Here is a 72,089-nt window from a genome sequence, read left to right on the forward strand (position 1 = left end):
GTATATTTTATTTGTGTAGCAATGTTAATAAGAGTCATTAATTTGATTCATTTAGACCACCAATGTTCTGTCGGGATATTATTATTATTATTATTATTTATTTCTTAGCAGACGCCCTTATCCAGGGCGACTTACAATCGTAAGCAAATACATTTCAAGTGTTACAATACAAGTAATACAATAAGAGCAAGAAATACAATAACTTTTATGGCTGTTTACAAAAGAAAATAAAGTGCACACATTTTAATGACACCTGAGATGCCCCTTTCATTTTGCATTATGCTGATGGCAGAACTCAAAATTAGAAATGATTACCAATGCCTGCTTATGTAGGTGTGCATTTCATTGTACTTTTACTCAGTTGGAAGAAACTGACTGGCTAGATGAGCCAGACCATTAACAACAATAAATATAGAGTAACCTTAGAACTACCAACCCCACCCCAGACACACCTCTTAATTATCATTCATTTCAGTCAATTCAAATGTGCCGTAACTACAGGTCTCTAAAGAAATGTAAAAGGAAGTGCCCGAAAAGGAAAGAAGTAATTACCCTAGGTGAGGGTCAAAGGTGCATTATCAATGTGTATCACAAACCTTTTTGATCAGAGTGGACGTTATCAGTAAGTACAACAACTACTCTTACCTATTTCTGACTGTATCTCTTACATGACCAAATTGATTGCTAGGCATATCAATAGGGAGTTTATGTAGCATACGGTTGTTAGCAGGACACTATTTTATTGTAATTCACAAATGTCTAAATAATAAATGCCATGGCCCACATTTATACAGGTAATTCAAATGTGCTATATATCACACTCTCTTCAGTGCTGAAAGGGTCATTTAATATTATCTTTTAAATGCATCTTTTATTTTTTACATCAAGAAAAAAATTTAAGAAAATGCTTAACATAGCACAGCTTTAAAATGTTTATTGAAATATCCAGAATAAGAATACAGTACTCCTCTTATTCGCCTGTCCTCTCAACACTCAGTTTGTATGATCAGTTTAACCCTGAGGTCTGTACTAAAGTTGGGGGTCAGCTGATCCTGAGCTTTGTTCCCTGTGTTCTTCGTTTCAGTTGGTACTAAGATAGTACAGCGCTGGAGATGAGCAGCAGACAGTACCGACTAGCTACAGTAGTACTCAGCTTAGTACAGGACTAAGGATTACATTTGCAAGTTCAAAGACAACACTAGTAATAATAATAATATAATAATATCTTTATTTTTATATAGTGCCTTTCATAGTGGTTAATGTTATGTTAGGCTTTGAAGTCACAACTCAAACAAACATTTCCATGCATCTGCTAGATCTATTTATTTACAGCTGTAACTGGGTTGTTTGAGAAATCAAAATAAATGTAACAATTCACAAAAGTAGCAATTACCCTGGATTACACAGGTACATTATCAATGTAAATTACAAGGCATTGATCGGGGGGGGGGGGTTCCAAAGATACGGGTCCACAGTGATTGGAAGCTGTTTTTCTTTTGCAAATCGCCACTGCAGAGTTTTAAGACATCTTCATCCAGTTTTGCATGGTCTCCTCAATCTATAATAGATATCACCACAGTGCAGACATTAAAACATTCTCCTTAATACTGACTCAGTTTTCACGTACAAGAGCAATGCACTCCAGCAACATCCTTTCGCCTACTACTGTACTATTTGCAAAAAATAATGATCACATTTAACTGGCTGAGATACAAGTGATTATGAAATGCAGGCAGTAAATCAAGAACGGTGTCTTAGCTGGGGAAAGTTTTTTTTTTTTTTTTTTTTTTTTTTGTGAAGATTATGAATTTATGCAATAAACTGAGGGTTCCATAAATACATGATAATTCAATTCAAATAAATATTTCTATAAATTTTCTCTATTTTTTCTGTGCATTTATGTTTTCTCTGTATACTTTTTCCCAGCCCTAGGCTGCTGTTAGGATATTGCCTTTCGGAGAATTAGCACCCTAAATCTTTGCAGGTTGATCTCCTTGATACTGCCACAGATGAATCTTTGTTTGAGGCAAGACCTGCCATTGCTTATGGCCCAAATTATTATTTTTTCCCCTGAAATATCAGTCTGCCTAAGTCCAAATCAAACCTAGCCAGCAGAGCTTCCTTTTTGATGAATACAAGTACCGTTGGCATAATGTATAGTGAAGACACTTAGGTACATTAATAGCTGAAGTAAAACTACCATTAAGCACATGACGACACTTGTTTTTAAAATCAATTACATTTTTTGTCATCGTGATATGGAAGAGTTCTATATAAAAAAAATGTTCTGTCCTGGATTAGGAATAACATCTTGTTCTGTTCATGTTCAGAGGCTAGTATCAAGTATTTTTTTTTTTTTGAGTAAATGTACCAGTGTTTCCTTTTGACAGCTGAACACATGGCCTGTACTTTATGCTAAGCAATGAAGTGTCTGTACTGAATGTCTCATGCACATTATAACAGAACATTGTGTCATGGTTGCCTTAGCAACTGCTCGCCAGCAACTGGATTGAATTATTTCACCTGCAACCTGCTCCACACTGAACTTGAACTTCGTCTCTGAAACTCAACATTGCCAACTCATTTTTTTTTAACATAACAGATTTGTAATTAAAGACTTGTGATTTTTAACACTACTACCTGATTATTAACATTTTCAATGATTTCAGACACATCTTCCTAGCAGTCTCCACCAGACTATATTGTAAATCAAAACACCTGTCCACCTGTATAGTACTATAGATGTAGTACTTTTTATTTTACAGTACCATTTTTGGTAAACTGTTCATGTCATCCATGACTTCTTTTCACCCAGCCAGAAAAGTATTCAAGATAACAGTCAGGGTACCAAATAACCTGCATGCAGCATTACTCTTCATAACACTAAGGTACATTAACAGCTTCAGGGAGACTGGATTTGTTAATCATGACATGGGAGTTCTGTAAAAATGCTGTCCTAGATAAGACATGGCTCCCTCTTTCATCATCCAAGATAGACTGTGGTTTATTCTAAATCAGGAGCAATCAGTAACAATTCCAGTAGATGTTTCTGTCCCAGCCAGGCACAACAGTGCTTGTCTGAAATAATCTGCTCATAATTTACCAAAGTTAATTATAGTGGCATTTTTGCATTTACCATGCTCTCCCATACTTTTATGCAATTTACTGTGGGTGTATTATGGCTTTCAATCATGATTTTCTGTTTTCTGTGTATTAAGCAAGTGCACTGTATATGTGTTTATTTTATAGGTGTTTATTTTGTGTTTATTTTAACAGAGGGGTGTAATTGTTGTAAGTGTTCTGGGAGTGTGTAAGTGTTGGATACATGGGGCTGTTATTTGCATACAGACGTATAGGCCTAGTATTTAGACTGAGCATGATCTATTCCACATTACACCAAGAAACCCAGATTGCCTACAGGCTTTTAAAATATATGACCATTTGTATTACAAGAACAGATTCTCTAAATGATTAACTATGGCCATTATATTTAAATTAGTGGTCAGTCCAGCTATTCATCAAATCCATGCTTATTTTATAGCTGGACAGTTTTGCACAGAATGAGGTCAGCAAACCATTTTATGATATAGCATGTTGTATTTATATATTTATAATATGAAGCTTGTATTTATATGTATAATCATTTCCTTTGCAGTTTTTGTGCTTTGTAATTTCTGGATTGCTTTCTGAATATTGTTTCACAAGTCACATAAATGTTGATAGTTGTAGTAAAGTTGATTTAAAATGTATTAGTTGAATCATTCTGCATGCATTTTGACTGTTAAAATGCCACTTTGGCACCCATTTTGCATCCACTTCAAATACGTTTTGAATGTGAAGAATTTTTAGCTGAACAGAAACTGTTTGACTGTTTCTCGCTACAAGGACTGTAGGAAGAGGACAGGCTGTGGAACTGAAATCTGTTTCAAACCTTGGAACTTACCAGCAACATGTGCTGCATTTCCCTGGAGACCTGCAGAATGGGAATAGGGGCTTTAATATAAAACACGGTCTGTTTCAGCTTCTTACACATATTCCTGAGTTCATGTTACGGTTATCGGAAGGAATCTATGAAAAACGAAGCTGAGCACAACTGCATATCATCAGAGCAGCTTAACCTTGTCAAGTGGGGGCACATCAGGAAGTGCTTGCGACTCAGACTGGTACAAATACAAAGTGGTAAACGAAACATACTGGAGACTTGCAGCTCGAAGATTTAACTGTGGAGCAGACAAGTTTCCAATATACACAAGACTTAAGAAACCTTTTTGGCAATTAACCCAACAATACCCAATTTAATGTGTTTATTGTTTTTAGTAGACATAATGCTGTACTGTTATGTCATGTCTGCTCAGAATTTATCTTATTGATTGATTGAATACATTGCATCTGAAATGCACTCCACACATGTCAACCCCTAAGTGTTCATACCAGTGAGACCCTCCTTGCTGAAAAACCTTGGGACTGATGCAAAACCTTAACCTAGACCACAAGATTTTATTTATTTATTTATTTATTTATTTATTTATTTATTTATTTATTTATGTATTTTTTTTTGGGCGGAAGGGCGGGGGGGGGGGGGGGGGGGGGGGGGGGGTTGTGATGGTGCTGGTGACAGATCAAGATTTTTGCACATGGCTGACAGCTGTGCCATTGACCTAGACTTAACGGCTGTGCACACCGGGAGCGAAGCAAACGACACGAGTACAGCATGAGTACATAAAAAAAAACACAACTGTAGCTAGTCATGAAAAGAAACTACTGTCTGCGTTTGCTCCTTTTGTGGAGACGAAATAGAATAAATAAAACAAAGAAATAGTCTGGGTACACCACACACTAAAAAAATTACATTTAACAGTGAATGTTTACATGTGATCTAGTTTTACCAAAATGAAGGTGAAATAAAGAAATAGACATACCATCAATTTCCAATTGCTCTGTTATTTCTTACCATATGGCATCTTTCTTTTTATTGTCTTTATAACCACTGACACTGGCATCATAAAGAACATTATATGTTTTGACTTTAATAATTAAATTCTCATTGATGTCCATTTCTCTTTTATTTCTGTGGTAATTTCTGCGTGAATGAGACAGTGACAGTCTGACAGCCTCTCCTTCGACTCCGAGTAATGACGTGTTGTTTACAGAAACATAGAAGGCTCGCTCAGACAAACCATCACTTTGAGACAAGGCAATTCTATCTTTGGAGTAAGGGGGGAGTTTGCGTAGGAGCTACAGGAATATAAAATGGTAATGTACACGTCTTCATAGTGCCCCCCCCCCCCCCCCCCCCCCCAAAAAAAAAAATTAAATAATACGCTTGGACAGTTGTATTAGATTTACCGCTGTATCATGTATAAAGGGTTTCGCAGCCTCACAAACAATAACAAACTTATGCACAAACGTGAGAATCCATTGCATGGCCGTGAGACTCTCAACATCACGGGTAAACCTTGAGACTTGACATGCATGGCACTCGATCAATCACAATAAGGACTCCTTCATTCGGAAAATTAACCCAGAAAATCAGAATAAGACAGCCTACTGAAAAACAACTATGCAGAGATACACATTTTGTTTCATCAGATCGTGACAGTATAATCCACGGATTTGAACAGTAGTTTCGCCAGCTTACACATAAGGAAAACCTTTGGGCAATTCTTCCTGCATAAGCTGTCCAAAGTTTAAAATTAGTATCCATTAATCACTTGACTACCACTGTATGTAACCACATATGACTTGTTGGACTAATGCAAAAAGATTTTAGACTCTAATGTAATTATTTCCTTTTAACTAGCCTTGATTGTTTTAATTAAACTGAAAAGGGACTGGAATAGGAGACTGCGTGGTCCAGTGGTTAAAGAAAAGAGCTTGTAACCAGGAGATCCCCTGTTCAAATCCCACCTCAGTCACAGGCTCATTGTGTGACCCTGAGCAAGTCACTTAACCTCCTTGTGCTCCATCTTTCGGGTGAGACGTAATTGTAAGTGACTCTGCAGCAGTTGCATAGTTCACACACCCTAGTCTCTGTAAGCCGCCTTGGATAAAGGTGTCTGTTAAATAAACAAATAATAATAATAATTCACCTGTGCTGCACTCAATTCAATTGCAGTCATCCGAGCCTCTCAGTTCAACCCTAGCATTCTGCCACATTTTAAACCAACTTTTTTTTGACAGGTGAAAAATGGTTTTGAGGAAATTAGATAACAGAATGCCACCAGCTAGCAAATTAAATAAAATCATATGTATTTTATCTAGTGAATTCCTAAAAGTGAATTATAATTAACCATTGGTTATGCCTCTCATTAGTTATCATTAGTTGAACTAGCTGCCAGTTCACAGTGCCATGTCTACTACATTTGATTGACAGATGACTTTACCAATCTGTAAGGACTCTCAGCTCCTCCTCAGAAAAATATCCTTTTCTTTTCTGTGCGCCATGAGGACTTTGCTGCCTTCCTCTGACATATTTTTTTGTTTGGTTTGATTTTTTGTGCTCCATAAATCTCATACAGTGCCTACTGCTCTCTGTACTCCTAACTCACCTCACCTCTGCGCTGTAAGTGTGGCCACTAAATAGCCCGATGCACAGGCGGCGCTCAGTGCGATCATGATTGCAGCTCACTATTTGTGCATTTGAGTAATTTGCATTGCTCTTAAGCTTACATAGGCCGCAGTGCAAAATAATTGCCTGGCCGCTAGGCAATTTGGATTTTGCAGCCGCAATTGTTTGCACTGCGCCTATCCTTACATCAGCCCCAAAGTTTGAAAAGTTTGTTTCTCGGTTTCTATAGCAATTCTATAAAAACAAATCCTTAATGCAACACATGCTAATGCCAAAGTTAAAAAAAAAAAAACATAACAAATGATGCTCAAAAGACAAAATCCACCCTTCATACAGTTATTATCAAAATATTTTCAACAAGTTTCAACAAAATATCTACTGGGCAGAAATGGATTTGAATAAAAACAATTGGAAAGGCCTAATAATGTCAGCTCATCATTTTAAAGTACTTAAGGTATTAAATGATTTAGTGGAGAACTCAGGTCAAACAAAGTACTTTATGCTCTAACAAGATGTTCCAGACTGTAACAAAAAATGAAAGTTATATTGAAACAGGTGATTGATTAATTAAGTCCAAGACGTGTTAGTACTGGTGTTCTCATTAGATACAGATCACATTAAGTATTTTATAGTTGTATAAATTCCATTATGAAAATGGAACGACATGCCACTAAGTATGCTGTAAGAACTGAAACAACAACATATGGTCTTTAGTACAAAAGAAGTAATATCAGTATTAACCATGTTCAATACCAAGTAGAATAAAGGTCATGTTTTTAGATAGCTGTGCACATAAAAGTAGCGTGCAACATATTATGTTAGAATAACCCAGTGCAAATACAAAAGGGAGTAACCATTTCTGGTAACATATAATTTATTACATGCACTACCTCTTTTTGAATCACTTAAATAAATAGTTTATCAGAGGCATTTACTATTGCAATATGGTATCATTATATGATGATTTTTTTGCACACAAAAAATAAAACAAAAAATAGAAAGGGGAGTATTTGTGAACAAAAATAAAGCATTTGTGTGGGGTAAAATGTAATAGCTTATTATATTGAAGAGTCTGTAAACATTAAGTGAAATGGATATGTCCTGAGGTGACACTTGTAATGAAACTTAATTGAAAAAATCATGCACTAAGTTTACATGACACATTAAGAATACACTGACACTGTAAAGACACCATAGCAAAACTGTTCATTTCCACTGGATAACATTGTTAAAATAACTTGATTGAAAGTCCAGTAGAAAACAGCTATGTCCTGCTGTGTACCAACTGCAAAAACCCTTAGGTCACAGGCCCTGATGAGCTTCCTCAACACTGAAAATATAAACACTGCATCTGAAATGACTGTAGCAGCTGTAGTAGAGGCGGCAAGAAGAAAGATCTCTGTGACTTCAAAAGGGGCATGATAGTGGGTGCATGTGCAATAGCCGATCCCTCAACACACTGGCTGCATTGACCAGCGTACCAGTCTAGACAGTCTCGCAGGTGTTCCAGGAAACTTTCAACAGTGGACAAGACATACCTTTTTCCAAACAAACAATATGCAGAGAGCTACGTGGTTATACCCCTGAAATGTTTAGCTAGTCAGTGATGATGATGCAGCCATTTAGAAAACACACGCAAACCCAGGTTGAATAAGTGGAGAGAACTTAATGATAATGGATTTTTGTGTAATTTTGTTTTGTGCACCACGTTTAAAATTATATATATATATATATATATATATATATATATATATATATATATATATATATATATATATATATATATATTATGCATAGAAACCACTGATCAAGACAGAGTCAGAACTATGGGGGCTTGCGTGACTGGTCACTCCTAGTTCTATGGGGGCTGCCCACCCAGGAAAACTACAATTAATTTAAATTAACTGCACTACAGTAACTTACACTAGTGATAAGGGGTGTGTAACCCTCTTTTTAAATGTTTTTACTTTTGTCAGTTTCAGCAGTCAAAAGACACTCAAAGAAAGATCGTATCTGTATTACATATACCACAAAGCTGTCCTTAGTAAACACATCTTAATAAAAGTTAAGTATGCTATAATTTATTTTTAAATAGCTGGCAAATGTATTTTCATTTAAGTATTTTAAGAAAAAAAAAATACCAGCTACTTTTATTAAAACCAGCTCTGTACACTATTCTGTGAATACCTATTTATCTGTGTGTCAGCAGGTCTACAGCTCCAACATGTAGTAAGAAGTGTTTACTTAAGGCCAAAAACTTCAGGCAGGGTGGAACAGGCAGCACGCAATATTAGAATCAATACAATGTGCTTAATTTGCCTTCAACCAAATGCAGAGCTCAGAAATGCTGCTGACAGCTATTGTCAGCACTATTCTTTTCAGTGTCGCTGAGTTTACTTTATGCTGGTCTGGTTTTAGACACTGGGAGGTGGGTGGGGGTGTGGGGGGCTAGGGTTGTGGGAGGCAGACTATTAAAAGACAAGCATTTGCCAACCGGAAAGGAGTTATGCAAATAGGTCACTCATTAAAAGTGTATACTGCAGAATTCAGAATTCAGAAAGGATTTTATGAAGCCTTCTGGGTGGGCATGGTTATCAAGCAGAATTTGAAGCCTGCAATCAACACTTTGGATACCACCAAACCTTCCAGGAAGCTGTCCCTGCTATCACAGTAAAAGATTGCTTCTGTTCAATTCCATATAGCATCATGAAATTACACAAAAATGGTATATACAGCAATAAAATTTAAGTTACATTGCTAAAATGCAGGGGGGGCGGGGGGAATAAAATAGATTAAAACTGATATGTTTATAAGGCATTAAAAGAAAATTGTATTTGCAATAATCATACACAGAAGGATATGCTGTACCATTTGACTTACTGCCATATTATGGAAAGCCAAATTAAAGTTATGCTGTAATTGACAAAGTATTTTCAAATGACAGAATCTGGAAAGTCGTCTTTTTTTTTCTTTGTTTCACGACAAAGAATACAAGGGAAGGAGACAATTTACTAGCCACAGTTAGGGTATAGTCAGTGGCAGCTAACGGTGTCCTGGGGCTCTGCGGCATTTACTCGAGGAGGCGAGAACGCTAGCTGCATTTAACGCTATAAACAAAAAAGCTCTGTATATAAAATACAAAAAGGTGAATTCTAGTCACAACCTTATATACTCTTTTCCAACTCCTTTTATTCCTAGCCCCAATGTAATAATTATACAGCAGAACAATGCATGGAATGTCAGCACTCACATCTCACGTAATGGGTGCCCCCTCACAGCTCAGAGGGCCATTCCAGGGCGCTTTTAACACGTCTTAACCTGGCAGTGTGCAGTCCTTACACAGCTGTACCCGGACATAGAGGAATCTTCACTATTTACGCAATCCAGAGTCTCTTTTAAATAACAACCATACATTCATTCACATTAATGTTCATTTATAGCACTCTGTTTAGCACTTATGGGCACAGGGAATGGATTGGGGGAGGGGATATATACAGTATATATATATATCTCAATTTAATGACTGGATAGCAAAAACTTTGAAAATCAGTACCCTTGTATGTGTACATTGAATAGCAATGCTAATCAACAGATTATGGAAAATACTGAGGATATTGTCAATGCTCAGCAGCCTATTTGAGTACTCTGGCACTGTAAAGAGATGAGCATCCCTGGTTAACCATGGTAAAGTTTTCACATTGTGTTAATGGATGAACATGGTTGGTCTGTACCAAGCACGTTCTAGGAATTGTTAACCACGGTAACAGATGGCCAAATCATTCTTGACCATGTTTAAAGTTCATGGTTTAACCATGACAACCATGGAGGCACATGGTTTAAATCTGACACAAATATCAGCGTACTGTCCACAAACAAAATTAATATCAAATACATTTATTAATGAAACGACATAGGACATGTATCTATCCCTGTGTGTCATGTAGCTCTAAGCAACAAATGTACTTTCATTAGCGCCCTGTAGGATTAAGATAACCACAATATTGATCATCCAGATGCTGCAAAACACATTTCTGAACACCACAATTATGGTGAAAGATCAAAGCTAGCAGAAAACTGTAACTGTTGGTACTATAAAAAGGATATTGATTTATTGTGCACACTGTGTGCATTTGTAGTGGAGCCATTAATGTCAGAGAAACTGTTCTCAAAACTTAAACAAGTTAGCTGCTTCTTGGGCAGAGTGCAAAGCAACAGAACATTAATGGTAATATAGTTGATAAGACAAAACTCAACTGTGACGAGAAAAAAAAACACAAAAGAAAACAGAAGGAATCTGTCAAAAGCGACATCTTGAGCTTTTATTGGCATTAATTATTAAGACAGCCAAATGGTAAACATACATTGTCTTTATATTATGTAATGGATAAGTTTCCAGTTATTTTACAAACTTACATTAAATGCCTTCCAGCATGTTAGAGAATATTACACACACACACACACACACACACTTATAGTTCAAATGAAAAGGTAAAATCACTAATAAGTTAACCATGCAAACTACTTTGATGGCTGCTAACTAATAAGGTCTTTCTTAAGACTTTTTTGTCTTTTATTCCCCCCCCCAGTGCACTTATATGTCAATTAAAAACAAAAAATCCTTCATATCTTAAGAAATAAAAATTTGCATTATTATTGTTACCCCAATAATAAAAAAAAAAGTAGCAGGAAGGAACAAAATAATACGGCAAACGTCCAAAAGGCAATTATTGTGATCTTGGGCTACAGTTCATACAAATTCCAGTTTCAATCTCATCCGGGTAATCTGACCCACAATTAAATGCATAAAATCACTGTGCAACTGCTGTAATATAGCCTACCGAAAAAAAAAAAAAAAAAAATGTTACTCCACAGTGCATATTTAATATTTGTCAGCAAAAGCTTAATGAAACATACACAATTTAAGCTACAACTAAATAAAACCATCCTTATTAATGTGTTATATTAGTTGGAAATATCTGTAATGCATATTAAAGATGTTCGATTTTCAGTTACTTAAAAGGTTTAAAAATGTATTCCAAAAGGCATACCAAGTTAATGATCAGTTAATAGAAAAAGGTCAGTTTCTGACATCCAGTTTTGGGAACAACATTTTATTTGCATAGGGTTCTTTATTTGCATACGGTTGGCTCAATTTTATATTGGATTTAAGAAGTACATTTGATAATTACAGACTTTACCTTACTGTAGTAAATACAATATGGTCACTCTAAGCAAGACCATTTCCGACTGAAATTTAAAAGTAAAAGAGCTTAATCTGACAACTTCTTTTTTTACTAATCTGTAAGAAAACCTTTTTGTTTGGATATTTTCTTTAATTTCCAATGACTTTGTATCCAGTTAACTTGGTAGGTTGCAAATTGTCTAGGAATTTCACATCAGGAAGGAATGTTTAGTTACCACCATCTGAAGAAAAAAACAAACATGGAAGCATATTTCAATGTAAAACCACAGGTACAACTACAAAAAACAAAAACACATTTAAAAAAAAAAAATACTGAAATTTCAGATACTAAATTATGGTCACATAATATTATTGTAATTTAACAAAGGTTACAGTTTTACTTGCAGACTACACATCTGAAAATATATTACAGAACTTTAACATACTAAAAATGTATGTATTTGTATGTTTTACTGATTGAAGACTAAATATTTAAAGTATATACATGTTTTACCTTTATATATTTTTACCTGAGTTCAAAATCTGTGTTTACTCCTGTATTGTACTTGATGAATATTATTTGTTTATTTAGCAGACGCCTTTACCCAAGGTCACTTACAGAGACTAGGGTGTGTGAACTATGCATCAGCTGCAGAGTCACTTACAATTACGTCTCACCCGAAAGACGGAGCACAAGGAGGTTAAGTGACTTGCTCAGGGTCACACAATGAGCCAGTGACTGAGGTGGGATTTGAACCGGGGACCTCCTGGTTACAAGCCCATTTCTTTAACCACTGGACCACACAGCCTCCTTATATGTAACTACTGTGCTCAATTTGGACATTTGGACTGCTATAGCAAATCAAGACCTTCACTGCTACAGCAAAGAGAGAACTTCATTTGGACTGATTGCAAAGCAAATCCTTTCTGACTCAGGAGCTTGATGCAAAGGAAAAACAAACTCAACTTTTGTCATACTAAAATAAAGTTAACAAAATAAACATTGAAAAAAAAAAAAAAAAGAAAGAGTTATTTTAGTATTATTGAAGATATTATTAAGTGTTTCAAAGTTCAACAAATTTCATCAAATCCCCCTAAACAAAAACAAAAGTACAATACAGATACTGACTCTTACCTTTAGTACAAGAAGAAAAAACGTGTTCTATGAGAAGCTGCCATACTCTCGGACATGTTACGAACTTTCAGATAGTTCACAAATCCTCTGATGAACAAGAGGAGACCTGAAAGAGAACAAACAATTTAAGTTTCATTTTACTGTTGCATTAATACAGACATTAACAATACATCCCACCTCATAATCTATGGATTCAAATTCCAAATAGTAACAATATCATCTGTACTGGTGGATTTTCACACCACTAAACATGCCAGCTAAAATTTGTTTCAAAGCAAAAACTCCTGGACATACTTTTACAAACGTCAATTACAACAACAGTGGTGACACTATATCTAATGCAGAGGACCATGATAGGGACTATATTTTTCAAATTTCCAAGAAAGAAAAATCATATAAAAGAAGTGTCACTGCCATCTAGTGGATACAACCTATAATTTTTAAAACAACCTGTGAATATAATACAGTAAGACTACTCTTTGTGCATTTACAAAATGCAAATATTTATTTTATTATTGAACTGAAAAATTCTAAACACCAGGAAGTTAAAAATCAAAATCACATAGGAGGCCTGTTTTATACTTTTTTTTAACCCAGACTATGAGAGTGATTTAAGCATTCTTATGTAAGTTGTAATAACACTAGGCAACCATGTACTTGTTTGCCTAGTTATATGCTCTCTCCATAAAGTTATGAACCTTTGAAAACAATCATAATTACTTATCCTTATTTTAGGTCTTTAAACTTTGTATTACTCTGTATGCAATATGTATAGAGGCTTGGTGTGCCAGTGGTTAAAGAAAGGGGCTTGTTACCAAGATGTTTGTGGATCAATCCCAGCTCAGCCACTGACTCACTGTTTGTGACCCTGAGCAAGTAACTTAACCAACTTGTGCTCGGTCCGTCTGTCAGATGAGATGTAAAACCAAGCTCCAATTGTAAATGACTCTGTAGCAGCAGTTGTGATGCATAGTAAGTCTCTGTGTGCAAGTCGCTTTGGATAATGACTTTATTATTATTATTATTATTATTATTATTATTATTATTATAATAATAATAATAATAATAATAATAATAATAATAATAATAATAATAATAATAATAATATTATAACTTTCCATCACAAATACAGTAAGCAGTTCAACTATTGAGCTTTTTTATGACAGTAGTTTTCCCCAGTAGCAATGATGCAGATACTGTTAAGAAATTATCTGACAAAAGTCTTTGGGGTTTGTGGTTTATAAAGCCAGTGGTATACAGATGATGAACAGAGACCGTCTGAAGCATTGAGAGTTCCTGCTTACTGGGCTGCAGAACAGCTGTGAGACCCAGTGGAGCACTGTAGCATACAGTGACAGTCACTGAAGATACCACACTATCTGGAAGACTGCTTTTAATGAATAAGGAAGGAATAGTAAGCAGGTTCTGGCCTAAAGAAAAAAAAAATTGACAGATTTGCAGTGGCTTTTTATGACTGAAAAGAACAAGCAATGGGACAAGTAAACCACATCAAGATATTTTACAATAACCATGAAAAAAAAAGTAATGTGAGATGTATAAATACAAGGGTATCAAAAAAGAGATAATTAATGGATGTAGGTAATGGAATTGTACCCATTTTCTTTGCAAACGTATGTGTTCCTTTGTAGAAAACCCTTTCTTTGTTTTGTCAGATACCTTAAAACCTCAGCTATATTCATAAAGTCTTTTTTTCCAGTTCTAAGTTGGCAGCATGTTTTTGTAAAAGAAAAAAACTGTTAATGTTACAGATCTAGTAAGACATATTTAAGATTCTTGATCAATGGCCGTCAGACAAATTTTTATATTTTAAGGGTTTGGGGGAGGATTCTACTTTGGCTTTTTTTTCCATTTTTAAAAATGCTGCTTATTGCAATTGTATTGAATCCAGCTGACACACACAGAGTTATTTTGAAGCATAAGTCAGATGGGTTGAATTACTTTTGGAGGACAACCAAGCTAAAATTCAACTATTCAGGTTATAAACCAGGTAAATCACTAGAGGGCAGTAAGTATTTATGGGGAAAAAAGTTAGTCAAGTCAAGCATTATGCACACAAAGTTGGTGACACAAAAACATCAGAAGGTTCAGTGAGTAATTGTAGGTTATAAGGGTAAAGGGGATGGTTTAACAGTAGTAAGAAATAAACAGGGCTTTTATGAATTTAAAGTATGGAGGGTTTTAAATGAACAAGTTGAAATGAACACACCACAAAACACTTTTTTTGCTGTTATTCAATAGTAGAAAAACTTCAAACTTACCAAGGACAAGGAATATCCACCATAGCCAGTACTGACCATTGAAGTATCCAGTAAAATAGTCGGAAAACTGAAAGAAAGCAACAGATTCATTCAGTTTCATATATTCTTAAAAACATTTACATTTCAGTTGTACAACTGTATAAACAAAGTAAACACATAAATAAAATAACTAAATTAATAAATAAACACAAAGTTTCATTGTAGATTGATAGGTTGCAAATTACTTTTAAAATTAAATTAATTTCACAGAGGGGGGCCTAAATAGTATTTGGAACAAGGCTAAGCAACATATACAGGGCTTGTAAATTGCTGTAACTATAATATATAACAGAATTAAAACATGGTTGAATGAGATATAGACTTCTTTTAGTATTGGAAGACATGCTGAAATGCTGCTACTGTAAACACTTTCTTTTTTGTGGGTTATAAATTATGTTCAAGTTGATTATATATCTGTATCACTTCTTTGAACTTCACAGACTTGCCTATCAAAGAAACCTCTGACCCAGGAATATAGCACCCTGCTGTTTCTAAAATGAACACCAGTCACGGGAGTTTAATCGCATCAGACTGGGATGTTCCACTGACCTCTCAAAAGAAGAGCCTCTGACCTTCACAGAACCCCCCCCTCCCAAAGTCATAAAGGCCTCAAACTAATTAAAGTCTATTCTGTTCACAAAGTAGTCTAATATTCTGCTTCCCAGCAGCATGCTGAAAACATTTAATGAACTTTGGCATTTCAGCTTTTCCTGCTAAGTGCCATGGCGAAGTAGCTTCAGCTCAAGGAAGGGCAAAAAGACAGGTATCTTTTTGGTGTTTACACCAGACTGCATGCTTCAGAGATGAAAAGGCTCAGCAGATATTAGAGGGTCAAGCTCAGTTTTCTGCTAAGGACAGTTTGTATTCATTTATTAAAAACTAAAACTAAAATATATTTATGTATTGATTTTGGAATGTATATGGTTTCTTGGAAGATCTAAAGTTTCACAAAGTTGTGTGTTTTACCTAAGCATTGTCTGCAAAAAAAAAAAAAAAGTGAATATAAAGTAAAATTAACTGGATGCTGCACATCTACCCTCCTCAGAGGATAGATTAACGCAACACAAACACATAGTAGGTTCAAAGGGCGGTAGAACCGCATAAATTTGGCTGTCAAACATACCCTCACAATGAGGATCCATTTAATCAGGGAAAGTCCAAATCCACAGATAGCACCATAGCGTCCTGCAATGGTATTGGTCAAGCAGAAGGACAGGCAAAAGCCAATCCAGTTGAAAAGAAATGCCACTGTGTTGAAAATAGAAACACTGGAAAGTTAAATGCGCATCTGTTCAAATAGGAATTTTGGTTTATTTGCACTAAATGTATTAGTCCTCAGTTGTCTGTGATTGACTAAATTGAAGATTTCTTTCAGAACACATACTGGTGCTTGCCACTTTTCAGTCAAATATTTTCAGCCAGTACTAGACAGCAGTAATCAACTGTTCCCCAGTGCACAGATACTGCAATACCAGGGTAGTCAACAGAAGGTGCCACGGTCCAAATCAGAACATTTTGAATGGTCTGCCTTGCCATATGCCTCTACAGCTATGGACAAAAGTTTAGCATCTCCCAGAATTTTAGGATTGAGACATAATTTAAAAAGAAAAACTATATGAACATAATTTAGATATTTTACTTAACATCTTGTAATCAAATTTGTTCTCCCCAGTAGGGGACAATGGTGTGCGAACAAGAGACAAGCCTTGATGGACCGAATGGCTTTTTCTCGTTCTCAAACTTTTCTTATGTTCTAAGAAACTACAAAATGATATCGCAAAAAAATCAGTTTTTCATTAAGTATATGGAAAACTACAAAACGGTATGTAATTCGTGACATTATTCAGCAGATTTCACTTGCCTTTATGAAGCAAAATTAGTTTTTTCTATAGGGTGGAGAAACATTTGGCCATAGACATAGGTTTTGCTTGCATTCACATTGGAAACACTGAATTTTTGAGAACACATAGTTGTGTACACGTGGTCCGTGAGGGTATCGCAGGTGTCACTGTGATAGTAAGTAGTTCATACACGGCAAGTGCTAGGAATTAAACCAAAACGTACAACAGTATTAGCAGTTATAATAAAGTGAAACTGCTGTAGCCTGTTTAGGAAGTGTAAACCATTCCCTTCTCTATGGCCAATAAAACAACCGTCATTAGTAAGATACTGTTTCCATACCTTCTGTATGGTTCAAGTTTGAAAAAAATTAAAAATAGCACTTCATAAAGATAAGGCTATTGTGTTGTACAATACTTCATTTTGCAAGCAATGGGAGCTCCAGACTTTGACCTTGTTGCAACAAAGAATTTTGGAACTTCACATAAAATAATTGACTACCCCTGCTGTAATCTCTTAACTCTTTTCCACATAAATAAATACATGCTGAACTACTACTAGATAAAGTGTTGCTTTAAAAGTTTAGAATTAAATGATAACACAATGTTTGTGGTCTCCTTGGTTTTTAAGCTGTCCCAAGTGTGTTGCCATGTAGGTCAAATGTTTAACCACTAGGGGGACTTAAGAAACCTTCACTTTATAAATAAGACCACAAGATGGCGAACACCTATTATACAACCATCCTGCACATATCCAAGAGTAGACCTTCAACTAGCAGCCATATTTACCTTGATTTTAGGGCAGTGTACAATTAGTAAGAGCCTGTGAAGAACTGGAGAAAAGCTCATTTCTAAATTAGCAGAGATTAAATATATCGTTTATAAAAAATAAAAAAATAAAAAATGCCAGAGCAAAAGGCTCAAGAAACAACAAAGTGGTCTAAAACTGGGCTGACAACAAGGACTGCTTTCTGATACAATACATGTGCACAGAAGTGGGAATATAGGAGGATTGTGGAGTACTGTAGCTTTAACTAAACACTGACAACTCACTGAAAAAAGCCAGCATGAATACCCCATCATTGCCAACTCTCAGTTGATCTGCATCACTGAAGTCATCTCTTGGCGGATAGTCATCTTCCTGTATTGGACAATATATGGCTTAAAGTTAGAGAACATTTCAAGGGTATACTTCCAGCACACCATACCCTAGTACAGTTCATTTTTCAATAATTTATCAAAGACCAAATAATAGAAATCCACAAACTTAAGGACAGGGATGGAAATAAGACTCCTACTGCATAGCAGTTGAACCCATTCCAGGCTTTAATACAAGCTTGATTAGCCACAATGTACAGATAACAAGCTCAGGTGCATCTTATTAAACTCATAGTAAAACCAGGAACAAAACTGCTATGAATGGGGATTTCATTTCCATCCCTGACCAAGCATATATACCAAAGACTAAACTATATATGAGATTCACTAAGTATATACAAAAACAACATGGAAGTTGAATAGAAGACCATCTTTAATTTTTTGCTTATTATTTTACAGTAAAACTTAATTTTAGCTTGCTATGTGACCACATATGTCAAACGAAGGAATTTTAAATTGTATTCAGTGTACATTTGAGACCAATAATGCAAAATCTAGGACTATGTAAATTTGCTCAGTCCAATCTTTATACACAAAACCAATTATTTTCAAAGGGCAAATGATCTGAGGGTCAAGGCAATCCTAATCGTATAAAACAAAGAACAAACAAACAAATAAATAAATAAATAAATAAAAATAAATGATAATATGTATCCATATAGCAAATTATTAGAACCCTTTTTACATACTACACTACTCATCAGAATTTGAAATTTGCAACAACAAAAAAAGAAAGATTACTTGGGGTGAAACCATAATGGCCTATGGTAGGAAATCAAACAAATAAGGGCCAGCATTCACAATTACACTACTGAAAACTCTAAAGGGATGAAGTGAATAAGGACTTCTTACTCTAGGAGCTACATCTGCTGCAGCAGCCGCCATTGCTGCAGCTTTCGCGTTTTCTGCTTCATCATAAGTGGGCAATGTGGTAGCAACACTGTATGGAGGTGGTACAGGGTAATTTTGAAAATCTCCTTCTGTGAAAACAAGAACATGGCACATTAAGAATTTCCACTCCTCAAACATAGAATTTATCCTGGCCCACTTTTTTGGAGTAACTTAACCTTATGGACACAGCCCACTTATCCTATTATAACAGAACTTTGACCATGCACAATTGTTTTTTTTTTCATTTTCCAAAGAAATCTACTGTATAATTTATTTAAAAGGTGTTTGTCTTAGATTTCACACTTTTGTGTTTTGGGGGATCTTCTTTGTCTCACAAGAAACCACCATTTTATCTTTGTGTTTTTTTCTTCTGCCGAAGTGTCCTTACATTCGGTCTTCCTGTCCCTGTTTCAGTTAAACCAAAAGTTACTGAATCCTTTTCAAGGAGGCGTTTCTGGGGGGGGGGGGGAGGCTGTAAAACAACTAATAACTCTGTTTTTAATTCACCTTGCACACATAACCTATAGTTGAAATATTGGTAGGCTACTTCAAACACTGCAACTCCCATCCGTGCTTTTATTTTATTTGATCAGTTTATAAAATGCCTGAAAACTTCAGTACTTTTGGGAAAGTTTTTTAACTTTTACAGAAATCCTGAAAGTTTAAAAAAAAAGTAAACACTGAAAAAGGGAACAAATAGACACTGTAAAACAGAAGCCCCAAGTATACTGTGTGTCTGAATGTTTTTGATTCATGGTTTACCTGGAGCTGCAGCTGCTCCTGCTGCAACACTGCTGTATGGAGGCGGAGGAGCGTCTGACTCCAGTTGCTCTGCAGTCTGTGTAGGGGGCGCAGTCTGTGCAGAACCGGAGGGCTCCTCACTCACAGAGGACTCGGAGACCTCATCCTCATTATTTAACTAAATTGAAAAAAAAGGAGATACAGTTCCACTCCTACAGTCAAAAGTGTAAACACCAGATCTTCAATAAACTTCTTCAGTACAGTGGTCTCCAGCTAAGAGAAAACCCATCGTTGTTCTTACAGCCGAAGTGTTCTTCAAGACAGAGTTAGTCACCAGACACAATATGAATCAATAAATAAAGACCCATGTATTACTTGTCATGACACACATGCATCAACATATGAAATGAACTGAATAAGTAAAAGAAAAGCAATAGACAAGTGCATGTTAATAAACTATAATAATAAATTGACAGACAAACTAACGTTAATAAAACTAAGCAAAAAAAAAAAACTCTGTCAAAAAGCTTAAATCGCTATGTACCTTGAATTTAGTTGGCGGGTGTGTTTCGGTCTATCACAATGGCAGAGACAAAAATAATGGGAGTTAAGGTTAACTTAACGTTAATAAATGAACTGCCAAACTAAATTAACACAGCACCCCTACACACGTTACAAGACATGCACATTATTTAACACAATGGTGAAACAACTCACCAGAATGGGAAACACCAAATTGCTCACTGACTTGTGTCTGATTCAGGTTTTTTTCAAGAGCTAGAACAATTTCCAACTTTGTGTAGCATGAGAAACAGCGGTGCATTTTGCTGTTTGTTTACATGCCATTTTGTAGCAATGAGGTGCACTCGTGGAAATCAGAATACAAAAGATATGACGACGGTTCTGGAAAGATTTAACAAACCAATCAGTGTCCCTCAAGACACTCCCCCGATGACAAGTCGCTTTTTTTTTTACAAGACAGTACTGTATCCATGGTGAACGAAGCGCTATCAGTGTCAAGGTGTTCTTTTAAGTGAAGTTCCTGTTCCTTTAGCCGGAGCATTCACAATGGTAAAAATCTGTTTCACCACAAGGGTGCCCCCTTAGGCGAAGTGTTCTCTTAGGAAGTGTTAATAATAATAATAAAAAAAATGTATGTATTCCAGAAAATTAGCCTTTGCAGTGTATTTCAAAATATCCTGCTGTCAACTGTGTAGCACTGGAACTGTAACGGGCAGTGTTGTACCCGGATGGTGAGAAAGGTTAACAGCTCAAAAACCACCAATTCAGACGCTAGTTTGCGGTGCGTGGGGTCGCCAGTTCACGCCTAGCCTCCATCCTGTTGCATAACAACAAACCGAGTCAATTTAAGGAATCAATTTATTTTAATAGACTTTCTCTCTACCAGAACTTAGAGTAGGCACTGAGTTCGGCTACAGTGTCCTCCAAAGTGCCATACTGCTTTGCAGTGCTGTCCCCATAGCGCCTCTGTTTGTATGCGACCCATCCCAATTCCAGTTCCGCCCTTCAAAGGACTTTGAAGAAATTGGAATTGATTCAAAGGGAACGGGAATTGGAATGGGGAAAAAATAACTGGAAAAAGAAATGAGATTGAAAAAAAAAAAAAAATTGTTGGAAACACTACCGCCTCCTTTCTTGATGCAGCTGATTTCCAAATTTTAAATATTAAATTCATAGCCAACAGGGACAAAACAAAACAGCATCTTTGACGGAGACAGCCACATTTTTTTCCCCCTCTACATTACAAAGGGTTGCTGGGATGCCATCTTCCACTAACCCACAATCCAGTGTGTTTCAACCACAACCAGATTAAACAAACCCGGTTTCCACTGCAGCCTGGCCGCTCTACTGTAACCCTGTTGGACAGGTTTCAAATAACCTATATTTTGACCTTGGTTCTTGAGCACAGCTGTGCCAATATAAACAGGGCCTAAGGATAACTTATTCTGCACTAGTCTTATTTTAATCCATATTTGCATTTATCATAAAACCTTGTTGCACATTATACACATTTCCTATTGATCCCTGTTGCAAATAAATTATAAATGTATTTCTAGGCATCTAGACATACAAATAAACAAACAAGAAAAAACCTACCAGAACGCAATATGGACAGAATGAATTCAAAACCATGGCTATCCACCCTATACATATTCTGTATGCACACTTGCCTAACTGCATTGTGTTTAAGTGCAGGAAAATGATACATTATCTTGATTTCTGACCACTATCATTAGCCCAGTAGATAGGTAACTTCGCTCTGATCCCCAAGGTACACCAATCAAATCTAGCTCTCTGATTTTTCTTTTCTTTTTAAAAGTATTATTCACACAGTATAGTAATGACAGCCTTTGTTTACGCATTGCAGATGTGAATCATAAATATTCAGGCGAATGTTGCTCGAAGACATCTATACTGTTGTATGTAGATTACAGACAAGAAACCCCACATGCTGGCAGATATCTTTCTCTTCCTACAGTACATAGGTACTGTACACTGCATTTTACTTTTTTCTTTCTTATTTTTAATTATGCTTTTTTATAGACTTGCTTCGTTCAAGCTGTTCTAAATTAAAAAGCTGAATTTTGCCAACGTGAGAGAGAGAGAGAGAGAGAGAGAGAGAGAGAGAGAGAGAGAGAGAGAGAGAGAGAGAGAGAGAGAGAGAGAGAGAGAGAGCGAGAGAGGGTTGGATACGCGCTACTGGTAATGTCACGTGAACTGTTCAGTGTTGATATGTAAATAAATCCTGTTCACCTGCGGGGCATATCAACTTCAACCTCCGTCTCGATCTCCTGCCTGTCACTCAGCAGCGAATTCATGCACCCACACAGCAGACGTCTACCCTGTCACAAGCATTAATACCCTGTATCTTACTAAACAAAGGATTTAGGGGAGCTCGCTAATAAAAGCTGAATCTCAAAACAATAGTAATTGTTACAGCTGTGTATAATGGTATTTAAAACAGGATTCATTTATCTGACTTTTTACATATCCGCCCTTGCTCTGGTCCCACCGCATACACGACAGACTACTGTATATGTAGTTTGATGAAAGGTTGGGGAGGGGGGTCCAAAATCAACCACATTTTAACTCTGCTTTATAACTTTTGGTTAGGCTGCGAACGCGGGGGGGGGGGGGGATTGATATGGAATAGCCCCATATTATTTTTCTCCAATAGTTTGTTCCTTTTTTCTTCACAGTCCTTCTAAAGTTTAAAATTAGAGAAACTGTAGGTCTGTGGTTCAGTATCTCAACATAAAACAGACAGGACTGATTCTAGAGATTTACTTCAATCAAATCCCACAATTTCTGTGAGAATAACTACTGTAGACTGCACAGAGATTTGCCTATGGAACACTGATAAAATTACAGAGAGTTCTAAATAAAGGGCAGTGTTATTTAAAAGGAAAACGTTTTCATTTTATTTACGCTGGTCACTGGTGTTCATATATTTGACATTGTTATTATTTAACCTCCGTTGAACAAATTGAACAAACACTGTGGAAGTTAGGGGTGGTGATGAGGATGATCAACAAAACTACCAGACTACCAGTGACAATTATTTTAAATGTAATTAAAAGGTAAACACGCTAATCCTAGCACTCCATATTGTCTGTGGCTTGTTGTAACAGGACACTAATCATCAGTCACCTGTCCCCAGAATTTCAGACGTGCGGTTTCCTTCAATTACAGGCTAACAAGTCATTACGCCATGGCAAGTGAATCAGTGCCTTGTGTGCAACGTCAGTTTAACGTGAAACTACAACAGCAAACGAACAGTCAAGCAGAATACGAGACCACACTTGACAAGAACATTTCTGACAGAAAATACATACCGGTACGGACACACACCCACCAAATAGTTTGAAAAATCATAATATAATAAACGCATTAATGATGATACACGGATACAAACAAACAACCAATGCAGAGATGTTTATTATATCAAACATCCACAAATTATTTTTAAGTAAAAAAACAAACTGTGACTTTGAATCTAATATAGTACGACTTTCACTAATAACTTTGGTTTGGAATACGACACGGTATACACAACACACAAAAACATCTGCTGTACCGCCCTCGTAGATTTGCTTACCACTTGGTATCTGCTCACTGCCTGGTGTTGGTGATGTTCCATCTTGTCGATTTCCCTTTACACAACAAAAAAGAAACTGGAAGCGATGTGGCGCCTCCCTCACTATCCACACACAAATATATGTGTGTTTCCTATTCCTATTATTATTATTATTGTTATTATTACTCGTTCATTCCTTCACTATTTATATTCTACAGGGTGAAAAAAAAAATCATAAACATCCGGAGACGCCAAAGAAAAACTTCAGATAGGGAAGAAAATAAAAAAGCTGTTGTGACGTACTACGTGTAGGCGTGTACGCACAACCAGGAAGCGTAACAACCCTTACCGGGTCAGAGTTTGTGCGTATGACAGGGTCACATACTTATCTTGAAAAAGCATCGTGGTTTTGAAATGTTATTAAAGTTTGAACAAAGGTTCTGTTTAAAGTCGATTTTACAACCAGCTCAAAAGGGGGGTAAATCCCGATCGATATGCATGAAAATTGGTGTGTGTGGTCGGATTGACAGGCTCAACAAACCCTGTGAACGGGGTAGCATTTGGTGAAATACTTCATGAGATACAGCGTGGCGATAAAAAAAATTAAGGAACCACACTTGGCATACACATAGTCCCGGGAGTGTAGATGTGCAACGGGGTATTTATATTTCCGGGGGCTTGTGGAAGGTCCCAACTAATTAATTAGCTCTACTGTATTCTGAGTTAATTGGTTTTATTTAGAACACTGGTGAAATATCGAGCTTGACAGCAAAGATTTGTGGGAATGCAGTTACTGAACATGTTACCAAACACAATGACTTACGTATGGCCAGTCTTCGGGAAGAATTTGTCATGTGCTTAGTGATGTCATTGTCCATGTCATTGATGATGTCATATGTGATGTCAAGTGTGACAGGAAACATATACATAAGGGTGCAGAGTTAAGGTTGCGTGGCTACCTTAACTTGCAGTTTCCTAACCTTTTGGACATTTGCAAAACAAACCTTAACGTTACTTTAACAAAGTTTTTGCCATTGAATATATATATATATATATATATATATATATATATATATATATATAGATATAGATATAGATATAGATATATATATACTTATGCGCTGAGGAGGCCAAATCTAGACTGATCCTCAGAGCCAGCATTGCATGATATAATAAAAATATAAGTTTATATAAAGTAGTGTTAATTAGAATTAATACAGATTCAAAGATAGAAGTAAAAATGATGTCACAATATATAGAACACCATTACATCATGTAAGAATAAATCATGGATTTGAATGTAAACAATAACAAGTAGTTGTCATGCCGTCAAAAACCTATAAATACCTCCAATGTTTTGATTCAAACACAGGCTCCCTTGAGAAAGATATGTACAACATATCGAAACGTTGGGCGTATATATATATATATTCAATGGCAAAAACTTTGTTAAATAGGTATAGGTTGGTTCATTGGCTATAGAATTTTCCTTATAAAATGATACAGTACTTAAAGGTGATGCAGGAGTTACAAATTACTACTGGAGTCTATGGTGTGCACACCGCCAATGACAGAGGACGTAACAGTTTATTTGTGAAAATATGTATAAACACCAAATAACTGTATTAAGAATGAATAATCTTTTCAAACCACAGAGACATATCCTAGTTATTACTACTAATTTAAATATAACAAAATAGAGAAATAACTATTAAGTATAATATTTAAGTTTGACAGAAGTGGGACGCAGGTCTCGAGTCTACTGCCTGAAGGAATGCATTCATTTAACATATTTTGCATAATTACAGGGGTGAGTAACAATTTAACAGTTGATAAGCATTTTCAGTGTTTCATAAAGAAATTTGAAAATGCAAACCAAAATGGTTTAACTAAATATATATGTACCTACAGTGCAGACAGTAACATAGTTTCCTATTTGTTCTGCATTACCATTACAAGAATACATTTCACATGCCACAGCGCATTTTACAGCGACTGGGAATCGTCCCAGTTTGTATCAACCACATATCCTTAATTATCCAGAGTTTACCATAGAATAAAGTGCTTGGTGGAATCCAGGTGGTTATTCTCTGTAGTACTCTAAAAAAAAATACACCTTTGGCTTATCCCTGCAGGTTACAGGCTGATCAAATCAGCCCTATAGTCACAAATTACTATTTTCTATTAATTGCTACAGGACCTGTGTAATACTAGGCAATGAAAAAAATAGCCAAAAATCGGCAGATAAATGAGGGGTGTCAATAAGGCCTGGGTTTTGCAAAATAAATATTGATGAAAAGTACACAATTATGCATTAAAGTCTACTTTGATTAGTTTTTTTTTGGTTTGTTTTGTTTTTAAATGTTGGCAAGTTATCTTTAATTGCAAATTTTTATTCCTTCCTGTGTGCGTACTGATAAAGTCAGTTTGCCAAAAAGCATTGGCAACAATGCAGTTACATTAAAAAAAAAAAAAAAAAAAAAAAAAGATTTCAGCCGCTGCCACTATCTGTTGTATAATGCAAGTAATTAAGTTTGAAAAGGCATGTGTATTTGCTTATGAGCAGTCTTCAGTTTCACTGATTCATTTGGGAGAGGCATCCGACCACACCAGTATCACTTCTTGCTCCTGTCCTGGAATTAGCATCTTCATGGTTTCCAGCTTGGTGCACCCCGATAAAGACAATGGGTGAATCTATTCTCACCCGAGAGGTCCCCTGAGCTAAATCACAGACAGAGGAATGTCTTTACAGTGTATGGGTGTTTTACAGCTCACAATGTGCTTCCTGGTATTAGGTGTCATCTAGGATGAAACACGGTAGACTATCGGTTTTAGTTTTATTGTTGTATTTTTCGATACAATTAAAACAAAAATGCATTTTTTGTGAAATGCATTTATTGAAATGAATTTGTGAAATGCATTGTGAAATGCCTACTGCATTGATAATTATAGAAATGAATACAAAAACCAGGTGTGCGTTTTCAAGCATGCTTTGGTTGTGACCTGAGCAAGGTATATCATTACTGTATTTAATGAAGTTAATAAATGGATCAATAAATCACCCCTAGAGAAAAAACACTAACTAATAGAGTGAAACTAAAAAAAGTTAAATTATTTCACCCACCACCACTGTTACAAAACAAGACCTTGCTGTTCTGCTAGGGAATGAGAATACTCTACTACCTTCATTCTGATTATAATACAGTCTTTCTGTATAGACACTTAGTGGCTGAGTGGTTAACCTTCACCCCACCATCAAACCACAGCTGGAAGTTTTTAAAGCACTTACATCACTGGTGAATACCCCTGGAGTTGCCAGGGTAATTTTGTGTTATTTTTTTTATTTTTATTTTACAAAAGGCTAGCTTTGAATTATAAACATGTACTTTTAGACAGTAATGTTAGTTATTTTAAATAATAAGTGTATTAATTAAAACTTGATGACCATGACACATGTCAACAGTATGTACAGAATATTAATGACTAAGTAAATTAGCAATGAAATGTTAAATCGCAATTTGATAAGCGATTCTCCAGATGCAAACATATCTTCAGAAACTGATACTTCAGTAACGTATGATAAATGTTAATACTAAGTTTTCTCTCTCTCTCTCTAGATACACATGAGGCCTCCCAGCGGTCGCTGACGCTGCAAAATCGGCTTGTTACAAAACTGACGTTTTCATGAAGAAAGAAAAAAAACGTCTCGCGAGTTTTCATTTTCCAACGAGACTAACAGCCGCCATTTTCGTGGAGTAAGCAGTCAGTAAAGTGCAAAAAAGTCTTTTCGTAGTAATTTCTGCTTTTGTCGATTTGTTTATCTCATACGGCAAAAGCTACATTTAACTGGTTGATAGCAGCGGTTCTAGGAAAATACAGATATATATTTATCGTTACAGGTCACACGATCTCACGTTTCTCTCCTGCACTGGTGCTGTCGGGCCTTTTTGCACATTTTCGGTACCCTCATTGCAACTTGCTTTTGGGAAACAAATTAGTTATATTCTGTTTCATTTGATTCAACGTTGCTGGGGCTGAGCCCTGAAAACATTGTAGAGGGCTGACCACTTTCTAAAATGATAATAGAAAACCTTGAGGCTCTAAAGTCGTGGCTCTCAAAGACGCTTGAACCCATGTAAGTACTGTACAAATATTGAATTTAATACGATATCGTCCTCGCAACGAAAGCATTAATATATAGACTAGATGTTCTGTTTTGCTATGCTCAGCATGGCATGGGACGTAGTAGCCAAAGATGGCTCTGCCACCATCATGTCGTCGAAATTCTTTTTTCCTTTAAAAAAAAAAAAAAAAAAAGCAAATTGATTTGAGTTTTTTTTTTTTTTTTTTAAAAGTCTGTAAATTAGAAGAGTGGCTTGCGAATTAACAGATACATTTACTTAAAACCGACATTAAACGAAATGCATTATGATGTATTCTCATAAAAATAAAAAAAATATATACTAGCTATATGATCAAACACTGATGGTAAAAAAGTCAGTTGCACAGTTTATTATCGTCACAAGTTGAATGCCTTCACGTGTACTGTAGATTTGTTTTATATGTACTGTACTATAAGTTCACAATTATGATGCAGAGTTTGTTAGCAGGTGTAGGTAGGTGTACAAACCTGTAGATGTTAACTCGAGGCACATACATTTTTTGATAACCCAAAGATTAAGTTGGGCAGTTTCTGAAATTTTGGGGAGCAGGAATAAGCTAACTCTTGAACTTAGCCTATGGTTTTATTTTAGTCATGGCCTGACATACTTGTACTAAAAGCTTATCCATTTTGGTGAATGCAATGCTGCCCAGTATTATTCACGAACAAGCAGTGATTGTTGTATTAATAACTCAGCCTTTAAAACAGAGGATGTGTTAAGTCAACTAGAAGAGACACAGCAATGCGTTAATTAAAGGTTGCTAGAAACTTCCTTAAAAATGTTGTGAATATCTGAGAATTGTAGCAGGCAGTCATAGTGAGAGGTACATGATGCAGCCTACTCACACATCCAATAGCTAGCACAATTCCTGGATCTGTCCTATTGAGCACCCATAGGATGAGCTGGACCGTTTTCTTTGACATCATTACTGGTGTCACATGCCAGGGTGTAATTCCTTCAGATATTTAGGCACCTTCATGAATATATACCTTGTTTGAGTCTTGGATTCACTCAATAGGGTCCCAGTAGTAAAAACAACAAACTTAAGCCACCAGTACCACACAGTAAAGCCTAGAAAGTGTTGTCCACCCCCTATACAGGTTAAAGGGATACTCTCATATCTACTAATGTTCCATTTATTACTCATTTTATAACACATGTTCTGCATTTTTATGTTGTAAACTAGTTCTTAATGCATTGTATTGCAACAAGAAATAATTGATAGACTTTTTAAATGTGGAAATACCTGCAGAGGTTTATACTAATTTGCTCATATAGTCTAAATCTCAGTGTTTATGTTTTCTAACTACACTACAGTATGCACATCCAGAACTAATCACTATTTCATTCTTTGTATTCCCAGATGTGATGCTGATCCATCTGCTCTTGCTAAATATGTTGTTGCCTTAGTTAAAAAGGATAAAACCGAGAAAGAACTTAAAGCATTATGCTTAGACCAGTTGGATGTATTTCTTCAGAAAGGTAAAGTTACTGTTTAATCTTTTTAGTCATTTAATAGGACTTTTAAGACGATTATAATTCAAAGCAACCGTACTATGCAGAGTATAGGATGTTGTTTTGTTGAATCGTATTGAACTCCCCCCCCCATATAATTCTTATATATTTAATTAATTTCTAAGTATCATGTGTTGATCAATGATAATAAACCCTCTTGTGGAAGATTATAAATTAGTGTTGTGGATTTATGTTTCTAGATACCCAGATTTTTGTCGACAAACTTTTCAATGCTGTGAATTCAAAGAGTTATCTACCTCAGTTTGAGCAGCCTTCATCGACGACTGTAAGAACAGAACCTTTTCAACACCCAGAGAAAGATGATGTAAAAAAAGATGAGGTAACTATGCTTGTTTGTCTGTAGTATAAATTAATGTTTACTGTAAGCCCAGCAAGAGACAGCTCAAAACACATATAGAAAGCAGTTATTTAAATAGTGTATACATTATAGACCATATAGAAATTGAACAGCCGGTGTCTTCAGTACAGACTGATAGCAATTTTTTTTAAATGCTGCAGAACATGGCAGTATATCCCCCATAGAATATCATTGTAGGTAGATTATTCTGCCATCTCAAGTATATTCTGCGGATTCATCTCATTTTCAATCAGTATCCTCTATTTAATTTAACCGGTGCTGCGCACTGGTCTTTGTGAGGTAAGCAAACCGTGCGTGCAAGGCAAGTGGCGAGTCAGGCAAAACTCATGTGCCTGACAACAGTTCAGACATCACCTGGGCACAGGGTTTTTTGTGGCAGTGCTGTGTGTTTATGTTCATAGCTGTGTATTTATTATCCACCACTGTAAATTCATATTTCTGCGACTGAGATACAGTGAAGACGCCAGTTAATCTGTACTATATGTATGCTTGTCACAATTAAACATGTTTGCAGTTATCTAGAGAACCTCTCATCCAGTTGTGGTTAAGACATTGTTAGTTTACAGTTCTCTTTAAAGAATAAGGTACTGTGGGAAATGTGGAACCTAATGACAAGACCGTTCGCAACACTTTGTCGTAATATTCTGCCTCCTTTGGACTATGTTCCACAACACTAATTTTAAAGTTGTATCTTTCTTTTGAATAGCAGGTAAATAAGGAAGAAGAGAGGGACACAAAAAAATTCCCCAGAAGAATAAATCACAGCCCCCAGCAGTCCAGCTCACGGTACAGAGACAGCAGGTAAGACCATACCAAAGGCGACACTTCACTGAGCAACTGCGAGGGAAATTCTGTCCTGTGTGAGTGACAAGCAGAATATCGATATTGCTGTACTGTCAGTTGAGATTTTTGTTCTTGTATGTATGCAAAGAGGCATGTGTTCTCCTTTTTTTATCCACACTACAGTTTTGCGTTTTCTTTTCCCCTCCCCTATAGAATTCGGGATGACCGAAAAAAGGACGACCGCTCTCGAAAAAGGGATTACGAGCGAAATCCTCCAAGGAGAGACTCCTACAGGGATAGGTACAACAGGAGGAGGGGTCGCAGCCGCAGTTACAGCAGGAGTCGCAGCCGCAGCAAAGACAGGCCTCGTGACCGGGACAGAAGCAGAACAAGAAGCCGAAGCAGAACAAGCAGAGGTACCTTCCTGGCTGCTTTTATAAAGAATGTTTTAGACATTCTTTTGTAGATTAGCATTCTGTTTGTCACAAAGCAGACTCTTTCAAAATTGTATTTGTTAAATTGTTATATTGAGAGTAGATATTTTCATGGATTTATTAGGCATCAGCTTTCTTCTTGTAAAAACTAAACATCTGAGTTTGAAAAAAAAAAAAAAAAGTTATGTTTTTATATAACCCTCTTACGTTCTGGATGTAATGTCTTATTTATTTTTTTTTTAGAAAGGGACACTGGTAAATCCAAGTATGACCTAGACAGAACAGAAAGAACCGAGCCTTCAGAGAACAATTATACGTCAGCATCATTGGTTTCATCTGATCACTATCCTGTCCCAGCACTCAGCAGTACTATCACTGTTATAGCACCAACTCACCATGGCAACAACACTAGCGAAAGCTGGTCAGAATTCCATGAAGATCAAATAGATCATGGCTCATATGGGAGAGGGCCACCACCAAAGAAACGCTGCAGGGATTATGACGGTAAATATCTTAACCTTTTTATTAAGTGTCAGATGATGAACCAATTGACTAATTATTGACTGACTGCAGGACGTTTTGGAATTGAAAGTCCATCAGCTAACATGTGACATAGTGTAGCACAGAGAACTGTTTTTTTCGATAAGAAGTAATTGATAAACAGAAGAAAAAAAACTGTTTTAGTAAAAGAAACAGTTGGATAAGCTTATTGTTTCAGCCTCTGCCATATTCGTATGCAGATGGAGACTGAATAGGTTTTCTGACCTTACCTTTAATCTTCCAACCGCTGCATTTCCTAATTGAAAGTCACAGTATTTACTACAGCTTGGTTAGAATAAAGGATGTAGAAAGACCTATACAGGACTGAACAAGACAGAAAAATAGGCTATTGCCTGGGGAAACAGTGTTTAGGAATTTTCCCAGCAAGCTCGCAGAATTTTCAAGAGCTCATCACTTTTCTGTATGTAGACGGTTCATATTAATATCCCTTAATACTTTAATATAGTAACAAGAAAGGTGCTGGTGCTACTAGTGCTGCAGGCCTACAGAAAAACTCAGCGTGTGAACCCAAACGGAAACCTTTTATTACAAAATGCAACCCAAGAAGCGGGAGGTTAGAGTTTAAAAAAAAAAAAAAAAAAAAAAAGAAATGCAATTGAGCATGTCACATTTGTTAAATTACTCTGTGTAGACATAATAAATTAAATAAGCCAAATGCAAAAGTATTGAAATAAAATGCATTTATTGAAATTAGTTTGGTTTGTCTGATATACTTTGTTACTGCATTTTATTGGCATATTGGTTGAATTTAAGAGTAAGGACCTTACCCATAGTCGTAGGTAAAGCAAATACTAAACATGAAATGTAACATAATATTGTAAATAATAAAACAAATTAAAATGGCATGGACAAAAATGATGGGACCGCTAACCTAATATTTTGTTGCACAACCTTTAGAGGCAATCACTGCAATCAAACATTTTCTGTAGCTCTCAATGAGACTTCTGCACCTGTTAACAGGTAGTTTGGCCCACTCTTCCTGAGCAAACTGCTCCAGCTGTCTCAGGTTTGATGGGTGCCTTCTCCAGACTGCAAGTTTCAGCTCTTTCCATAGATGTTCGATAGGATTCAGATCAGGACTCATAGAAGGCCACTTCAGAATAGTCCAATGTTTTGTTCTTATCCATTCTTGGGTGCTTTTAGCTGTGTGTTTTGGGTCATTATCCTGTTGGAGGACCCATGACCTGCGACTGAGACAGAGCTTTCTGACACTGGGCAGTACGTTTCGCTCCAGAATGCCTTGATAGTCTTGAGATTTCATTGTGCCCTGCACAGATTCAAGGCACCCTGTGCCAGGCGCAGCAAAGCAGCCCCAAAACATAACCCAGCCTCCTCCATGTTTCACTGTAGGTATGGTGTTCTTTTCTTTGAAAGCTTCATTTTTTCGTCTGTGAACATAGAGCTGATGTGACTTGCCAAAAAGCTCCAGTTTTGACTCATCTGTCCAAAGGACATTCTCCCAGAAGGATTGTGGCTTGTCAATATGCATTTTAGCAAATTCCAGTCTGGCTTTTTTATGTTTTCCTTTCAAAAGTGGAGTCCTCCTGGGTCTTCTTCCATGGAGCCCACTTTCGCTCAAAAAGCGACGGATGGTGCGATCAGAAACTGACGTACCTTCACCTTGGAGTTCAGCTTGTATCTCTTTGGCAGTTATCCTTGGTTCTTTTTCTACCATTCGCACTATCCTTCTGTTCAATCTGGGGTGGATTTTCCTCTTGCGGCCGCTCCCAGGGAGGTTGGCTACAGTTCCATGGACCTTAAACTTCTTAATAATATTTGCAACTGTTGTCACAGGAACATCAAGCTGCTTGGAGATGGTCTTGTAGCGTTTACCATTACCATGCTTGTCTATTATTTTCTTTCTGATCTCCTCAGACAACTCTCTCCTTTGCTTTCTCTGGTCCATGTTCAGTGTGGTGCACACAATGATACCAAACAGCACAGTGACTACTTTTCTCCATTTAAATAGGCTGAATGACTGATTACAAGATTGGAGACATGTGTGATACTAATTAAAGAAACGAATTAGTTTGAAATATCACTATAATCCAATTATTTTTTATCTTTTCTATGGGGTACCAACAAATGTGTCCAGGCCATTTTAGAATATCTTTGTAGAATAAGCAATAATTAATCTCTTTTCACAGCTTCTTTGCTTTATTCTATGACATACCAAAGGCATGCAAGTATACATGATAAAATAGCTTTTAATTTCATCACTTTTCAGGAGGAATGAAGCATTATTTCAATGAGCTGTAAAGGTACCAACAAATTTGAGCACGTTTGTATATATATATATATACAGTACTGTGCAAAAGTTTTAGGCAGGTGTGAAAACATGCTGTAAAGTAAGAATGCTTTCAAAAATAGACATGTTAATAGATTATATTTATCAATTAACTAAATGCAAAGTGAGTTAACAGAAGAAAAATTAAATCAAATCTATATTTGGTGTGAACACCCTTTGCCTTCAAAACAGCATCAATTCTTCTAGGTACACTTGCACAAAGTCAGGGATTTTGTAGGCATATAGTCAGGTGTATGATTAAACAATTATGCCAAACAGGTGCTAATGATCATCAATTCAATATGTTGGTTGAAACACAATCATTAACTGAAACAGAAACAGCTGTGTAGGAGGAATAAAACTGGGTGAGGAACAGCCAAACTCAGCTAACAAGATGAGGTTGCTGAAGACAGTTTACTGTCAAAAGTCATACACCATGGCAAGACTGAGCACAGCAACAAGACACAAGGTAGTTATACTGCATCAGCAAGGTCTCTCCCAGGCAGAAATTTCAAGGCAGACAGGGGTTTCCAGATGTGCTGTCCAAGCTCTTTTGAAGAAGCACAAAGAAACGGGCAACGTTGAGGACCGTAGACGCAGTGGTCGGCCAAGGAAACTTACTGCAGCAGATGAAAGACGCATCATGCTTAGTTCCCTTTGCAATCGGAAGATGTCCAGCAGTGCCATCAGCTCAGAATTGGCAGAAAACAGTGGGACCCTGGTACACCCATCTACTGTCCGGAGAAGTCTGGTCAGAAGTGGCCTTCATGGAAGACTTGCGGCCAAAAAGCCATACCTCCGACGTGGAAACAAGGCCAAGCGACTCAACTATGCACGAAAACACAGGAACTGGGGTGCAGAAAAATGGCAGCATGTGCTCTGGACTGATGAGTCAAAATTTGAAATATTTGACTGTAGCAGAAGGCAGTTTGTTCGCCGAAGGGCTGGAGAGCGTTACACGAATGAGTGTCTGCAGGCAACAGTGAAGCATGGTGGAGGTTCCTTGCAAGATTGGGGCTGCATTTCTGCAAATGGAGTTGGGGATTTGGTCAGAATTAATGGTCTCCTCAATGCTGAGAAGTACAGGCAGATACTTATCCATCATGCAATACCATCAGGGAGGCATCTGATTGGCCCCAAATTTATTCTGCAGCATGACAACGACCCCAAACATACAGCGAAAGTCATTAAGAACTATCTTCAGCGTAAAGAAGAACAAGGAGTCCTGGAAGTGATGGTATGGCCCCCACAGAGCCCTGATCTCAACATCATCGAGTCTGTCTGGGATTACATGAAGAGAGAGAAGCAACTGAGGCTGCCTAAATCCACAGAAGAACTGTGGTTAGTTCTCCAAGATGTTTGGGTCTACCTACCTGCCGAGTTCCTTCAAAAACTATGTGCAAGTCTACCTAGAAGAATTGATACTGTTTTGAAGTTAAAGGGTGGTCACACCAAATATTGATTTGATGTAGATTTCTCTTCTGTTCACTCACTTTGCATTTTGTTAATTGATAAATATAAACTATTAACATGTCTATTTTTGAAAGCATTCTTACTTTACAGCATTTTTTCACAACCTAAAACTTTTGCACAGTACTGTGTGTGTGTATGTGTGTATATATATATATATATATATATATATATATATATATATATATATAAATTATACACTCTCACACACACACACAGTGCTTCCTCGCTATATGGCTCTCGGTTATAACGCACCTCGGATATAACGCTCCTACAGCAGGTCCCCCAATTCCCTATACTAGTGATTCATGCAATATTTTTACAGTTAATACAGTACTGGTGTTCAAACTGTAAACAACTTCTCAGTCTAACTTAAGTTTCTGTCTCTCCCTTTTAATACAGTATCTGAACTGAAGGAAAGCTCCACTGGCACTTTATAACAGACATCTTATTCAGCATTTGTTTTATAACTAAATAAATATTAGGCCTATTACATTATCATTCCTAATGTATTTACTTTTTTGCTACGAGAAGAGCTGCGGCTTTCTCTAGGAGACGAGACTCTTCAGCTCCCCTCCGGCAGCCGAACCTGGGGCGAGCCCATTCGCTCTTCCCCTCTCCCAACCCGCTCTCCTTCTCGCACTTGGTTTGCTTTTCTGTCGCTTCGAACTGAACTCCCGACCGCCGTTTAGCCAGGTTATTTATAGTTTAAAAACTGCTAATTAATCCAACTGCTAATGATGTACTATATATACATTAGAGAGGGAGTTATTTTATTTTGTATTTGTGTGTTGTGTTCCGCGGCACCCCCCATCTCCTCCTCTGTTTATAATGCTCATATTGTGTCCCCCCCGAAACCCGTGTTATAGCGAGAGAGCACTGTATATATATAGATAGATCTGTCTCTCTATATCTCTGTCTATCACATGAGCTGCAGTTGTACTCGGACGTGATTTGCTGCTTACAACTGATCGAGGTGACAATGGGGGGTACCAGGAAAATAATCAATAAAAGAAATGTATGTCTATGAATGTTTTATTCTTTCTACATTGGTTAATTGTACAACACATTAGTATGAGTAACGCAATAACAACCACAAAAAAAAAGATGTGCGTATATTGGCATGTCCCATTCTCGACTGTACAATGCAAGATGTCAAAAACAGCTGAAAGTTGATTTAAAAAAAAATAATAAAATAAAACAACACGACTTGCATCCCTAGTATTGACAAAGCTATCCCAATTGTTTGAGCCATTCAAATTATGGAATAGGCAGTCAAAAAGTGGAACAAGATCATCTGTTGAGGCAAAAATAGTAAATGAAGACAGATCTTCAAGACACTCTGTGTACTTGTAGGGATTAAGGTGACCTCTGTTGCACTTGTTTTGACATGTTTAACCCTTTGCGGTCCATTGTCGGACTGGGTCCGACATTGCAATTATTCCTCGCAGGTCCTTTGTCGGACTGGGTCCGACATCATTATAGCAACGCAATAAACGTGTGTTTAGTCGTTTTTTCTCCGGAAAAAGCCGAGAAAACCATTCAATTGCCGAGTGGTAGCGACAGGACCCGAGACAAGTCGGAAAAAAAAAAAAAAAAAAAGGCGTATTTCATGAATAGTCATACATGGTATCAGGTATTAGATAATGGGCGTTCATAGTAAACAAGCTGGCTAAGTGCGTCAGCGCACTGAGACTATCATGGACATTTGCAGAGCTTTTTTCAGATGTTATAGTAATAAAATAATGACTTGGATCGCATTATTGAGGAGTTTGGTGATAAAACGAGTGATCTGGAGATGATCGATATTATATATACTATTATTATTATTATTTATTTCTTACATAGCTGAACGCTATAGCAAACAAAAGGCTGGGGTGGGGCTGGAGATGCCTAGTGTGTGCTTTGTTGATATGCAGGGCCATTTAAACCCGTTGACTGTGAAAAAAAATACATTTAAACAGCGCGTATAAAATTAACTGCGCGTGTGAAAATTAATTAGACCTGGCGTGCCTGACGCGCGATTAATAAATGGACCGCAAAGGGTTAACAACCTCCTATGACCACTGGGGGCTGTAGATCCACAGGATCCAAATTAGTGGCTCAATCCAATATAAATGAACTGAAATTTGACAAAACTGATGAAGCCAGTTTGGCTTAACACAATTGCAAGCACATCTTAATTTTCCTGCGTTACAATTATTCAGAGCTCTGAATTCATGTTTAAAAACTTATCCCACGATACCAGATATAATTGGATGTTAATACCGTACTGTGGGTATCTAATAAACCGCTAAACACTCATGTATAATGTAATAACCTTTCTTTTGTTTCTTTTTAGAAAAGGGATTCTGCATGAGAGGAGATATGTGTCTGTTTGACCATGGAAGTGACCCAGTGGTTGTGGAAGATGTCAATCTCCCAGGCATGCTACCTTTTCCAGCACAGCCCCCTCCTGTTGAAGGACCTCCCCCTCCTGGCCTTCCACCACCTCCCCCCATGATGACGCCACCTCCTATAAATTTAAGACCGCCAGGTCCCCCTCCCAGTCCTTTACCTCCAAGCCTTCCACTGGTAACAGGTAAATGGGGGTTTAGTTCTAGAGTTTATGGAAGCAATTTAATATTGCTAGACCTGGTAGCCACGTACAACTGGTGTCTGGCTGAAATCAAAGACATTGATAAAGACATTGTCTGTGATACTTGTACTTTCAGTAATGAAGGCTGTCTTGGAAAACAATATTTTATTATTCACAAAAATGTGTATCTTGTAGTTTACCCATCTGAACCGGAATTACGGCACGCTTTTATGAACTGATATAATAAAGGCATTTTTTCTATTGATGATATCCACCCCCAAGTAATAGTGACAAATGGTGTCCTATAATTCTTTTGTTTTATTAGTTATAGGTTCTTTTTCAATGCAATCACCGAGTAGTGTGTGTTTTTTTATATATATATATATATATAAGTGTTCATCAGTTTTCTAACTGTTGACAGGGCCTCCACCACCTCTTCCTCCTCTCCAACCTCTCCAGCCCTCTGGCATGGATGCACCCCCAAACTCCATTACAGGTTCTGTACCTCCAATTGTGACCTCTGTGATTCGTCATCCACCACCTCAAGCTCAGCCCGCTCTCTTCACTTCAGGTATAACTTGTTGAGATGCAGGTTATTTGATAACTGTTCTCCAAACTTTCACAAGCATGGTACACGCAGTGTCAACTCATCTTGTATTTATTATTTTTCTCCTTTTGCCTTTTATCAGGTTTTTAATCACTAATATTGCAGTTAAGAGGTTTATGGTTTTAAGACACACAGGATATATGCATTTAAAAAACATTTACTGCTGAACTGTACATATTCTTGTAATGTCTTTAAAAAAATATATATAACCAGTGCCGTTGCCCGTCCATCTCGGATTTTCTTAGAAAGATTCACCTGGGGTTTTCAGACATGCTGAGTTCAGAAATGATAGCCATTATTTTAAAAAAAGAAAAAATTCCTTTCATCCTGTGACCTTGCAAAGGTCAACCTAAAGTGAGAAAGGGACCTTGACCAGAAAAATCACCCTGGGTGCAATTTAGATGCTACCATCATGTGTAGCACTTTGTTCTACTTGTATTGAGTAGGGCTTTTCAGAAAAAAAATACTAAGTGCACCCTACTCACTTCTGGCAAATTACCAGACGAGGGTTAACTGATGAGTTTTATTTGAACTTCAGCCTAACTCTACCCTGTAGGGGATGTGGGCCCTAAAATGTAAGTATTGCTGTAAGAACCTTAGGTACCAGTCTTCCAAATTCTGTGACACTTTTGGTTTCAAGTCCCGCCACTGGTCATTAAACCCCCTTGAAATTTTGAATTTTTTGGCAGATTTTTGAAGTTGCATTTGTCATGCATTCAAACATTGCTTACGGCCACTTTGGTGAGGCTAAAGTGCCACATAGATCTATCCAAACTGGCTATTTCTTCAACTTTGCATTTTTTGAGGATTGTCAAAATCCCCGGATACCATAATATTTTGCTGGATGCTTGTTGATGTCATCAACATCTATCCAAACATATCTTTGGGTGATTTTTTTTGGAGTCCCCCAACACAAGTTATTACGGCCTAAACTTGGTACAAATGGCAAAAATTTAAATTTCAAGAGGGTTTATATGACCAGTGGTGGGACTTGAAACCAAAAGTTTTTCACACAGTTTGGAAGACTGGTACCTAAGGGTCTTGCAGCAGTACTTACATTTTAGGACCCACATCCACTACAGGGTAAAGGGTTAGGCTGAAGTTTGAATAAAACTAGTCAGTTACCCCTCTTCTGGCAATTTGCCAGAAGTGAGTAAGGTGCTTCTAGTATTTTTTTTCTGAAAAGCCCTGTTCAATACGAGTAGAACGAGGTGCTATACATGATGTATTTAAAATTGCACCCAGGGTTATTTTTCTGGTCAAGGTCCCTTTCTCACTTTAGGTTGACCTTTATAAGGTCAGAGGTCAAAGGGGACATGTAAAAAAATAAAATAAATACAAAATAAAAAAATTTAAAAAAAGTAATAATGGCTATCATTTCTTAACTCAGCATGTCAGAAAACCCCCAGGTGAATTTTTCTAGTAAAATCTGAGACGGATGAGCAACGAAATGTCCCTTTTCTGGTTGAGTTGGCGTGGAATGACCCATTAATATTATTTGCAATCCCACTCCCATGAACACTTTTTTATTTTCCTTTTAGAAACATATGAACCTGATGTATATAATCCTGAAGCACCAAGCATAACCAGCACTTCAAGACCTGTGTATAGACACAGAGTACATGCGCAAAGACCAAACCTAATAGGGCTGACATTGGGGGAAGTGGATCTTCCACCAAGAGGTATGAACATGAATAATTCCTTTTCACAGCATTTGTTTGCCCTGATCCTCTGTGCCACAGTAAAATTGTGTATCCCTGAAAGGGTAGCTTGTATGAATGTGCAAGTCTGCCATTGAAACTGCAACTGCTAACATTTCATAAACCATTGCAGCTGGCATCTTCATATTTTCAGTTATGGAAACTCGCACTCACATTACACAGCTGTAATCTGTGATTCGCTGTTAATTGTGGGTATCGGACATGAAAAAAACATACTGGTTAAAGTCATGATACTCAAATGGCCAACGGTTAAATTCGTGATATGCATACTTTCTCCCTTGACTCTCTGCAAGAAGATCCTTGTTGCTAAAGTAATTGTACGCTCTTCCATTTGGAAATACTTTCGTACTTATTTATTTTCAGAATTATTTTTCTTTCCTCCATGTTGTAATATTGGTTACCTGGCCACCTGATCTACAGGATCAACAATCTAAACCTCACACAATTGCTTCATCCTATGTCATCACTGGTTTATACAATGAATTGTTTTTTTTTTTTTTTTTTTTAACCTGTTGTTTTTACAATATTGACCATTGTCTTGATACACAGAAAACCCTGCTAACAACAGCATGAGAATAATGGTGGAATCAGAGTCCAGAAAAAGAGCAACAGGGGCGGTAGACAGTGGGATGCTTACTAAGAAACCCTGGTTTGACAAGTAAGCTCTAAAAATAATTTTAAATATGATTTAACGTCTGCATCCTGGAAAGCATTATGACAATTTCTCTCACGTTATTTCTAGATAAAAACTATTTAAAATTGGTTTGTTGCTCAAATTTAAGAGAAATACTTTGCTTTTGCTGGTTATTGGATGTGATTTATTTTATAAAGGAATAATTATGTAGTAGTCGTATCTTGCTGCTCATTTTGACATTATCCATAATTTCTAAGTGATTAAGATCCTTGGTAATACTAAAGGTAATAAATATAACAATGTAGAAAGTTATAGTTTTTTGCCCCCTAAAATTGATTTATTTTATTTTGATCAATTAACCAGGCAAAATTTCAGTAACGCTAATAACCTAGGATTCCAGAAGAAGATGCAGTTTGGAGCTGAAAATACAAAGCTAGAAGTAAGGAAGATTCCTTTGGAGCTCAATAACATCCGCAAGCTTAATGAACACTTCTGCAAATTTGGCACTATTGTTAATCTCCAGGTAAGAATTAAATGTGATCCTTCTCTTACGCTGTATTTAAATAGTGGGGTTGCCTAGGGGGCATTGTCCAGGTAAGAATTTATACATGGGTGTGCACAAGTTGAGCAAATTACTGAAATATGCAACTTGGTGCTTTAAGTGTTACTCGAGGTCCTAGTGCACTTTGTTTTCAACTAAGATTATTATTACTGTACGTAGTTACGTTCAGAATCTTATTTTTATATAGCTGCCTACATCAGCAGTTCGGCAAAATAAAAGAAGCCTATTAGAAAATGTCTTGCATGTTATATTTTGTTTGAAAATACAATAAAGTAAAACATTTATTAAATAAAACACAGCATCCCAATTACACAAAATGTACATTGTCTAATTAACAGCAGTAAGGATAGTATGAAATCTGAAAACACATACACTGAATGCAAACTGTCAGCAGCCTGCATTGTGAACCCAATGTTTTGCATATTGATGGTCCTTGTCAAACTGAAACTATACATTTTATATTTTGAACAGATGTTTCCTTGATGTAAAGTGATTTAGAAGTGTGTGGTAGTAAAATCTTGTTTAATGTACAAAATATAGAAAATTACATTCGCCATACACCTACAATAGCCGGTTGTTCAAAAAGCTAGCGCTAACATAAGCCAATTCCATAATCCTAATCAACGGATACCACTATTGACTGATCTGGTTCTGTTACATCCTTGTGAATAACATGCCAGAACAGCACTGACATTACCTTGTGTTAACATAACCCACTGCTACCTTTTGGTGGCGCCAGTGTCCCTTACAATGCATACACTGAAACTACCATATGACTACTATATAGAATGGGTCATTCCACATCAGATGAACCAGGGGTCCTTAGATTATTTTGATATTGAATATGGAGGTACCTGGAAGCTAAATATTAATCCCACATAGCAGACAGAACAGTTTTGTTCACTTGCCATTTTAGAAACTTTCATGCAAAACAGGTTATGATACCTATTGCTATATCAACAGTTATTTATGGCAGACACGGACAAGGATTTTTGCCTTTTGAATACATATATATATATATTTGTTCCTGCACTAAAGAAAATATTCCACGTCGGACTACAGAAGCCTTTTCTTGTCCACCTTATCTATGACAATCTCAAAAAAGACAAGCACTGCGATTGGGGAATCTTCTGACAGTTGATCAACCAATGAGCACTGACACAGAATGAAACCGGTAGAGATTTGTGACGCATGCCAAAATGAAGTCTGATCAGAATGATAGCTCTACCAATTAGCAATCAGTGATTATATTGACATTAACCCTTTGCGGTCCATTTATTAATCGCGCGTCAGGCACGCCAGGTCTAATAAATTTTCACACGCGCAGTTAATTTTATACGCGCTGTTTAAAAGTATTTTTTTTCACAGTCAAACGGGTTTAAATGGCCCTGCCTATCAACAAAGCACACACTAGGCATCTCCAGCCCCTCCCCAGCCTTTTGTTTGCTATAGCGTTCAGCTGTGTAAGAAATAAATAATAATAATAATAATAGTCGTACATACCGATCGATCATCTCCAGATCACTCGTTTTATCACCAAACTCCTCAATAATGCGATCCAAGTCATTATTTTATTACTATAACATCTGAAAAAAGCTCTGCAAATGTCCATGATAGTCTCAGTGCGCTGACGCACTTAGCCAGCTTGTTTATTATGGACGCCCATTATCTGATACCTGATACCATGTATGACTATTCATGAAATACGCCTTTTTTTTTTTTTTTTTTTTTTTTCCCCCCGACTTGTCTCGGCTCCTGTCGCAACCACTCGGCAATTGAATGGTTTTCTCGGCTTTTTCCGGAGAAAAAACGACTAAACACCCGTTTATTGCGTTGCTATAATGATGTCGGACCCAGTCCGACAAAGGACCTGTGAGGAATAATTGCAATGTCGGACCCAGTCCGACAATGGACCGCAAAGGGTTAATGCAGGGAGGGATAGCAGCTAATGGAAGCAGGATGAGGAATTGGAATGCAGTGTAAAACAATAATAACAATGGACTGCTCTGAAAGCTGCATAGCAGCGCAGTTTTAAGGTAAAGGCTGATTAAGAGAGGAGTTGCTGGGGGCAGCTGTGGTCACACAATCACGCTGGTGGCCGCATTTGAATAACACTGCTGTAGATACTTTTACATAGGTTAGCTTATAATAATTTGCATAGAACCCAGTTTGCTGTCGCATGAATTATTTGCTGTCTAGATGCATGTGAACCATGCTACACTGATTTAATCCTAACAAAATACAATTAGTGAGTGTACCAAGATTGTGCCATGTTCTTTCTAAAATGTTCCTTTTTCTAATCCCCCCCCCCCCCCCCCCCCAAGGTGGCTTATAAGAGTAATCCTGAAGGTGCCCTTATTCAGTTTTCCAGTCATGAAGAGGCTAAGAGAGCTATATCCAGCACCGAAGCTGTGCTTAACAATCGCTTCATCAAGGTATTTTGGCATCAAGAAGACCTTGCACCCCAACTGCAGCCTACGGCACAACAGGTAATTTCAGTTAATACGTCTTCAACAGTATATAGTCAAATATAAAATGCTAATAAAAAACACTATAGTTCATGATATTAAAGTGCTCCTGTATTCGACATTTTAAGCTGACTGTTCGTTAACTTTTCATGAGCATTTGTTACAAGTTATTCTGTATACTGTAGATATAGATCAATGTGGTCTACTTTTTCATGGTACTGACAATTGATTACCTGAGCAATTTAAGGCAAAATAGATTCAACTTTGCAAGTACATGTGTTAAAACAGCAGCAGGTAGCCCTACACAGTGTAGTAAGTGACACTATGAAGCTGTATGATACAATTAGTATTTTTTAATGTTATTTGTGTTTGTTTCTCAAGGTGCATCAGACTTCAGCACAGCAACCCAGTGTGTCAGCACTCAAACAGTCTGTAAAAGATAGATTGGGTCCTATACCAACAACCACTACAGAGCCAACTCAGCCACAACCTTCAAACACAGTCTCCACTCCGGTATTTACAACCATTTACAAATATTTAATACAAGCAGGGAGTGCCAAACTTATGGGAGTATGTATTTATGACTGTGATTTGGTTCAAATCAGTATTTCTTGCACATATTTGATAAAATTGACATGGCTTATTGCGTGAAGTTATTCCACATACTGTAGATAAGTCAAGGTTTCCTACTTTCTCATGGTACTGACACCTCAGTGGCTCGTCCTGTTGAAGGTTCTGAGGTAGATGTAGGTCATGATCTACTTTAATTGTACTCGTGGTTCAAAAATGGAAATGGAAAATTACAACAGTATAATTCTGCACACCAGACATGTATTTTGTAGTTGGAAGCTGAATGCAACTAGCAGCTTATTTTGTCTATTGCTTGCCATACATCTGTATAATAGTTTTTGTATCAAAACAGATATCGTTTAAAAATCATTTTTGTTTTTTTGTAGAATACCAGTAAACTTTCTGTGAAAGAAAGGTTGGGTTTTTGTTCTAAACCATCAGCAGTCGCAAATCAAACGGTAAGAGAAGGTTTTTCCGTTCTGGTTCAGCTATTTATATTGCTCCTAACTGTTTGCTTAATTTGATTTTATTGCTGTGTGTGTGTGTGGAGGGGGGTTCCATTCAGAAAAATATGCAACAAATTCTACCTTAGTATCAGGTATTTTTATCCTGCCAATTTTTCATTCCACCACAGGGGGATATCCAAGTGCATCACATGCCTTAACTGTTTAATTTGGTATAATGTGTACTGGTAAGAAGTTAAACAACGGACTGTTAACGATAAGCCAGAAATGTCAGTAGAGCTGAGAACCACATGTATTTAATGCCTCTTTTCCACTGTACAACTGAGCCGCGCCAGGGCCGTACCGAGCCCTCACGGTGCAGTTAAGGGGAGCCTGTGTTGTTTTTCCACTGCGGAGCCGAGCCGTGCTACTGGCGTCACACATAACAAGACAGTTATTAATTATTGTTAATAATTAACTCAGTTTGCCAAAAGATGCGCAAACAAATTGTGTTAAAAATAAATACACCAACAGTACAGCTGTATCTTTTATATTAGGTCAAGGATGAGAAATTTGGTAGAATTTTGTGTTTTTGAGTGTGTTAAGTGTACCATACCCACAGTTTATGTCCAATTGCTTCAGATCGTCACATTTGAGCATAAACTTTCTCATTTCTGATGCACGACTCCAGATCTTCCTTCTATCTGCCCACAGAGAAACTAGAGCCTGCACTTCCTAAGCATCCCAAAGCTGTACTTTTCTCTCATCACACTCGCTGCCCGCCATGTTTGTTTTTCTTTCTGGAGTGTACTGACTGATGCCACGTAATAACGAAAATCCTTAACCCCGCCCCTGGCTCGGCCTGGCTCGCAGGCCTGATTTCAGATGTCTTGTGAGGCTGGAGTTTCACTATTTGATTCTTGCTTGGCTCGACAAAAATGTGTTTTCCAGCAATAAAACCATCAAGATATCATTGCCAACAAAAGATACCCTAGTGGCTGAAGTAAAAAAAAATGGGAGTGTATAGTTGTTAAGCTGAATAGATTAGATTATTTGTAGTGACTTTCTTTTTAGACTGTGTGGTTTGTGAGAATTTGCAATGTATGAAGTAGCAATAGTGAAACGATATCTGTAAAGAACTTTGCTCTTCTGCAGGTGCTGTCTACTTCTATGGGCCTTACAAAAACTGTTTACAACCCTGCTGCCCTGAAGGCAATACAGAAAACAATGCCTTTTGTGAACACTGGTGTTGCAGACCACAGTGAAGCCCTGAAAAAGAAACAGGTGGGTGAGATTTTAAGTGACTCTGTGTGTATTTTCATTTTCCTTAACTACATATGTGATCTCCAAAGGGTTGAGACTTGTGTTTGAATTGTTGATTGTTAAACGAGAGGGAAGGATACTAACGCAATTTACTCTTGCAGGAAGCATTAAGGCTTCAACATGACGTAAGAAAAAAGAAGCAGGAAATAGTGGGAAAACACATTGAAACCCAAAAGGTAATTATTTATTTGTGTGCATTGAAAATAGTTTATTTGTATACGTTGTCAGCAATAAAATAGTTTCCTTAATATCAAGCTTTAAAATGTGCTTTTAGCACACACACACGCGTACTGTTTTAATGTGTTTTCTTGTGTGGATTTATGGATGTTTCAATGACCTGATTGTTGTAGCAAAGGGTTCACCCAAAAACATACACCTAGCTTCCACTAGCTGTCAGGAAATCAATATGTGTAGTCATTTTCAAGCTCACATTGGTGTGATTTGCTGTCTTGGTCAAACACCCTTCTAGTTTTGTACAGTACAACTTAATCTGGCATCACCAGTGTGCTGGTTAGACTGCAAAATGCAATCTAGTAATAGCAAATAAATATTTGGATATTTCAAAAACACTTGATTTTATAAAAAAAAAAAAAATACAAAAAATCCTCTAGATACTATTCAGTACAGTACTGAATACATTTTATGGCCATATTTGTTTGAACCGTCAGAAAACCTTTACTTATTTGTGTCCGTTTTTTTTTTTTTTTTTTTTTACAAACCATCTTTATTCACTGCTTGGAAATAATTTATTTTTTTAAAGCATTACTAGTGTGTTTTGTGGTCTGTTCATATAGAAGGAATCTTAACAGCAATGTGTTTGCTTTGTGTATAGATATTAATCTCAAAACTGGAGAAAAACAAAACCATGAAACCAGAGGACAAGGCTGAAATCATGAAAACCCTGAAAACTCTGACAAACAGCATAACCAAACTGAAAGATGAACTGAAAGCAATCTCAAGTGGCATTCCTCACAAAACAATGAAAACCAAGGCTCAGGTAAATAATTGGAATCACTGTTACTGTTTTGTTCTAAATGAAATGAAATCAAATCAAATCTTTTAATAACTTTATCCCCCTCAGATGCAAAAAGAGCTGCTGGATTCAGAGTTAGATTTGTATAAGAAGATGCAAGCTGGGGAAGATGTTGCACAACTGAGGAAAAAGTACACAGAACTTCAGCTAGAGGTGTGTGAGACTGGGGGTTGGGAAAGAGGATGAATATTTTTATAGGAAAGTTAAGCACAACTATACGTAACATCCAGTTGTAGTTTTTAACAGTAACAGAAGATGGCGCTGTTAACTTTTGGTCTACATTTTATTTTGTATTTATTTTTATTTTTTTTAAACTGCTCAAGGACTATTGTACATTTGCATATAGGAATATAAGCCAGTAATATTGTGAGTTGACTGTAAATGTGCACGTTAAACCATTTTTATGAGAGAAATCAAATCCAAATCATAATTATAACATGGCAATCTTGGTTTATGATTACATTATATTTATATTCCAGGCTGCCAAAAGAGGAATCTTGTCGTCTGGACGTGGTAGGGGGGGACATGCCCGGGGACGTGGGGCACTTAGAAGCCGTGGCAGAGGAATGCGTGGAAGGGGAAGAGGGGCCCCACTGCATGCGGTGGTGGACCGTCGCCCAAGAGCTTTAGAGATCTCTGGTTTTACTGAACCTGATAGAGAAGACTTGCTTCCTTATTTTGCAGTAAGTATTTAGATGCCTTTAGGGGGTAGACTCTCATAGATTGTATTTATCTTACTTGAATTCTTTTCCCTTGGCTAACTATGCACTTATTTCTACGCCCATAGCATTTGTGTAAAAGTATCTCAAATACAGCTCCTGTGTGTACTTTGCAGTTTAAAATTTAAATTACAGGCGTCAGCCAGTAAATCATTAACTGTTTCAGTGCCAAGTAGTGGTGGGCAATGATATGAACATTTTATGTCGATATTGTGCATGTATTTCGATATCAGAAATATGAAAATCATAACTTAGTGAAGATTATAGGCTATATTTGATAAATAAATATGTATTGAAATAACCCGTTAATTACTGGTTTTGGCGCTTCTAGATAAACGTGCTTGTAATTATCAATTTCTAATGCATATGTGGCTCAAATGCCGCCCCGTATATCTAATACATACATTTAGGTAAAGTCATGTACGGGCATGCGCATTACATTCCAGAATGCAGAGTAATTTAAATTTAAAAACCCAAAACTGTCAAATTGACTGGCTTGGCGCTTGTAGTGTTAATGATACAGACTTTCATACAGTATTTTTACAAGCGGTCTTCAATGATTCTTTCAATAAAGTACCATTACATGTGTGAAAATATCATTGATACAGATTCTTTTTTTTCGCATTTCTATTTTACTTAATCTTTTTCCAACTCTTCAGTCTCCGGATATTTTGGGAGGGGTAGATTATGCTACTTTTTTGTTTGTTCATAAACTACCATTTCTAGTTTTGTGTATGAAAACAAAACATTTAGAAATAGAATTTGCATATTTAAAAATGACAATTACTAGGTTAGTGAGACATTCTAGTGCTTAATTTATATTTATGTACAGTATATCTCAAATAATTTTATTCATAATTGACAGCAACACTATGTATTAAATGTATTAATTTCCATAAAATGCATGTTTGTGTCATACTGTTTAATAAATAATGATGCATTCACAGTTTTATATGGAAGCTCACATAGTTTGGGGAGAAGGGAACGTGGTCCGTAACATTTTTTCTATGAACTTGTGACCTTATACATAATACGTGAATATATTATACACAGAACAGATACACCTAATCTTGGGTCATGTTCAATGTGGTTTTTGGCATGTCAAAATTCTATGAGGAAATTTGGAACAAACTAGTCTGAAGGTAATGGGACTGGTAAAATGCAAAAACCTATTTACACCTACTTGTAATAACAGCATGAAGGATTCTGCTGCTGAGGGGTTAGAACAAAGATGTATTTTGGAGGCGAAATGTTAGATTTACCAAATGTGATTATTGAGTGATGGATCGATCCAAGAACAGCACAGGTGTGCAAGCCAATTTTACTATGGAAATCAGATGCGTACAATTAGTGTCGGGAAGTCATTTCTTTCTTTCTGTGCTGAAGATGAAATGTGTTATCATTCTTTTTTATTCTCTTCAAAGCAATTTGGTGAAATTGAAGACTGGCAGATTGACGACTCGTCTCTTAATGCTGTCATTACCTACAGGACAAGGGCAGAAGCGGAGGCTGTAAGTACATATTCTGCTGGAAGGATGTTAGAAGCTTTAAAATACAGTAAAGTCAGCAATGGAATACTGGATTGTCCTTTCTGTAATTGTAAACATAAGCACAATAGTTGTGATCAAGTTAAAACATGTACACACTTTTTCACTGTGAGTTTCAAATGATGCTGCTTTGAGGATTTGGCACAATGTTTAAATGAAATCTGTACAGTTAGTGTACTGCTATTTAGTGTTCACATTCTCAACACTGGTTGCCAAGTCCCTACTTTCCCCCACACCCCACAGTGATTTAAGCTTGCACGGTCCTTTACAATGGGGCAACATTTTTGTTAATCTTCAATTCTAACATGTTATAGCACCTGTGAAAGACTTTGATTTCTTTCCTTATTAGGCCATAACCTCTGTCACACACCTCCTGATCCAATGTTTTCATTTACATTTTTCCAAATAAAATATTGCTAAATTAGTTTGGGAGGGGGTGGAGGGTAGTTTGGAGATGAATGCTAAGTTTTTTTTAGTAATTTAATAAATTTGACTTGTTTTTAGGCTGCCGTTCATGGGGCTCAGTTCAAAGGTCAGGACCTTAAACTGGCATGGCATAAGCCTGTCACCACCCTTACTAGTGCTGATCCTGAGGAAGCAGAACCCGATGAAGAGGAGGTTAGTATTCTGTGTCGGAAGAAAAATCATGTATGTTACTTTTTTGAGTCTCCATCTTTTCTTTTTTGAATGCTTTTTAGGAAGACAGTTTTATCATGTGCTGCACTATTTTTTTTTTTTTTTTTAATTAAAACTCATCGCTTTTGAAACCAATTTTTTGGGAATTGCATCTTTGGTGTTGTATACTAATGCTTTACTATGTGGTCACTTTTCCAAATCATGTGAAACAATCTTGGTAATGTTTTGCAGTTTCATGGTATATGGCCATTAGATTATGGTGAGGAATTCACACCAGTGATGGTCTTCATTGTTTTAGGTGTTTTCCATGTTGCAAGAAAATAAAGAACTGTAATTGCCTGCTGTAGGTCACTGCTTTAGGCTACTTTTGATTAATTATAATTGAGAGGTCAGAGAAGGCTGCAGTTGTCTGGATGTTGAAACCAGATGTTTGTTAAAGAACCCACTGTTTGCAAGTCTGAATCCATATGGAGTAATCCGTAGCAAACAGCAAAGTAAACCCATATTTAACTATGACTATTAGGGAAACATTGAGATGCATTTCAGTTTCTGCAGTCCTTTTATAAGTGGTATTTTGCACTCCTGAGACTGACTGCACCCCTAAAAAAAATTAACAAAGACCACAACTTTGTTACCTTGTATTTTAATAAAAAGATTAAACAATTGTTTTGTTGATTTTAATATTCATGTTTTTGGATGATAGATCTAATGCGTTGAGATTGGCTTCATACTTGGTACACAGCTGTATTCTATGATTGTCAGGTTCGATTGTGAATATTGTGCAGGGAAAATGTAGCTCTATCTGTGTTTGTTTTATTACAGTTTCAGTCGGAGTCCTTGCTAGATGATGCTTTACTTCAAGATGATGATGAAGAAGATGATGACAATGAATCTCGGGCATGGAGAAGATAATTTACCAGACCCTGACGCATGGCTGTCAGCACCTACACCAGACTGCTTATCTGACTTGTTTTGAAATACTTTTTAACAGCTAGTAGTGTGTTTGACTAGAAATTAATGAAGATTTAAGTTTATAAAAATGCAAGCAGAAGTACATCTTTGTGAGTTATGTTTGAGACGATTGTAAATATTGTAGGAGGCACACATGTAAAGCTTTTCTTTTTTTTATTCTTCTGTAATGTACAATGTTACATGACCTTTAAAGAGTACTTTTTTTTTCTTTTTACCAATTTGGTCTATTACTAGTGACCAAATTTGTTTTATTGAGAGAGTGGTTCCATGTTATTATGGAATGAGGTTACATTGGATAACTTTTATGAATGTTCATGAGTTCTGAGACAACCACAAACGTACGTTGGGTATTTGGGGGAAAAAATAAGTTACTTTGCATAGTAGGCTTTACTATGTATAGTAACAACCGTTTTGGTTGTTGAGTTTTGTGTACGTGTTTTACGTATTGGATTTTAATGATGCATTGTATGACCGATCTGCTTCCAAGTCTCTTGACTTTTTTTTTTTTTTTGAGATGTAAAAAATAAAGAAATGGAATGGTCTATAACATAAAAGCAAAAGACAAAACAAAGCAATAACAAAAAAAGGCAATTGAAAAGATTAACAGAAAAAAAAAAAAAATTAAGACCATTCCAAACCCCCCACCCCTATGTTCACAAAAAGAGCTGAAATCCATTTTACCCCACCACTGAGCTATGGTGGCACACACATCTACACAAGCTGGAAGTCATTCAGAGCAGTAAGTATGTGCCTAGAGGAGGTTCAAACTACAACTGGAGACCAGAGGGAAGAACCTGCTACAGCTGACCTGTTGCCACAAGAAAAATGCCAAGCACATATTTCATAAAAATAAAGCAGGTGATTTATCTATTTACTTTACCCTTTCCAGATCTAATTGACACATGTACGAAGACCAATGCCCCAAAGTATTACACTATATAAACTCCTGAGCCTCGCCTGTGTTTGATTGTTTATATCAGAATGTAATTCACAGTTTTGTAATTTAGAACAGTAGACCAGTGATTTATTTCTGTCATTGAATTCATTGTGTAAGTGTACCTTACATTAGTGCTGTGTTCAAGGGGAACTAAAAAAACAGTAAGTGATTTTTTTTCTTTTTTTCTCAAATTATGCAAATACACATTTTCTCTTGGGCCCAGCTCCCAATGTCTCTACTTTTATTAAGACTAAATTTTTCTAAAGTTTTCTTCAGTGTATATTTTTACCTTTCTAACACTTGCTGTTTTGATTTTCAGTTCAGCCATGGAGCTCTTGGGCAAATGAAAAGTGGAACCTAAAATTTACCTTGTAACATTTTTAAAGGTAGGAACTTTTAGATTTTATTTTGTAAAATGCAAAGGTGTGTGTAAGATTTTAAAGTAAGGTGAAAACAAATTGAAATGCAGTAACAAGTCTGAAGGAGCATGGTGCAATCCTGAAATATTTATGTAACTTCTCATCAATGAAAGTGTAACCCAATTCAGAGTTCCACAGACCTAAATATAGGTCAATTTGCACACCCCATACTTGTATTCTACAGTTTTTCATTTGCAAGCTTTTGTCCTGCAGACAGTACCTGCTCTTCCAAGAATGTTGACCTGGCCTTAATGACGTGATCATAACAGCTAAATATACACTACATGCACTTTAAAATATTGTTAGCTGTATTAATCAGATTACGCCTTCAAAATGTTCCAAAGATGGAATTTTAATAAATGTATTGGGTTTTACCCCTGTAGGCCATTATCTGTGGACCCCCAAGATCGGCAGCCCAGCCAACAAGATTCACATCTTGCTTGCATGACTTGCCCTGATGGGATCCCCCTGAAATGTATCTCAAATACAAGAAACAGCTTCTGGGCTATTGTAAGTCACAGGTTTTAAAACACTGTTCAAGAAGAATGGTGACAAAACTTACATCTTGCATAGCTTTAGCATGAATTTGATGAACAGTGCACTTTTGTATTCCAATCAATATCAAATACACCTCTTAGTTTAAAATGTGGTGGTTTGTATAGCTGTATAATCATTATATAATCATTGACATGTATAGTATGTTAATGTTTTGTACATGATTTATTATTATTTAATTTACATGTAAATAAGACCAATTACATTACTTCAGCTGAGCAGTTTATTGTTTACTCCAATATGTTGAAATTATTTGCAGTGGAGTGGGTCGGGTCTTTATCTATTAATACAACTAACTTTACTTGGTATCAGTATTATAACTTCTCAAGTGTCATGGATTTTGTCAAAACAATATATATATTGTATTTTTGAAGATGGAAAAAATGGAAAAAATAATGTGAAATGTCACTTTTTTACACTTTATCCTCTCAGCATTTCTTATTGGTGATAATTATATTTGTACTTTTGCCAGCTGGGGGTTTAGGCAAACCTTCTGAAATCTGTTTATGAACCTTTCAGCAGTGTTGTCATTTATCCATCAGCATTCACTCCATTTAATCTGGGCCCCTCAGCTGTGCACTGCAGCCCCTGTTGTGACTGATCGGCCTGCATGAGTGCTCCCAGCATCTCCCGTCGCATCACATTTGCATAAAATAGGACGGATAACCAAATCAGAGCCCAGAAATGAAAATGCTCAGCACCGTGCCTGTCACAGTTGTTGTTCAACTAATTGTGAAAAATTTGATTAGCTGGATTTTCGCTGTTTATCATTAAGACTCCCCCAAATTTCCCTTGGCTTGTACTTCCCAACATGTAGCTTTTAAACACAAAGTACCCTCAACCCTCCCTTGGGATTACTTTCCCTGCCCACCAGCTTTTACTGCTGGCACATTCACTTGGCTACATTAGGTCCACGTTGCAGGCAAACACAATTAATAAATGGGAAGAGACAGCCATTGCACTTACAATTATTTTTTTATTTATTTTTTTTAAACCAACTCGGTACAAAGAACAGCAAAAGCTTTTACTTGCGGTAATTATTATTTTTTTTAATTACTGTATTGTGAAAATAGCATGGGAGGTAAAATAAAAGCAAGTACAAATGCTTCTGCTTAAAACTTTGGTTTAGTTGTATGAAGTTTGTTTACTGTAAGAAGGTAGCTTCAAGGTAGTTCAGTTTGGTATTTTTATATTTATTTTATTAGAATGATACAATATTGGAAAGGAAGGTAATATTTGAATTTTGACTACCATGGTGTATAGAAATTGAATCTCCACTTTATTTTTCTCATGTTTGAGTTATATGTGCCTCCACTTGTGCAGTTTTGCTAATTTCATGGCAATTTGTTTTTTCTACTTTGAATCCAAATCAAGACACTGGATTTATTTGCTGGTACCAACCTCAATGTGTCCAGAACTCAATTCCTGCGTAATTATGCACTGCATTGAGAGACATCATATCATTACATCAGAAGCCCATATGAAAAGTCTCTATATCTGTTTAAAAATGTCTGGAACTTGGGATGAAATATTTCATCCTCAATTCATGTGCTGTGCATTATTGCTGCTGGTGTATCCAGTTACACAAAGTGTGTGAAAAAAACAAGTGAACTTTAAGTATTGTAATAGATTACACAAAGTCCTAAGGATATGATCTTGGTATGTATGGCTAATTACTTAACCTGTTGATTTTGTAACAGTTCATTAACAATTGCTCACATGGTTTGTTAGTTTTAGAAGTGCACTAGTCAAGAAAATGTGCTCATATTTAATGTAGTATTTCAACATTTGCAATATTTTAGACTCAATGGCGGTATCTTTTAAGCTTTTAGTTTTATTAATTTTGTTTGCTTATTTTAGGTATAGAAAAATGCATTTAAACTGTGCTTATACTTTGAAGAAAGGAAGTAGTTTGGGTAATTCAATGAAAATAAAAAGTTCACGGGATGTTTTATAGTCTGTTTTCTGTCTTGACATGCTCTGTACAATTTGCAAATTTGACATATTATTTTAATTAATCCCAGTTTTAAGGTGTCTGCAACAGAAGCTTGACAAATGTAACAATGTCAGATTCTTACTTTATCATAAGAGACACTCAAGCATTTAATAGGGTGGATTTATGTGGTGTAGTTTATTTCTTATGGTCACTCAGCAGCTCTCCCCAAAGACAACATTAAAAATGTGATTAGTTAGCTTTCATCAATAACACAAAATAAGAAAACACTGAAGTGACAGGTTTGCAGAGACCACAGCACAGTGTGTAGTAAACAATATATGGCCTAATAAGTTTACATTTGCAGGCTCATTTGTTAAAACTCTTGAATTTCTAATTTGTGTCGACAAGATAAATGGATGAAGCCTTTGTAATGTGTGAGATTAATACTGATGGATGGGGGAAGTGTTTTTTTTTTGTGTTTTTTTTTTTTTTTTGCAAGCGTTTTGGTTCCATGTGATCCAGTAGGCTTTTCCTTAAAGCATTTCTCTCTCTCTCTCTCTCTCTCTCTCTCTCTCTCTCTCTCTCTCTCTCTCTCTCTCTCTCTCTCTCTCTCTCTCTCTCTCTCTCTCTCTCTCTCTCTCTCTCTCTCTCTCTCTCTCTCTCTCTCTCTCTCATACTTAATACATATTTCAGTAAATGAACCAGCCTTATATCATATCTTGTCATCTTGAAATAGTTGTATCTGTTTTAGAAAAACATATACTGTATTTGTTTATGAATGCAACAAATGTTAACATCTGGTAAATAACCTGTGTGAGAAGCAATGTCATGTAAAATGATGTAAATAAGTGAAGACAAATGCTTGTACTGTAATTTAGCTACTATTACCAGCTATTTCGAGAAATTAAATGAAATATCTAATTGTCCTGTGTGGTTTGTTTTATAAAGTAGAGGGGAGAAAAAAGGTTTCTTCACAATGCATTTGACCCACTTGATCCAACTGCTTTTCAATAGGTTTTTGAACCTTGGTTACATGTGAATTGTTACCAATTCTAAAGTTTAGTGTAATTTTACTGAAGGTACTGTAGATTTTTCACTAAGTTTCATTTTTTTTTTTTTTTTTTATAAACGTACTGAAGGCATTGTGGTTTACTAAGAATGTAAGTCATATGTATAGATTACCAATGGATTTCTGGGGGGGATCATTTGGCATCCTAAGGCTTTGAGTTACTGGGAGAAGTGTTCTTGGCTAGTTCAGTACTGCATTACATCTTTAAAAAAAAAAGAAACAGATTTATATTTTACTGTACTTGCTTACTGATACTTATCTGGAACTCCATAATACTGTGCTTCACTACAGCCTCCGTTGCTTTCTTTTTTTCTTTTTCTTTGAAGTTCACTTGATTTTGTAGTTTACATTTTGAGACTGCAGCTGTGGGGGAAACACTTTCAAGTGGGAAAACCTATGTAGTGTACTACATGTTTATTTTATTTTTACCATTTTAAAGTTGTAATCTTTCAAGCTTTATAAGTAAACCATATAAAATTCCTGCATTGGTCCTGTAGTGCAAATAAACCCCTTATAGTGTGAGGTTTGGCTGTAGCTCAGTGCTTATGCCTCCGAGAACACTTCTGTTTACCTGATCAGCGTTGCAGATCCATGAAAAATGGGGACCAGACTTCTTCCCTGCTCACCAGCACAAACATGAAGGAAAATAAAAATATATATATATCTACAACACCTACAAAGTACCTTTTTCCTTTCAACAGAATGGAAAGTGCATCAAGGTATTTCTAGATAAGGACAAACTAGAGACCCCCACTGTTAAAATGCTCTGCGTTGTTTTTGCATGTAACAGAAAGCTTTTTGTTTGTGCAATTTCCGTGTATCTCTCAAAGATAAAGTACTCTTCTGTGCTTTCTATGTCATAACCCGCTAGCACCAAAGAACCTCTTTTAAATAATTGATTTGATCGTGGCCCTCCATAAGCAAGCTCTAATCCACAGCAACTTCAGCAAGAACATGATTAATTTAACATCTTTTTCCATTGCATCTTCTGTTAACACAAACCCCTTTTTCACTTGGCTCCACACTCTAAAAGTGGAATATAAAGTGAAGGCATTCAGGTGTGGTGTACTTAAAATTGCTATCGATATTAGCTGGTCCAAGAAGTGACGGGCAGTATTGGAAATGACGAGGAACAGTAGATAAAGCCTAATTTAGATAGAATTTAGTAATCCAGTATATTGTAGTGTGCACGGGGGTAGGCAGAAGCAGGGCTGGTAGGTGACGTAATCACACACAGAGACATAGGCCTCCTTGCAAAGAAGCCGTCTTCTTTGTACAGCGGTATCGCTGTTTTAGTGCCAGAGGTCCCGGATTCACGTCTGCCCTCCGCCTGTGTGGATTGCCTCACCCTGTGTGATCCGTTAACCGATTGCTACATAGGTATCAGAAGTGGATGCAGGTACCCCGGCACGCACTCGTCGGACTGTAGCCTGGTGAACAAGTCTGGGGCGGACTTGAGGCTGGCAGGGGAGAGTGTAGCGTGCACGAGGGAAGGTGATGTAATCACATACAGAGACAGGCCTTATATACGCTCCTTGCAAAGGAGCCGGCTCTTTTGTACAGCGATATCGGCGCTATGCTTTAGTGTGAAAGGTCCCAGGTTTGCACCCGCCCTCCATCTGTGTGTGGATTGCCTCGCCCTGTGTGATGCGCCAGCCTGCGTTTACCAAGATCGCTACAATATGTTTATACATACAGTATATTTAACTGTAAGTAGCATGTTTATTGTTTTCTTTCAAAGGAAGGGAAAAAACATTTATTCAACCCACTCTGCAAAATAAATTGTAGCTTTTATATGTTAATTTTTTTTTTTTACTGTCAAAGTACCTTTTAAGATATTTGCACAACATAATTTTTATTTATTTCTTAGCAGACACCCTTATCCAGGGCAACTTACAATTGTTATAAGATATCACATTATTTTTACCTACAATTCCCCATTTATACAGTTGGGTTTTTACTGGAGCAATCTAGGTAAAGTACCTTGCTCAAGGGTACAGCAGCAGTGTCCCCCAGCTGGGATTGAACCCACGACCCTCCGGTCAAGAGTCCAGAGCCCTAACCACTACTCCACACTGCTATTTCAGTGTTTAATGCAATTACTAGTTTGTTTTTTTAATTTATTTTTATAATTTTGGTTGAATTTGATATTTACTGTGTTAAGGTGTTTCCACTTTAGTTTCAAGGTTGTTCTGTTCCAGTTGACTGCCATACATACTGTATATAACTGAGGCTCGATCATCCAAAGTGTCTGTATAAGAGTAAGAGCCGTTGCCATGTAATGAACCTGTATTAAGGAAAAAGTGTATTTTTGTATTGATGCCAATACACTAGAATTGCGCTCTTTTAATATATGTAAAAAACAAACAAACAAAAAAAAACAGAGTAAATGCAATGTGATCCATTCATAATTGGGCAAGCGCACATAGTAAGTACGTTATAGTATCATTATTATTTATGCTATTGATGTTTTCAATAGTACCCAACACCAATAAGGTCTGTTCAGTCTATTGAAACAAGATGTTCCCGCTTGTATCTGAACGCTACCATAACCTGCTAATTTGGGAACCCACTCCCTTAGTTACTATTGAATCATCCCATTTCTGGGGTCTGACATAGATGTGTTCCCACAAACCCTTTCAAACAGCTACCCAGCATCATCGTCTCTATGTATTGCTTACGTCTCCTTTGCCAACTACTTTGGAACAGGCACATTTTACCACCCAGTGATGTCACAGTTACCAAGACGCTATTTTGTTTGGCAGCCCACCCACCTATTACTTATACACAGCCAATCAGTAGAACAGAGGCCGGCATACAATTTTGACAGTGATTGGGGGATTGTGTTTTTAATGCTATTGAAGCAAGTAATGCTGAGTGCTGGAGGAAAGCACAGGAGCTGCCAAATGAACTGATATCTCTTCATGCAGTGTTAATTTGGTTAATTTGCCATGGAAACTTTGTCGCTCATGCTGCACTGCAAACAAACCAAATCTTACTGAGTGCAGAACCAACCCCCGTAACGGATTCAGTGTGAACACACCCTGATTGAAGCATATCCATTCCTGTCTCCAATCGCTTGTGTCTCCTTATGTTCCTTCCCACCCTCTCCGCTCATCCTCTACTGGCCCACTTGACTCCACTCCTTCCCATGCTCGCACCTATTCTTCACTCTCCTGCCTCCCGTGCTCGCACCTATTCTTCACTCTCCTGCCTCCCGTGCTCGCACCTATTCTTCACTCTCCTGTCTCCCGTGCTCGCTCCTTCTCTTCACTCTCCTACCTCCCATGCTCACTCCTTCTCTTCACTCTCCTGCCTCCCATGCTCGCGCCTTCTCTTCACTCTCCTTCCCATGCTCGCTCCTTCTCTTCCCTCGTCCCCCTGTGGTGAAACCAGCTACCGGTTATCCTCAGAACTGTTCAGTCTTTTACTGCTTTTCACCGTCTTCTGAAAACTCACTTATTCAATCTTTCTTTGTAAATTCCTATATATATATATATACAGTGCCTTGCGAAAGTATTCGGCCCCCTTGAACTTTGCGACCTTTTGCCACATTTCAGGCTTCAAACATAAAGATATGAAACTGTAATTTTTTGTGAAGAATCAACAACAAGTGGGACACAATCATGAAGTGGAACGAAATTTATTGGATATTTCAAACTTTTTTAACAAATAAAAAACTGAAAAATTGGGCGTGCAAAATTATTCAGCCCCTTTACTTTCAGTGCAGCAAACTCTCTCCAGAAGTTCAGTGAGGATCTCTGAATGATCCAATGTTGACCTAAATGACTAATGATGATAAATAGAATCCACCTGTGTGTAATCAAGTCTCCGTATAAATGCACTGTGATAGTCTCAGAGGTCCGTTTAAAGCGCAGAGAGCATCATGAAGAACAAGGAACACACCAGGCAGGTCCGAGATACTGTTGTGGAGAAGTTTAAAGCCGGATTTGGATACAAAAAGATTTCCCAAGCTTTAAACATCCCAAGGAGCACTGTGCAAGCGATAATATTGAAATGGAAGGAGTATCAGACCACTGCAAATCTACCAAGACCTGGCCGTCCCTCTAAACTTTCAGCTCATACAAGGAGAAGACTGATCAGAGATGCAGCCAAGAGGCCCATGATCACTCTGGATGAACTGCAGAGATCTACAGCTGAGGTGGGAGACTCTGTCCATAGGACAACAATCAGTCGTATACTGCACAAATCTGGCCTTTATGGAAGAGTGGCAAGAAGAAAGCCATTTCTTAAAGATATCCATAAAAAGTGTCGTTTACAGTTTGCCACAAGCCACCTGGGAGACACACCAAACATGTGGAAGAAGGTGCTCTGGTCAGATGAAACCAAAATCGAACTTTTTGGCAACAATGCAAAACGTTATGTTTGGCGTAAAAGCAACACAGCTCATCACCCTGAACACACCATCCCCACTGTCAAACATGGTGGTGGCAGCATCATGGTTTGGGCCTGCTTTTCTTCAGCAGGGACAGGGAAGATGGTTAAAATTGATGGGAAGATGGATGGAGCCAAATACAGGACCATTCTGGAAGAAAACCTGATGGAGTCTGCGACTGAGACTGGGACGGAGATTTGTCTTCCAACAAGACAATGATACAAAACATAAAGCAAAATCTACATGGAATGGTTCACAAATAAACATATCCAGGTGTTAGAATGGCCAAGTCAAAGTCCAGACCTGAATCCAATCGAGAATCTGTGGAAAGAACTGAAAACTGCTGTTCACAAATGCTCTCCATCCAACCTCACTGAGCTCGAGCTGTTTTGCAAGGAGGAATGGGCAAAAATTTCAGTCTCTCGATGTGCAAAACTGATAGAGACATACCCCAAGCGACTTACAGCTGTAATCGCAGCACAAGGTGGCGCTACAAAGTATTAACTTAAGGGGGCTGAATAATTTTGCACGCCCAATTTTTTAGTTTTTTATTTGTTAAAAAAGTTTGAAATATCCAATAAATTTCGTTCCACTTCATGATTGTGTCCCACTTGTTGTTGATTCTTCACAAAAAATTACAGTTTCATATCTTTATGTTTGAAGCCTGAAATGTGGCAAAAGGTCGCAAAGTTCAAGGGGGCCGAATACTTTCGCAAGGCACTGTATATATATATATATATATATATATATATATATATATATATATATATATATGTATTTTTTCCTTTATTTATTTTGTATATATTGTATATATGTGTTTGCTTTGCATTTTTATTGCCTGTAATTTATATACTTTTATAGAATTTTCTGTAAGTCGCTTTGGATAAAGGTGTCTGCTAAATAATAATAATAATATATATATTTTACTGCATTGCAATTTTTTAGAATGTTAATTATGCTGAACCTTAAATGATAATTAATTATGTAACATATTAACACATAGTTGTCTTTTATAGCAAAGTGCAAAAACCAAAGAGCTGCATAAATGTAGACCTATAGTGTAAGCACAGTTTCTAACTGGTCAGAGTATGCAGTTGAAACTGAAGCATAACGGAAAACTCATGTGTTCCTGGTACATTTTTACATGACAATGCTATCTGTGGATTACTAACAGTAATTTTGTTCATGATGTAGTTTCTGGTTATACAAATAAAGAAATGTCTCCTCATATAATAAAGTATCTGTTTTTTAAACACATGTTGTTATTGACAGAGGTGTTTTAAGTTTATTGTGGACCGTAATTCATATGACTGCTCTCCACTGTACCACAAATCCCATGTAACTCCGAGACCAAACAAAATTAAAACCATAAATCAGATTAGGCCCCAGCTCATTTCTTCAGCATCTGATTTTGTTCTATAAATCATAGTTTATAGCCATTACATTTACTTGTGACCATTTTAGCACACATTTTCTGGATTAAATATTACACGACAAAGCATTTCTGTGCATTTTTTTTAAACCAGTATTTAGGTTTAATTTTAAATAGAGACATTGTAGATTATTATTTTTTTTTAATCAACATCATCAATGAAATATGTGATAAACAAGTTGATTTTGGGATTCATGCTATGGATTACGTATGGTATGATAGGTTGTCGATTTGTCCAGTGAAAAGGGCTATGGGGACACACAAACTGAACATCACTAAAGGGTCTGGCTTATACCTTTATGCTTTAGGTTGCTGTTTTGTATTGCTGTAAGCTTTTGAATGGCCCAGAGGGAGGGTAGTGTCCTGGTTTTCCACTGTATAGAATAGGGTTTGTGTCTGGATGTGTGTTGTGTGTGTTTTTTTTTTGTTTGTTTTAAAGCAGGGGCTAAAGACATTGAAATATTTCTATTTTATTGGCCACATAAATCTAGGTTCTATTTAAACAGAAGATATTTAAGGAGCATCCTGTACATTAGTTACAATAATTTTGTTGAAAGGGAGATTTCTGTGGAAAGAGTTGTTGAGTTATTGGCGCCGGCATAACAGGATGAGTTGAAGTGTTGTCAAGGCTGCTGGAGGTGTGGAGGCTTCCACAGCAGGTAGTTAGGTGAATAAAACCACCTGGTCCTTTCATACTTGAGGTACAAACAATAGGTATAACTTAATTGTATCTATCCATACTCTGGCCTTGATATGTCACACTGGGTCATATTAACAAACTGTTGTTTTGCTAAGGACGTTTTCCGAAACCTTTTTTTTTTTTTTTTCAGCAGTTTTAAAGAGGGTTAAAAATTTATTCTCATTTTTACAAAGCCCTGTTGAACCTTAACCTTTTAATAGGGTCCAATAATGCTATACATATAGATAGATAGAAACAAGTAAAATATGTTGCATTAAAGCATATTAGTAATCTTTTTTGCTGCATTTTTCTTACTGTTTTTGTAGTTATGAACCAAGTGCAAACCATTTTACACACCACATACACAATTCTTACTGTATTGTCTACCTGTCCAATGCATTTCTGCCATGTCCCATACTCATATTTTAAATAGTTCTGTACAATTGGTTAAATGGGGTCACAAAATACTTAAAAAGCCCCCATATACTAACACACGCACACACATGCAATCTTGGAAATACTGAAGCTCTGTACATATATCTATATACAGTGCAATGTTTCAGGCTTTACTTCAGTGGTCTTTAGAGCCTAAAGGGACAGTTCCTGCAGCACGATGAGGCCATTTGCTCTTATTTTATTTATCAAAACAGGTCACTTCAAGGGATAATGCTGTGGCTTTGTGCTCTGAACTCGAAGTCCAATGCAGACTTCCATTTTGGGTCATCAGGATAAATTATATACATTGTAGTGCCACGCACATTCAAGAATATTTGGCAATGTAAAATACATCAATTGAAATACAGTTTACTGTATATTTTTGGGGTTTTGCTCATTTTAAAACAACAAATAGGGGCATTATAAACAATATTTTTAAAGGTGAAAAAAATCCAAAGGAATTCTACATCAAATAACTAGAAAACACTAACAAACAAAAATGTGTTGCGTTTGTGAAGAGCCTATTATCTACCCTTTTTTAATGGAAATCTTGTTATGCAGACCTTGAATTTAAAAATGTCAATATATATTGACCCTTTTTAAATTGAACTTAACAAAATGTTATTAACATTTCACGTCAACCATGATCAGTAAACAATTAAATCAATCGTCAAAACTGACATGACTCTATTATGTTCCCCTAAATATTAAAATACATTGGTTTAAAATAATGACATTAGGTGAGAATTGTTTTTGACACATGTCAGCAGAAATTTACAAATACAGATTTGCAGAATATACTATAAGCTTTGTCAAGGATACATTTTTTAGCAAAGCTTTCAGAAATAATGAAAAGAGCTTTGCTAGTTTAATAGTTAGAAAATGGTGTATGTTTCAGTTTTTCCGTTTGTTTTGTGTATGTCAAATAAATAAAGAAGGAACACTAATCACCTCGAAGTGGTAGATGATGATGATGAAAATAATAATAATACATTATGCATTGATTTAATAAAAAAAAAATTATTTAGTGGTATCTGGATCGTTCTCCTTTTAAATCAAGTTACCCCCCAATATCCTGAAAAATAGATAGTCGCTTTTTGGTATGAAGTACATGGGACGTTATCAAAGCTTCCTTCCAAAATGCTTTTGTCTTAGTCCACGGTGCAACAAAAAAACTGGAAGAAAGGTTTCAAGCAAACATATTTTCAATCAATAGCCATCTCGTCTTTAAAAATGTAACTTTACATCCGGTAAATGTAAGCCGATCCTCTCACACTCAATCGCAGTCTGAAATGTAAATCAAAATCAATGAGATGTAGAAAAGTAATGAAAATGGTACACTGAACTACAATTGTGTTGTTGGGGAGAAAGACAATGAAATTTACTCATTGTAAAATTTGATAAGGCTATTGATTTATTTTTTTTAAAGAAAGACAAAAAATCATAACTAAACTGGTTTGGTATATTAATGTTTGGGTTGCAAGCAATGTGTTTGATCTATTTGTAAGAACTGCTGTCGGGAGTGTTAATATTCAAACCTGTCTTGGAGCATTGCCAAAATAAAAAGTACCTCTTCAAGTCTTTAGTCATTACTTATCTGTAAGATCAGTAATAAGCAATAATTTAACAATCATCCCATAACTTAATATCCACCATGTAGTGAATTGACCATTGCTTTACTGCAAACTACCAATTAGCAGTTTATTAAACAGAATGTTTTAGATGGCTCCTGGCATTTAACTGGCATCACTTTCTTTTTGTTTTTATATCCATGTATAGAAGTATTGATTGGTTATTCACAGGAGAGGAACAAGGGCTGTGTGAAGGAAGAACCTCTGGAGAAAAAGTGCTTGTGACTAGAAAAGAGGACAGGGTCTCCCCTAGGCTCACGGAGAGCCACCCTCTTGGAGGTGAGGCTGGACCGACCGGCCTCCAAAACTGGGAAGCGAGCTTCACATCCCTCAAGGGGAAATGAAAATATAGGATAGCAGGAGAATCAAAGTCCAGAGGTCTACCCGACTTGCAAGGGTCGTCTTTGCTGAGGGAGGTCGGCAAGGCAAGTAGTGAACTTGTCTTCCCTCGAGGAGGTGACTGGAACGCTGTAAAAAGAAAAAAGAAATAAACATGTAAGGAGGCCAGGGGTCTCCGACTCTTAGGAGCTACCTTAGCTGGAGGGACGATGGGTGAGAGGGGGGTGCAGGTACACGGAGCATAACGAAAAGGCAAGTCAGAACAAGGCGTGACTTGGGGTTTAAATGGGGAGATTGACGTTTTGTAGGGACAGAAAAGGCAGAAGGAGCCCTAGCTCCTGCCCCCTGAACCTCACATAAGGTTACAATAAACTATCCCTTACATTTTAAAAGTAAATAATTTGTAAAAATGTTATATAATGTTTCTAAAAAAAAATCTACCAGCCCTATACCACACTGTCAATTTGTTTACCATTTTTAAATCCCCAGTTGTATTTTATAATAATTTTAATTAAAACATTCTGTCTACTGCGATCTGCCAAATTATTAAGATACAATATTGCAATCTAAAACAAACAAATAAAAAAGGTATGGAAATACCTACCAGAGAGGCTTTTACAAACCAGATAAATTAAAAGCCCTCTAAATAGTCAATAATGTATACAATTAAACAGTTCTAATAGTCATTGACTTTTTTTTTTTACTTCCAGTAAATTATGTAACGTTCTGTTCTTTCAGAACTTCTCATATTAAATTACATATAACATATATCTTAATTATATATATATATATATATATATATATATATATATATATATATATATATATATATATATATATATATATGACAATGCTTGGTATTAATTTCTTAATTCATCAACTGTGTTATACGTTTGATAAATGCAAATATTAGACTTATGGTGGCTCATTAAGGACAGTTGGGAAAAAAATTAATAGAAATGTGAGATCACAAGATACATGATCTCAGGATCTCGATGATAGGCTTTCAGTCACTGTATCAGATCAATTAATTGTGTTTTACATGGTTCAGTACGAGACTCCTTTCTTTTCTGTTTGATTTCCAAGTTAAATTGTAGCCTTGATTTGTACATGTTATGTACTGTATATAATGTTCTTGTCAAAAAAAAAAAGTAGCCTTTCTTTTAGACTGTAAGATGTTCTTTAAAACCCAGGTTTAAAAACCTTTTGGCTGTGATCTACTTGTCAGTCTCAGGAAAATGATTTGCCCAAGAAGCTTGAAGCCATGTCCTCCTTGGCAAAGATTATTCTGTACAGAATCATGTACGAGTTTATGATACTGCTGTCCTCGAACGCTCGACTTTAAACAAACATTTTAACCTTTCAGGAACTATGTGACTATTAGTCAAATAAGGGGACCCTCTGTACTGGGTGTGCATGAACTTTTTTTTTTTTTTTTGCCCCCTCTCTAAAGGCACTTTCTATACATTTGACCCCCAAAATGAGTCCCCCAAAATTCTAGACCTGTTTAAAGATACAATTCCATTGGTCCTGCCCATTATCTCTGCTTAATTCAATAACATTAAATTTCAGTTTCACTTGAGACAATACTCAGTTATAAACAGACTTGCATAGAACATGAAACAATGGGGACTTCCATGTTGATTGCTGATTTCTATTCCATTCCATTATCCTGATATTCTTAGGTTCCGTTGCATACCCAGAATTGTGAATCCTTGCATATTTGATGTACCATTGTTAAAGGAATGTATTAGTTAAAAGGGTGAGACAGGTTTTAACAAAGGTTAATGGCTGCTCTTTAATTATGTGATTTGGGGCACATTAAGACTTGACCTCTGTCAAAACAGTGTCTTCCCTATATTAGTATGCTGCCTTTTCATTTTTAGAGCTGTCAAGAGTATATTTTATCTGTATATATATATATATATATATATATATATATATATATATATATATATATATATATATATATATATATATATATACATTAAGATAAAATATACTACCAGTAATATGCAGTTCACATTATTGATTGTATTGATACCTAGTGCATATAACTGTGTGTTCCTGCTATCAGTTGAATAGAATATTTCAACACAATACATGTTTGCATTAAAAGACATGATTTTCTGTACATACTTTACACCAGTACAAAAATAAACCTTCCTTACATTCCTGAAACAAAACTATGTTAAACGACTACCAAAAAAACAAAACAAACAAACAAAAAAACAAACCTGTAGAACTTAGCTAAACGTCAAGGCTTTTGAGATTCATAACTGACAAAATCTGAAAATTGTAGCTTTACACATAAACATTGATATCTTTGAGACAGACAGCTGAGACTACATATGTCGACACTAACTGCATTGTCCACATTATTACCCACAATCCCTGCGGTTTGTTGGAACAGTGATCAATTAGTTTGGGCTGGTTCTACCTCTTGCTTGCTAAGCACTTTTGGACAAAAAGGAATGGCTGAGCTCCACAATTAGATCAAAAGATCAATCGTAATGTACCATTTTCTACTGACCCTCCTGCTGTAATAAAGTGACTGTGGTCCTCCAGAGGCCTACTCAAGCTCTGTACTGATATTTCTAAATTAGCTGACTCAATGACCTTGCTGGTAATTGCATTAGTTTATAAATGTTCAACACAATTTACTACTCTCCAATATGTACCAGGGTGTTTATTTCCCACCACTAACAACATTGAAAATAAAAAGAAATCAAGTATTATTTAAGTATATGAACGCAGAAGTAAACAATATGATAATGATGTGATATGAGAAAAAAATTACTTTACATTTCATGTCATCGCTTATTTTACCAGGAATTCCTTACTTTAAGAGCAATAAACAGAGGATGAAGAAAACTGTCTGGGAAAACACAGACCCTCTCATGGTGCTGTGTATATCTGCAAAGTTATTCCTGCATTCCCTTTATAAAAGACATAACATATATAGATCATGACAAACATTTCAGCTTGTGCGTTTATCAATGTAATGTCTAATTGTTTATTATTTAACTATTTAACTGCAAGGATAATCTTTAAATACCAAAATTGTGATTTTAGACAAAAGCATCATGTTTCCTATTACAGTAATGTTGATTATACTGAATGAACATCTTAAAGATGATTCACATGAAAATCAACATACCGTGTAGTTAATTCCAGTGCATTCTTGTTATTTTACGATTTGATCATTCACAACATTGATAAACTCATGGTTAGACCATGTTGGCAGTAAATTGTTGTGTTCTATACTGTATGAGAGCCCTTCACTAATTCACTGTTTTCTATATTAAACTTTTGTATGTGTAAGTTAGATAGCGAAATAAAGAGGGAACACTAAATACTGAACCTTTTATAGTAAGTATTGTTAACAATAATATATACAATTTCATGATTTATAGCAACAGTTGCCGAATTATCCCATATATATATGGGATAATTATAATTATACAAATTATCTTCAAAACAACAACTCTTAAATCAAACTCTAAAGCATTGTCTAAGTAAAGACTTTGTGGGTTCAGACTGGAAGGCCTCATTGACCTGTCTAACAGGAGACTTGCTTCCATGTCTCTGAAATGGAAAGTCTCTGCTGCGGCGCATCAGCCCCATCACTGTTGTTCTGCAGCAGGATATTTAGGTGACAGATGTCCAGAAAGTTTGCTCACAAGGGAAGAGGGCATTATGGCTCTGGACCAAAGGTCACTTGGAATTTGAAGATGCAATTACCTCCATCCTCTGGAGGATTCTCTTTAGGGATCCTTGACAGAAACTATCTGCATGTGACTCTTCATTGACAGTATTAAAAAGCAATTACTGATGAGTTACTTTAACAAGCTGACCACATTCCACCAATATTAGCTATGGTTATGCAGATAAAACAGTGATTCATCTGGGCTTAATTTGATTGCATGGTTTGGCAAGAAGTCAAATACAATCACAGGGCAGGAACACGTGTATCCAATATCATTTAAATAAGGTGTCAACAGTAGACATGGACAGATTACTTTTGCAAACATTGTAGTCCAAATCTTGAACTGCTTTTGCATAATACAGTTGGCATGTCTTTTACCACTTTCAAACAAGGAAGATACTGTAACGCTGGTACATAAATCAACTATGTAGAAGTCAGATCGAGTAAGATGGATAGAAAGATAGACAGATTGTTTAATGTTGGTTCTTCACATTTTCTCTCACAAACTGGTACCATTGTACACATATCCTGGACTTTCTCATTTTAACTAAAACCCTGTTTGAATAAACAACATATAGTTTCACTTCAGAAATGGCAGAACTAAATAATTTCTTATTCATGAGTGGGCCAGGTCCTTTTTCCAACAAGGGGGCCCATTTTAAAGATCTAAACAGTAGCGCATTGAAATACTGACACTCTTTATATTAATTAAGCTTCAGTTTTCTCCCAGGGGTGATTTATTTACACACTTATTAACGTCGCTACATTAACATTAATAACAGTTACAAATAAAGGGAAATTAAGTCTGTGAAAAAAGTTTATGTAGTTTAGTACGTCAGTAATAGGATCTGCCTTCATTTGGATAATTCAAATAGACCCCACGGTCTTTAATTCTGCAATTAAACCTAGGTATTCAATCAAGTAATTAAGGACTTTGTTCCAATCAGGCCCTAAATTGGATTGGAATTGAGTTAAAGAGCCACACTTTAGTATAATAAATGTGTGCGTGACTTCTTGCTACACACAGCAGTTGGTAGCAGCAGAAGAGTTCAGCATTTTGAGTGCTTCATGTTGTCCGCTATCTTTGCCAGGATCCTGTCCGAGTTGTTACGCTTGCTCGGAGGTTATCTAGGTGAAGTAAAGATGTTGAGCACAGACCAAAATGAGGAACAGGAGTTGTGAGACGAAAAGTGGATTATTTGAGGTTATAAAGAGAAGGTCGATGAAAAGAGCATGTATTATTTGCACCCTTGTCTGCAGCTCTGGTTCTTGCTTTCCCGATACAAACACCTACCAGACAGTAATAACATAATATATATATATATATATATATATATATATATATATATATATATATATATATATATATATATATATATATATACAGCTCTGGAAAAAATTAAGAGACCACTGCAAAATTATCAGTTTCTCTGGTTTTACTATTTATAGGTATGTGTTTGGGTAAAATGAACATTTTTGTTTTATTCTATAAACTACTGACAACACTTCTGCCAAATTCCAAATAAAAATATTGTCATTTAGAGCATTTATTTGCAGAAAATGACAACTGGTCAAAATAACAAAAAAGATGCAGTGTTGTCAGACCTCGAATAATGCAAAGAAAATAAGCTCATATTCATTTTTAAACAACACAATACTAATGTTTTAACTTAGGAAGAGTTCAAAAATCAATATTTGGTGGAATAACCCTGATTTTCAAGCACAGCTTTCATGCGTCTTGGCATGCTCTCCACCAGTCTTTCACATTGATGTTGGGTGACTTTATGCCACTCCTGGCGCAAAAATTCAAGCAGCTCGGCTTTGTTTGATGGCTTGTGACCATCCATCTTCCTCTTGATCACATTCCAGAGGTTTTCAATGGGGTTCAGGTCTGGAGATTGGGCTGGCCATGACAGGGTCTTGATCTGGTGGTCCTCCATCCACACCTTGATTGACCTGGCTGTGTGGCATGGAGCATTGTCCTGCTGGAAAAACCAATCCTCAGAGTTGGGGAACATTGTCAGAGCAGAAGGAGGCAAGTTTTCTTCCAGGACAACCCATTGAAAACCTCTGGAATGTGATCAAGAGGAAGATGGATGGTCACAAGCCATCAAACAAAGCCGAGCTGCTTGAATTTTTGCACCAGGAGTGGCATAAAGTCACCCAACATCAATGTGAAAGACTGGTGGAGAGCATGCCAAGACGCATGAAAGCCGTGCTTGAAAATCAGGGTTATTCCACCAAATATTGATTTCTGAACTCTTCCTAAGTTAAAACATTAGTATTGTGTTGTTTAAAAATGAATATGAACTTATTTTCTTTGCATTATTCGAGGTCTGACAACACTGCATCTTTTTTGTTATTTTGACCAGTTGTCATTTTCTGCAAATAAATGCTCTAAATGACAATATTTTTATTTGGAATTTGGCAGAAGTGTTGTCAGTAGTTTATAGAATAAAACAAAAATGTTCATTTTACCCAAACACATACCTATAAATAGTAAAACCAGAGAAACTGATAATTTTGCAGTGGTCTCTTAATTTTTTCCAGAGCTGTATATATATATATATATATATATATATATATATATATATATATATATATATATATATATATATATATAGAACCCTTTATATCTTTTCTAATTATTCAGTTGTGTAGAGTCAGCCCAATAACTGAATAACCCATTTGTAAGAAGATGGACTTCACAAAAAAGAGTACATTGTCTTCCTGTCCTTCCAGTTATGTATTATTATTATTTCTGGTCCTGGAAGGTATTTCATTCCCCCAGATAACAACATGCATATCAGCTTTGTTCTCTGATTGCCTTTTGGGCATAAAGCTTTGCATATTTACTGCCCATGAATCACAGCACTATGTGAAATCTTGTGGAGATTCAATCTTTCCTGCTAGATGCACCTCCAGCCGTTTAATTAAAATATGTATTATTAATACAACTATATTTAAGCCATATTTTTACAGATATGACTGCTACATTAAGTGTAAATTGTTTTGTAGTTTCCCCATAATTTCCTTTTAATATATATATATATATATATATATATATATATATATATTTTTTTTTTTTTTAAAACCATAATCAATGTACTGGAAGATAGACTAAAACTACACTGGTATGGTAACTTTATATTTGAGTTGTTGATAAAATGCGGCCTTAATTAAAATGCTGGTTTACAAGTCAAATGCACTTTTGCTG

General features: G+C 36.5%; 2 protein-coding genes across 6 annotated transcripts; one reads left to right on the forward strand and one right to left on the reverse strand.

Annotated features, from left to right (window-relative positions):
- Positions 1–10,858: 10,858 nt before the first annotated feature.
- Positions 10,859–24,266, reverse strand: LOC117407409 (NEDD4 family-interacting protein 2-like). The gene is made up of 8 exons (XM_034012405.3): positions 23,952–24,266; positions 19,853–20,009; positions 19,052–19,179; positions 18,095–18,182; positions 16,327–16,451; positions 15,165–15,231; positions 12,886–12,991; positions 10,859–11,992 (listed from the first exon to the last, which is right to left on the reverse strand). Exons 1-7 carry the CDS (start codon positions 23,991–23,993, stop codon positions 12,888–12,890), a joined length of 711 nt encoding a protein of 236 aa, XP_033868296.1. The 5' UTR covers positions 23,994–24,266; the 3' UTR covers positions 10,859–11,992; positions 12,886–12,887.
- Positions 24,267–27,621: 3,355 nt separating this feature from the next.
- LOC117406465 (RNA-binding protein 26-like) lies at positions 27,622–56,107 on the forward strand. 5 transcript variants are annotated; one of them, XR_009329424.1, is made up of 24 exons: positions 27,623–28,065; positions 29,457–29,575; positions 29,809–29,948; positions 30,694–30,788; positions 30,984–31,186; positions 31,448–31,708; positions 37,864–38,103; positions 38,522–38,671; positions 40,249–40,389; positions 40,978–41,086; positions 41,426–41,585; positions 43,949–44,113; positions 44,474–44,605; positions 45,049–45,120; positions 46,261–46,389; positions 46,530–46,604; positions 47,261–47,425; positions 47,510–47,614; positions 47,941–48,144; positions 49,605–49,691; positions 50,232–50,345; positions 51,186–52,658; positions 53,075–53,201; positions 55,876–56,107. XR_009329424.1 is itself a non-coding variant. In XM_034010519.3 (22 exons), the coding sequence occupies exons 1-22, from the start codon at positions 28,007–28,009 to the stop codon at positions 51,273–51,275; spliced, it is 3,015 nt and encodes a 1,004-aa protein (XP_033866410.1). In that variant the 5' UTR covers positions 27,623–28,006; the 3' UTR covers positions 51,276–53,034. The 5 variants fall into 5 exon arrangements, 1 of the variants encoding a protein (XP_033866410.1); XR_009329425.1 differs by having other exon boundaries at positions 51,186–52,193; positions 52,592–52,658; positions 53,075–56,107; XR_009329426.1 differs by having other exon boundaries at positions 27,622–28,065; positions 30,697–30,788; positions 53,075–56,107.
- The last annotated feature ends 15,982 nt before the right edge of the window (positions 56,108–72,089 follow it).

This window comes from Acipenser ruthenus, chromosome 8, assembly GCF_902713425.1.
Source record: "Acipenser ruthenus chromosome 8, fAciRut3.2 maternal haplotype, whole genome shotgun sequence".
NCBI classification, from domain to species: Eukaryota; Metazoa; Chordata; class Actinopteri; order Acipenseriformes; family Acipenseridae; genus Acipenser; species Acipenser ruthenus.

Coding starts and splice junctions, on each gene's coding strand:
- LOC117407409 (XM_034012405.3), bottom strand. CDS start 23,993: ATGGAACATCACCAACACCAGGCAGTGAGCAGATACCAAGTG. Junction 16,452..18,094: donor ATTCATGCTGGCTTTTTTCA/GTGAGTTGTCAG, acceptor TTTTCAACACAG/TGGCATTTCTTTTCAACTGG. Junction 12,992..15,164: donor GTGGATATTCCTTGTCCTTG/GTAAGTTTGAAG, acceptor GTTCTCTTTCAG/GTCTCCTCTTGTTCATCAGA.
- LOC117406465 (XM_034010519.3), top strand. CDS start 28,007: ATGATAATAGAAAACCTTGAGGCTCTAAAGTCGTGGCTCTCAAAGACG. Junction 29,576..29,808: donor GGATGTATTTCTTCAGAAAG/GTAAAGTTACTG, acceptor TTATGTTTCTAG/ATACCCAGATTTTTGTCGAC. Junction 29,949..30,693: donor ATGATGTAAAAAAAGATGAG/GTAACTATGCTT, acceptor TCTTTTGAATAG/CAGGTAAATAAGGAAGAAGA.